The sequence below is a fragment of the Neofelis nebulosa genome, chromosome 2 (assembly GCF_028018385.1).
Source record: "Neofelis nebulosa isolate mNeoNeb1 chromosome 2, mNeoNeb1.pri, whole genome shotgun sequence".
Taxonomy (NCBI): domain Eukaryota; kingdom Metazoa; phylum Chordata; class Mammalia; order Carnivora; family Felidae; genus Neofelis; species Neofelis nebulosa.
Genome location: NC_080783.1, coordinates 155,510,126 through 155,582,214, shown reverse-complemented (window position 1 = coordinate 155,582,214; position 72,089 = coordinate 155,510,126).

The window sequence follows — 72,089 nt, the reverse complement described above, 5'->3', positions numbered from 1 at the left end:
ATAAAAAAATCCAAGAGTATGAGGGGAGAATTAGAGAACTAAGTGATGCGATAAAACACAATAACACATGCATAATTGGGATTCCAGAGGAGGAAGAGAGAGGGAAAGGTGCTGAAGGTATACTTGAAGAAATCATAGCTGAGAACTTCCCTGATCTGGGGAAGGAAAAAGGCATTGTAATCCAAGAGGCACAGAGAACTCCCTTCAGACGTAACTTGAATTGATCTTCTGCACGACATATCATAGTGAAACTGGCAAAATACAAGGATAAAGAGCAAATTCTGAAAGCAGCTAGGAATAAACATGCTCTAACATATAAAGGGAGACCAATAAGACTAGTGACAGATCTACCTACTGAAACTTGGCAAGCCAGAAAGAAATGGCAGGAAATCTTTGATGTGATGAACAGAAAAAAATATGCAGCTGAGAATCCTTTATCCAGCAAGTCTGTCATTTAGAATAGAAGGAGAGATAAAGGTCTTCCCAAACAAACAAAAACTGAAGGAATTCGTCACCACTAAACCAGCCCTACAAGAGATCCTAAGGGGGATCCTGTGAGAAAAAGTACCAGAGACATCACTACAAGCATGAAACCTATAGACATCACAATGACTCTAAACCCATATCTTTCTATAATAACACTGAATGTAAATGGACTAAATGCTCCAACCAAAAGACATAGGGAATCAGAATGGATAAAAAACCAAGACTCACCTATTTGCTGTCTACAAGAGACTCATTTTAGACCTGAGGACACCTTCAAATTGAAAGTGAGGGGATGGAGAACTATCTAATCATGCTACTGGAAGTCAAAAGAAAGCTGGAGTAGCCATACTTATATCAGACAAACTAGACTTTAAATTAAAGGCTGTAACAAGAGATGAAGAAGGGCATTATATAGTAATTACAGGGTCTATCCATCAGGAAGAGCTAACAATTATAAATGTCTATGCGCAGAATACAGGAGCCCCCAAATATATAAAACAATTACTCACAAACATAAGCAACCTTATTGATAAGAATGTGGTAATTGCAGGGGACTTTAATACTCCACTTACAACAATGGATAGATCATCTAGACACAGGATGAATAAAGAAACAAGGGCCCTGAATGATACATTGGATCAGATGGACTTGACAGATATATTTAGAACTCTACACCCCAAAGCAACAGAATATACTTTCTTCTCAAGTGCACATGGAACATTCTCCAAGATAAATCACATACTGGGTCACAAAACAGCCCTTCATAAGTATACAAGAATTGAGATCATACCATGCATACTTTCAGACCACAATGCTATGAAGCTTGAAATCAACCACAGGAAAAATTCTGGAAAACCTCCAAAAGCATGGAGGTTAAAGAACACCCTACTAAAGAATGAATGGGTCAACCAGGCAATTAGAAGAAATTAAAAAATATATGGAAACAAATGAAAATTACAATACAACAATCCAAACGCTTTGGGATGCAGTGAAAGCAGTCCTGAGAGGAAAATACATTGCAATCCAGGCCTATCTCAAGAAACAAGAAAAATCCCAAATACAAAATCTAACAGCACACCTAAAGGAAATAGAAGCAGAACAGCAAAGACATCCCAAACCCAGAAGAAGAGAAATAATAAAGATCAGAGCAGAAATAAACAATATAGAATCTAAAAAAACTGTAGAGCATATCAATGAAACCAAGAGTTGGTTTTTTGAAAAAATAAACAAAATTGATAAACCTCTAGCCAGGCTTCTCAAAAAGAAAAGGGAGATGACCCAAATAGATAAAATCATGAATGAAAATGGAATTATTACAATCAATCCCTCAGAAATACAAGGAATTACCAGAGAATACTATGAAAAATTATGTGCCAACAAACTGGACAACCTGGAAGAATTGGACAAATTCCTAAGCACCCACACACTTCCAAAACTCAAACAGGAAGAAATAGAAAACTTGAACAGACCCATAACCAGCGAAGAAATTGAATCAGTCATCAAAAATCTCCCAACAAATAAGAGTCCAGGACCAGATGGCTTCCCAGGGGAGTTCTACCAGACGTTTAAAGCAGAGATAATACCTATCCTTCTCAAGCTGTTCCAAAAAATAGAAAGGGAAGGAAAACTTCCAGACTCATTCTATGAAGCCAGCATTACTTTGATTCCTAAACCAGACAGAGACCCAGCAAAAAAAGAGAACTCTGGGCCAATATTCCTGATGAATATGGATGCAAAAATTCTCAATAAGATACTAGCAAATCGAATTCAACAGCATATAAAAAGAATTATTCACCATGATCAAGTGGGATTCATTCTTGGGCTGCAGGGCTGGTTCAACATTCACAAATCAATCAATGTGATACATCACATTAATAAAAGAAAAGATAAGAACCATATGATCCTCTCAATTGATGCAGAAAAAGCATTTGAGAAAATTCGGCATCTTTTCTAAAAACCCTCGAGAAAGTCGGGACAGAAGGAACATACATAAACATCATAAAAGTCATTTATGAAAAGCCCACAGCTAATATCATCCTCAATGGGGAAAAACTGAGGGCTTTCTCCCTGAGATCAGGAACACGACAGGGATGCCCACTCTCACCACTGTTGTTTAACATAGTGTTGGAAGCGCTAGCATCAGCAATCAGACAACAAAAGGAAATCAAAGGCATCAAAATTGGCAAAGATGAAGTCAAGCTTTCACTTTTTGCAGATGACATGATATTATACATGGAAAACCCGACAGACTCCACCAAAAGTCTGCTAGAACTGATACATAAATTCAGCAAAGTCGCAGGATACAAAATCAATGTACAGAAATCAGTTGCATTCTTATACACTAATAATGAAGCAACAGAAAGACAAATAAAGAAACTGATCCCATTCACAATTGCACCAAGAAGCATAAAATACCTAGAGATAAACCTAACCAAGGAGGTAAAAGATCTGTATGCTGAAAACTATAGAAATTTATGAGGGAAATTGAAGAAGGTATAAAGAAATGGAAAAACATTCCATGCTCATAAATTGGAAGAATAAATTTTGTTAAAATGTCAATACTACCCAAAGCTATCTACACATTCAATGCAATCCTAATCTAAATTGCACCAGCAATCTTCCCAGAGCTAGAACAAGCAATCCTAAAATTTGTATGGAACCACAAAAGGTACCGAATAGCCAAAGTAATTTTGAAGAAGACCAAAGTGGGAGGCATCACAATCCCAGACATTAGCCTCTACTACAAAGCTGTAATCATCAAGACAGCACGGTATTGGCACAAAAACAGACACATAGACCAATTGAATAGACTAGAGACTCCAGAATTGGACCTATGAAAGTATGGCTAACTAATCTTTGACAAAGCAGGAAAGAATATCCAATGGAAAAAGACAGTCTCTTTAAAAAATGGTGTTGGGAGAACTGGACAACATGCAGAAGAATGAAACTAGACCACTTTCTTACACCATTCACAAAAATAAACTAAAAATGAACAAAGTACCTGAATGTGAGACAGGAAACCATCAAAACCCTAGAGGAGAAAGCAGGAAAAATCCTCTCTGACCTCAGCCGCAGCAATTTCTTGACACATCCCCAAAGGCAAGGGAATTAAAAGCAAAAATGAACTATTGGGACCTCATGAAGGTAAAAACTGCAAAGGAAACAATCAACAAAACTAAAAGGAAACCAATGGAATGGGAAAAGATAATTGCAAATGACATACCAGTTCAAAAGGCTAGTCCAAAATCTATAAAGAGCTCACCAAACTCCACACCTGAAAAACAAATAATCCAGTGAAGAAATGGGCAGAAAACATGAACAGACACTTCTCTAAAGAAGACATCCAGATGGCCAACAGGCACATGAAAAGATGCTCAACATCGCTCGTCATCAGGGAAATACAAATCAAAACCACACTCAGATACCACCTCACGCCATTCAGAGTGGCCAAAATGAACAAATCAGGAGACTATAGATGCTGGCGAGGATGTGGAGAAACGGGAACCCTCTTGCACTGTTGGTGGGAATGCAAACTGGTACAGCCACTCTGGAAAACAGTGTAGAGGTTTGTCAAAAAAATTAAAAATAGATCTACCCTATGACCCAGCAATAGCACTGCTAGGAATTTACCCAAGGGATACAGGAGTGCTGATGCATAGGGGCACTTGTACCCCAATGTTTATAGCAGCACTTTCAACAATAGCCAAATTATGTAAAGAGCCTAAATGTCCATCAACTGACGAATGGATAAAGAAGATGTGGTTTATATACACAATGGAATACTACTTGGCAGTGAGAAAGACTAGAATCTGGCCATTTGTAGCAATGTGGATGGAACTTGAGAGTGTTATGCTAATTGAAATAAGTCATACAGAGAAAGACAGATACCATATGTTTTCACTCTTATGTGGATCCTGAGAAACTTAACAGAAGACCATGGGGATGGAAGAGGGGAAGGAAAAAAAAAGAGGTTAGAGAGGGAGGAAGCCAAAACATAAGAGACTGTTAAAAACTGAGAACAAACTGAGGGTTGATGGGGGGTGAGAGGGAGGGGAGGATGGGTGATGGGTATTGAGGAGGGCACCGGTTGAGATGAGCACTGGGTGTTGTATGGAAACCAATCTGACAACAAAGTTCATGTTTAAAAAAATAAATAAATAAAATAAAATTCGAACAACAACAAAAAAAGAATACAAAAGATTAGCAAGGTCCCATCAGCCATGTTAATGTCTTTGGACTTAATTGTTATATAAGGTTGATCAGATGAATGGCCTTATCAAATTTGAACACTTTAAAGATAATTATAGCTACACTTTAGACAATTTTTTGGGAAGTAGCAGGAATGGATTCAGAGTGACTAGTCAAGAAGGTTTTATCACTGATTAGGCAAGAAATGATGATGTCTGACAATGGGGGCTGTCAGTCTGTCACTTTACACACCAGTGTGCTGAATTTTTCACAATCTTATTAGTATCTTTCCTTTATTCTTTATCTCTCAAACTAGAATAGCTAGTTCCCTTTTGTCATCAAATCTCTTTTAAAAAGTACTTTATATTCATTTTCTACCTCCTGTTCCATATTACTCACTTTTTAGTAAGATTCTGTAGCCTTGGTTTTGTGTGTGTGTGTGTGTGTGTGTGTGTGTGTGTGTGTTTACCAAAAATAACGTTGTTATAACATAGTCAGGTGCCACCAGGAGGAGTAAGTATAGGTTCCTCAAGAAGGCATGTGTGTGTTCCTCGTCACAGTGCATAATGTTTTTTGCTCCTCTATCATACTTTCTCTTATCTCAAATTCAAATATTCAATTCAAGCTAAATAGTCTTTCCCAAACCCTGCCCCCCCCCAACTCCACTGAAGCAATTGTTGTCAAGGTCAACCAATAACTTCCATGTTGCCAAACTTACTGGGTTTTCTCTTCATCTCCCTATGACTATCTTATTCTCCTCCTTGATAATACTTTTAAATATTTGGTTTTTTGCAAGGTTTTGGTCACAGACTGCCTTCTCTTCTCTAGAAGCGACATTGACATTGCCAGTCTTAGCTAGTCCCCTGGCTCTGAATGCACTTACAAATATCTATCAAATAAAAACATAAAAACTTACAAAAATGGGGGGGCAGCACCTGGGTGGCTCAATTGGTTAAGTGTCCAACTCTTGATTTTAGCTCAGGTCATGATCTCACGGTTCATGAGATCAAAGTCAGTGTCTGGCCTTGCACTGACAGTGTGGAGCCCTTTTGGGATTCTTTCTCTCCCTCTCTCTGCCACTCTCCCTGGCTCATACTCTCTCTGTCTCTCTCAAAATAAACAAATAAACTAAAAAAATAAACATAAACTGATATCTATCAAACTTACATCTCTCTAGTTCCCATTGCTTCCTGGAACCCCAGTCATATCTCGCACTACTAACTTGATATCACCTTTTACATTTCTGAGATAAGTCTCAAAATTATGCAAGCCCCAGAATAGTTCCCAAGGATTCCTCAAGTGTGTCCCATCACCAATCTGTCTCTTCTTGGTAACCATTTTCCACCCAGTTTGTTTAAGCAAAACCTTTGATTCTCCCCTCTCCATGTTCCTCAAATTCAACCTCAGAAATGTTCCTCCAAATTGTCCACTTCTCTCTATCCCCACTGCTTACACCCAAGCCCAAGTCACATTATCATGTCTTGCTTGGACTACTGCAATTGCTTTCTAAATAATCTCCATGTTTTTACTCTTTCTCTTGAAAGTTGGCCCTCCATACAGCATCCAGAGCAATCATTTAAGAACATAATCATATCACTTGGTTACTTACGCTTCCCAATGATTTTCATTTACACTTAGGAAAACAATCCAAACTTTCTGCTAAAGCCTATGAGGTCTTACAAGAGCCAGCCCATTTCTCTGATCTCATACCAAAACTCACTAACCTTCACTCACTAAAGGAATGAGATCCTTTTCCTTCAAACACACCCAGCACAGTCCCCCTCCAGGACTTTGCTCAGGATATGGTATTCTCCTGTACACCTTTTCCATTGTCTCTAGTTATGGCTTGTTCCATTTTGTTATTTAGTTCTTCATTTCTTTGACTCTATAGAGTCAAAGAAGGCTTCCAAAAGAGAAACATGCTAGCTGTTTCTAAGAGGGTGTAGGATTTCATCAGAAGAGGAAATGAAAAAAAGACATTCCAGGAAGAGGAAATAGAAAAAAACAAACAAACAAACCCTGAAGATATGAAAGAATAAAACGTTTGGGGATAATTAAAGCATTGGAGAATTGTAGCAAATACCTGATAGTTCTTTTACCCACCTCTTTGTTAGTTTCATGGGTCAAGTATATGAAATCATTATTGTGTACCCTAACTCCAAAATTCCCCTTTAAAATCTTTCCTGGCCTCTAGTATCTTCCTGTTTTAATCTATATAACTTGATACCACAAGACTAACAATCCTACAGTGAAATTCTGATCATGTACTTTCCCTCCCTCAGCTGAAAAACCTTCGATGATTCCCCAGCACTAACTGAAAACATTTCCAACTCCTTAATCCATTGAAGGCTCTCCAGAAGCTCTTGCCAAGCTGTTTTCCCAGGCTTACCTCCCACTCTTCCTTTTCTTGTACTGTATGCTACAGCCAAAACTGAGTATTTGCATATCCCTGTGCATTCCTAGCTTCTTTCAAACTTAGTGTCTCTGCTATGCTTTTTTTTTCCTGTGTACAATGCTCTTTCTACCATATCTGAAATCTACACAACTTCCAAGTTTCACATGCCAACATCAAAATGTTAGTTATGAACTACCTAGACAGAAATAGCTCTCTTTTCACTTAACTCTACTAAATGGGCAAGGGATTGTTTCTAACTCATATTGTAATTTCGGGGAACCATTCTTAAGTTTTCTATTTTATCTAGGTTCATTATTGTATTGAATGTAACTTATACTTTCTTATAATAAACTTCTTACTTTCCTTATAAGTATTCAGTTGGTATTTCATTATACAGAATAAATTGTAGAGGGATATGAGAGTATATGAATGCCCTTATATTATTAAATCTAAACAAAGTAATAACCCTGTATGAGAATGAAAAATCACAAATTCTGGTCAAAGAAGCAGTGGGAAAAAGGAATAATAAGAAGGTAGAGAAGAATTAGAACCTTTTTTCTCAAGCTTTTACTCTGTGCTACCCACCATGATCAATGCTTTCTCCTGCAGTTCTCAGAAAAACTCACTCAAGTAGGTACTTTTATGATCTTCACTTCCCAACAGAGCAAATTAAATAAGACTTCAAGTGGCTATGTGACACACAGCAGGTAGTTACCATAGTCAGGAATTGGGATACTTTCTATCTACCTTCAAAATATATTCACTAGCCCAAAACACTGAAAACCTTATCCAGATTTCTTAGTTACCCCCAAAACAAAAGTTCAGATATATTAATATCATAACATTATCAGTGGTAGAATACGGACTTGAAGCTGAGTCTCCAACATTTCAATATTAAGCGCATTCCACTGCAGGGTACAGATTGCATTTTATTTTTTTTAATGTTTATCTATTTATTTATTTTGAGCGAGAGAGCATGAGCAAGGGAGGGGCAGAGAGAGGGGAGAGAAAGAACCCAAGCACGTTCCATGCTGCTAGCCAGAGCCCTACGCGGGGCTCCATCTCACCAACAGTGAGATCATGACCTGAGCCGAAATCAAGGGTCAGATGCTGAACTAACTGAGCCACTCAGGTACCCCACAGACTGCATTTTATATTTCTCATTTTTCAACTACAATCAAATGTAAGCGTTGTTCTGCATGATTCAATGCAACATCCATTCGTAAATAGCTTACAATTTTTTTTCATCTGACAATTGTGTCTAAGAACAATCACAATGGTCTAGAAAGCATATTTTTCCAAGACTAGGTTTTATGTTTATAGTAGATATTAATTGTGCTGCATCAATCCACAACATATCTAGTATCATTGAATAAACATCTGTTATGCTTTTGGCTTCAGTAGTGACAGTTGATGTTAAAAATATGTTAGTTTTCTTAACATCACCGTGTGCAGAATTCTTAATTAACCTGCTGATGCTGTCAATAACATTGAATGGTTCTTCTTCGGGAATGAAATTTGCGGAGGTCCAGCCCCAGCAGGTCCAAGGGTTCCCGAAAGATGAACGGCGTCGGCGAGAGAGCAAATGGACACAAACAGCAGTGTGTTAGACTGGCCGCTTTATTGTGGCAAACGTGGCATTATATTTGTCAACAATTTCCTTGTAGTGTGCGTCATCTGTGTTTCTTAGCATTACCTAATTCTAAAAATGTTCCTTTGTGTAATCACCCATTAAGGAATATCATGGTTATTTCTTCCTAATGTTCCCTCCTGCCTTTTTACTTATTGATTAATTTCTTCATACTACTTTCATTATGTATCTACGTTTATTTATAGTTTATAAAGCGTTTGCTTTGCTATTTTCATGAAAGGTCATCTAGCTCTCAACACCTCAAGTGGAACGTTTACAGGGATATAACTTCTTAATTGTTTCTTTGAACCATTTGCGGTATAAGGAACAAAAGTATTCGCTTTGGTCTGGGGTGCCAGGAGGGAGGCAAGAGGGCCCTGGGAACCCACACCTTATGCATTCCCAGAGACAATGTATACCTAGGAACTAATGAACCATTCTGTGCCTTAACCCACGAGGTCCAGTTATGCTCTGGAATGCCTCCTGGGGGCCATGTGGGCCTAAGGGTTGGAATAACTTGTATCCATAGATACATTCCTTTGTTGCTGGAGTGGGGATTTTGAACCCATTTGCCCCCCTCCCTGGCTGGGAAATATATGGGGCTATCCTTCCTTTAGGTAGAGGATGGGCAGGCAAGGGTGGCACCGGCTGGATATAAAGGTTTCTTTTTTGTCCCGGGGGTCATCCCCAGAAAATATCCCCAAGTTTGCACCCATGGGTTTGTTTTGAATCATCAATGCCAACTGGACCATGGGGATGGCCATGATGAGTAACAGGAGGGATACCAGTAGCTTCCCATTCAGAGGGTTGCTGTGCGTTGCCCTTCTGCCAACCACCCAGGCTGTGCCATCAGGAAGGCTGGATGGATCGGCTCCCGGCAGAAATTTATATGATAAACTCTGGGTATTTTACTGCTAATAAAACTCTGGGGCACTGATATGTCACTGAGGAGGGAGCAGTACCCTTAGGAAAGAGTTACCAAAATTTTACCAACTCCCTTGTGGCAAATACAGTGATGGGACAGACAGCTCAACTTATAGCTCTTCCGGCTTCCCTGTTTCTATTTCAGGCACTGAAGTGTCTGAGAAGTTGCAACCTGGGCTTCCTCCTGAAGCTCTCACATGCTCTGTTCTGACCCTCAGAGGTCTCTAAAATAAAACTAATTTCAGTACTGATTATAAGGAAGCCTGGTGTTGAAGTTCAACAGAGACCACTAGATGTTTTCTTGTTCAGCATTTTCAATAAGCAATCCATAGCAGAGTAAAAGAGAAAAATGAAACAAAAATTTTTCCCACTGTACCACTGTATTAAGGTATAAAATGACAGATAAAAGTTACCATCTCTCAACTCTCAGTCTTTTAGGTAGTTTTTGTATTAACTATATCAAGTATTTGAGGTTGAGGGTGTATCCTACCTGCAATTTTCTTTCTTTCTTTCTTTCTTTCTTTCTTTCTTTCTTTCTTTCTTTCAAGTTTATTTACTTTTGAGAAGGTGTGTGTGTGTGCACAAATGGGGAAGGAGTAGAGAGAGAGAGAGAGAGGGAAAGAGAAAATCCCAAGCAGGCCCCTTTTCGTCAGCATGGAGCCCAAGCTCAACCCGGGGTGCTACCTGCAGTTTCAACAACGTGCTTTACTGGCATGTGTTTTATTGATATTTATTCTCAAATGTACTTTAAAAAAAGGGGGGGGGGAGCCTTGGAGTAACAGTGTTAGGGGATTCCTATAGATGTTTTACCTGGTGGTATTTTAAACTTTGTTTTGTGTGTGTTATTCCATTTAAGCCTGATAAGGACACCAAGAGATTATTATTTCCATCTCCACTTTTAGATAGGAAGAGATTGCAGCTCAGAGAAGTAATTTTGCCCAAGATCACACAAGTAAGATGTGAGCTGGAGGAGCTAGGACTCAAATCTAGGTCTGTCTGACACCAAGGCCCAAAGATGTTCAGAAAGACTACACTATATAGTGTCACCTTTATGCAGCCTTACAAATTCAAATTATAGTGACTCTTGGATTTCCACCAAAATCCCAGATTCACATCCATCAACTGAACTGTTTACCTACACATTTCCATACAAATGTGCTTTTGGCCTATTATCCACTCCAGGTTTAACAAACAAAAGGCAGGATGCACAGTAAACTTAAGTTGCAAATAAACAATGAATACTTTTTAAATGTAAGTATGGCCCTTACAAAATGATAATATGGACATTCACAGGATGGTTATCATGTGATATTTGGGACACATCTATACTAAAAAGTATTCATTGTTTATCTGATACTAAAATGTAACTGAATGTCCTGTATTTTGTCTGGCAACGGTCCTATTCCAGTTGTTTTTTGCCTCTGTGCTTTGCTGTTTAACACATAAGCCAGAGATTCCCTTTCCCATGGAAGTTACTTTAACCCTCATGCCTTGTATGATCTCAACTTCACCTTCTTTTTTCCAAGGCTACATTACTTCCATTCTGGGAAAACCTGCCATTGGAAGGCCTGGTTCTGTCACAATTGGAACAGACGTGTACGTTGGAGGGGATGTCATTTAGTGATGAGCTGTTGCTGACTGTAACTGATGTCATTGTGGCATTCTAGGTCTTACTCCCCAATTTGCACAAGCCCAGGTCTTGACTCAAAGTGTCTGGACAACTGTTCAACAAAACACCAAAACAAACAAACAAACAAACAAACACACACACACAAAAACTAAGTTCTAAAAATAAAATGAACATTTATTAATTTTTATTAAGAAGTGCCTGGCTCTCCAATCTCACCAGGAGACCCATTTTCTCTAGTAAAATGCATATGGATTAAAGGAATGTGATGAAGTGAAAAAAATGCCGCTTTTGAGCATCTGTTTCTAATCTGCAGAATGGGTGTAATAAGTACCAGCCTGATGGCATAGCTATGAGGATTATATATTAACATTAGTTGAACAATAACTATAATTTAGAAGAAATTTAGAAGTTTGGTAAACATAGAGTCTTAGTGCCAAGAATTGGATAATCTCATTTTGCTAAAAGTGGTAATCGTATTCCAAATAAAAGATCATATTAGCTTGATATACAGAGCATTCTTGTTTCTGAGTTACAGTTCCTTCTTATATATTGGATACTTGAAGAAGCCTTGCCAGTGTTTGCTTTCTTTTAACTCCTCTTTTCTGTGCTTCTTTGCTTGCCAAAATCTCTTTGGGTAAAAGCTAAACATTTCTTTAAAGGCATAAACACATTAAATCATCTCTGGATCTATTGATTATACCTATAAATGGATAAGACTGGAAGCCATTCTTTCTTTCCAAGTTGACTTTCCATGTAGTTTCATTGATTTATTGACTATCAGTTTCATGATGATTCTGTTTTATGATTTCTAGAATCTTTATTAAAATGTATTTATTTAAATTCAAATTAGTTAACGTATAGTGCAGTCTTGGCTTCAGAAGTAGAACCTAGTGATTCACCTTTTACATATGACACTCAGCGCTCATCCTGAAAAGTGCCCTTCTTAATGTCCATCACCCATTTAACCCATAATCCCACCCACCTCCCCTTCAGCAACCGTCAGTTTGCTCTTTGTATTTAGGAGTCTCTTATGGTTTGCCTCTTTATCTATTTTTATCTTATTTTTACTTCCTTTCCCCTACGTTCATCTGTTAAGTTTCTCAGATTCCACATAAGAGTGAAATCATATGTTATCTGTCTTTCTCTGACTGACTTATTGCACTTAGCATAATACAGTCTAGTTCCATCCACGTTGTGCAAATAGCAAGATTTCATTTTTTCATCATTTAGTAGTATTCCATTGTACATGTGCCCTTTCAAAACAGCATTTTTGTGCCATTTGGATAAATTCCTAGGAGTGCAATTGCTGTGTCATTGGGTAGTTCTATTTTTAATTTTTGAGGAACCTCCATACTGTTTTCCAGAATGGCTGCACCAGTTTGCATTTCTCCCAACAGTGAAAAAACATTCCTCTTTCTCTGCATCCTTGCCAACATTGTCATTCCTATATACCACCCAAGGTTTCCTGTGTTGAATCTCCTGCTTATTCGTTGTGCAGTTTCTGACAAAGCACTTAGACGTCTTACTACCTTAGCTCCTCCATCTGTAAAATGGATATATTGAAAATTCATTGGGCTATTATGATGATCTATTCATAGGAAAGAATAGATTTAAATATAAAATAATTATACAGAACTACCACAGATTAGAACTACTTAAAGCAGATATTTATATTTGAGACTGAAATAATATTCCTTATCTCTTTGGGTTATTTTCTCTTTGCACTCTCCAGTCTCAGATGTTATGTCAATGTACTACTTACTTGTATCAGATTACTAGAGCTACTATAACAAATCATCACAAATTTAGCAGCTTAAACAACACAAATTTCTTCCTGTATGGTTCTGGAAGCCAGAAGTCCAAAATTGATCTCACTGTGCTAAAACTAAGTTTTTGTGTTTTTTTCTTTTTTGGGGGGAGGGAGCAGGGGGGGTCTTTTCTAATGTTTCAAGACCAGCCCATTCCTTGGGCTTTAAAACCAGCTTTAAATCTTCAAAGCCAGCAACGTTGTATATTTTGACATTTCTTCCATAGTCACGTCTTCTTCTGACTCTCTTCTCTCCATTTTTTCCACAGTTGAGGACACTTGTGATTCCATTTGGCCAACCCAGATTATTCAGGATACTTTCTCTATTTAAGGTTAGTTGATTTGCAACCGTAAATCCATTTGCATCCAAATTCCTCCTTGCCACATAATCTAATGTATTCACAGGATTAGGGTATGGACATTTTGTGGGGCATTATTCTACTTACCACAGCACCCATTGAAGTTAATTTTATAGAGTGTCCCCTTACTATCTTCCACAGAGTGAATTTGCCCCAATTATACTGTATGTCATTTCCTTATAGCCCAAGTTATCAATGAATGCATCTGAAAATGAAGAGTTATGTTTATTTCAAATCAGCCATCATTTACTGAAGGGCAATGATTCATCCATGAGGCAAGTTTTTATTGACTGTCTACTCATGATCAAGTTTCCTGCATTGTTTTAGATGTTGCAGAAATAGAAATTAATACATCAACATAAACTTCTGCTTTTACAGAACTTAAATTCCATTTAAAGAACACAGAAAATGAATAGATAGAGAAATAGTAAAAGAGATAATGCCTGATAGTAGTAAATGTTCTGAAGAAAATAAAGTAATGGGCTAAACAGCGATAGCTGGAAATCTCAGCACACTCCCTGAAGAGAGAGAATTTAAGGTGAAACTTGAAAGGATGTAACTTGCCAAGACAGAAGAAAAGCATTCAGCCAAGAGGGGCGGTAAGAGGGATATGGAGTTTAGTAATAGAGGCAGCAAGATGGCTGGAATACCTGAAGTGGAAGGAATAAGAGGAAGAGTAGTGAGAAACAATACTGATGAATTAAGCAAAGGAGAAAGATCATGGAAGGTCTGCTTTCTAGATCATGGGAAAGATTAGGGATTTTAAATTCATTTCAATACAACTCGCCCAAAGCATCAAAGAGGATTTATGTTTGAAAATGGCACACTGGCTGCTTTGTGAAGAAAGGATCATCAGGGCAAACAATGGAAGTTTCTTCTTCAGGCCAGGCAAGGGGCATGGTGGCTTGGGTTTACTTGGTGACAGTGAAGATGTTCAGAACGGTCCGATTTGACATGTATTTTCGGTGGTGGAATTAGGGTGACTTTTAACATGGAGCTGAGAAGAAATCAGAAACTTAAGAGGTGGGTGAATATTGATGCCACTTGTCCGTAGGAAGCAGCAGATGTGAGGACGGCATGTGGAGTGTGGGGAGAGTATCAGGTAGTAGATGTTAAGCCAGGCCTTGGAGCTTCAAGAAACAATCTTGGTCCTAAAAAATGTAATAACCTAATACTATGCAAAATTCCTAGTTTTTAAAATATTGGAAAGGGTGAGTCCTTAGAAATTATACGCTTTAACCATTTTTTATTTTTTTCGAGGAAACTGGGACTTGTTCACAATTGCATTTATAATGAGTGAAGGAGCTGAGCATAAAAATCAAGCCACCCTGGACCTGTCTTGGTGGCAGTGTTCCCAAGCATTCCCTTTAGAGCAGACCGTGGTAGTGTCTGATCAGCAATCTTCTGACCTTGACTTTTGCCAATATCTTTTCTACTAGGACTGTGGGCATTCTATGAATTAACATAGGCTTCCTCCACCCTGGTCATTGAAACCAATGACTGTAGAGTGTAACCAACCCACGTCCATCACGCCTCTCACAGGATAATGCGAAGGCATGATTTTATACCTTGCCCAGGGTTTCCCTTTGGTAAAATGATCCAGTATCCACTGAGATAGTTGGTTTTGCACCCCTTAGTAGCTGCTTTTTGTTTTCTGGTAACTGTTTCTCTATTCATGCCCCCAGTCCCTCCCAAATAAAATACTTGTTCTAGAACCTTACCTTAGGCATTGACTCTAGGAGAGCCAAACGAAGACATTCTCTTTATTTTTGACTGCTTCTACATAGATTAATACCTCAGCTGACTGTTTTAAACATGGAACCTGACCCTCTGTGGGAACCTGAAGAATAAAGAATGCTGCCAGAATGCACTTTAATGGCTACCCTTATAAAATACTATACTGTGGCTTTTTTCTTATTCTGTCTGTACTTCTCTTCTCTTCTTCCTCTCAAAAGATATCAAGAAATGAAAAGGAAATCTCTTTCCACACTGTTAATAAGTATAGCACTTTCATAAGCTAAGGCCATGAATAAGCTAATATAAAGCTTTGTAAGGTGCTACTTCCAGAAGGGAGAAACAGTAATTTTCCCAGAAAATTTAGAAACATCTCAGTTATATAAAATGCCAGAGCAGCCTAGAGATGTTCTTACATCATCTCTATATTTTATGTTCTATTGAGCAAAGATTTGATATTTTCTTAAATTGCACTTGGTTCTTATCTTTTATAAATATAAGCTTCTATAGAGATGAACCTGTTCTTAAATGTTTAAAAATATTTTTCCAAGTCTCAAATTTAAATGGAATGAAACTATTATCTTTGGGTTGTGGGCACCGATTCTTTATCTCTCATCACTGACACGTGCCATAATTCAATCTTTGGGTCCTGTTGCTGTTCATAAACCAACAAGCTCTGGTGGTTTATGTCATCAGCAGAAAACCTGAAAGTGAATTATAGCCTTGCATTCAATCTCTATGTTGTGCGCAGAAATAGCCAGTTTTTCAGAATGTGCAATTTAGAGGCTTGGGAGCAAGAGACTTATAAAGTGTATTTCTTGTAGCCTGTGCCAAAGTCAAAGCTATGAGCATTCAAAATAAAAGATTGATATAAAATCAGTTGGAAATACACCTCTAGCTTTATGGGCAACAGAATGTTTTCATTAATATTTGGGAAATGAGAGAAGGTTACACTCTACTTATTTCTAAGCTTCTAGAGAGTTTCTAAAAAAATTGACTCAAATTTAGATTCTGTCAGTACTAAATTAGGAGAATAATAACCTGGACATACCAACTCATGGGTTGAGTTCCTTTTAATTTATATGTTAATATTTATCCATGTGAGATGGTCAAGTAAACATCTATAAAAATGGCTCTACAGGAGCTACCCAGAAAACATGTACACGATGTTCTCTTTTAAAAGTTGCTAGACGGATAGTTTATGAAGAAAATTCATTTGGGTAATTATTTTAAATAAACAATTATGATTTGGATCGATCACACCTACAATACCTAATACTTTTCAGTGAACAAACAGCATTTCCCAACATACTTTGGATTTGTCCTTGAGGTTGAGAAGCAAAGTGCAGTTGTGTTGTGGGGTGGTCAAGAACGTATTTCAGAGAAACCTCTTAAGAACGCATTTCAGAGAACTTTTTAACATTAAAGGTTATTTATGCATCCAACTTTGGACTTCCATTCAGAAACAGTGCTTTATAAGGAAAGCTGTAGCACTTTTAGATAAAAACTCTCATTTAAAGAAAAAAAAATCTCTATTTGGAAAAACGATACAGTGCCTCTTCTGACCTTCATTTAGCACTAAATATACCATTAATATATACCATGCACTATTCTAGGGCCTATTAGTGCTTTACGAAAAGCAGTAAACAAAATAGATATATCTATCCTAAATAAGCTTCTCTTATAATGGGAGAAGATAGACAATAAATAAATGATAATTATGTAATATTCCAGGTAGGGTTAAGCATTATGAAGAAAAAAATAAAGTGGCGTGAGGGAATTAAAGGGAGGATAAGAGGGAACATTTTATATAGGACAGTCAGGGAGGGCTCTCAGATAAGGTGATTCGCATGTGAACACATGTAAATAAATTGCTGTAATGAGCCATCTGAATACTTGAGAGCAGAGTCTTCTAGTAGAGGAAAGGACAAGTGTACAGAGTTTGAGGTGGGGATATGTTACTTGCGTTAGATAAACGGTAGAGAGGTTACAGTGGCTGGAAGAAAGTCAGAAAGGAAAGAGTGATGGTAGATGCCATGCCGTCAGCAAAGATAGCAGGATAAAATATCAGAATAATCTACAGCTTGTAGGCCATAGAAAAGAATTTGGATTTGACTCTAGGTGAAACAAGAAATCAAGGAAAGTAAATCAGAAGCAGTCTGAGGATTGCTGGCAATCAATTTTGTTGAGAAGAGACTGTACAGAAGATGAAGGAAGTTGATTAGAAAGTTACTGGAAACTTCTCAGGAAAGACACCATGATGACTTACACCAGAGTGGGTTAGGGGGATACTGATTAGTTTCTATGTAGATTTTGAAAGTAGTATCAAAATAACTTCTGATCATGTGGATGTCAAGTGTCAAGCAAAGGAGTCAAAGATGATTTCAAGGCATAAAATTCACTTGTTCAGCCCTCAATATGTTGTGGAATAAATGAGAGAAAACATACACTCGTCTGGGTGGCAAAGATAATGGTTTCGAAAATACGGCATACAGACTGCATAAGTCGGAAGGGGCAGTCACATCAAACAACTTATATCTTTTGTCAAGAAGGAAGATTTAGGAGAATTACTGACAGTGCTAATTTATTACTAGAATTGTGTGATCCTGTGCATTTATCTCTTCAGCAAATAGCACTAAAGGTTACGAAGTTTTGATGAGGAGAATCATATTTGAATAGCCCTTGTTATACTTATGGATACAAGGCTTGTGTCTGTGGATATTTTAAAGAAAAACTCCAGGAAAATAACAGCATCTTGGACCATATTAACAGAATTCAAGGGTGCCTGTGAGTTTGTTTTTCAGCTTCACATACCTGAGGTGCTATTTCCTCTTCGCGGGACCTTGGGTCTTGAAAAAAGTGCTCCATGACCTACATAGTTTCACTTTCCATTCAGTGGGACTTATCTATCACAATGTTAGAGACACATCATCAGTACTCATTAAATTTTGGTTATATTGAAACAAATGTTCTGCTCTTCTAAGAATTCTGACGTCAGAAAAATATAATTCGGTGGAAAAATATCCTTGAATCATAAGTTTTATTGAAATTTCTCTTCATCTAGTCTTTTTTTATTTATTCGGTGTTTTTGGTCTAATGTTCTTCACTATACAGTGTCCTCATTGATTTTTAACACAAAATCCTTTTGTAGTCTATTGTTATAATAGTTTAGTTACCTGACTTCCCGGTTGAGAATGTGATTTTGGGAGACAGCACATACTGTGGGAATCCTTGTTCTGCCACAGTACGACCATGAGCAAGTAGCTGAACCTGACTTAGCACTGATTCTTCCACAAATATAGAAGGGGCAGGAAGACTCATTTATAGGGTTCTGGTATTAGAATAATGCCATAAAAGTGTCTACCCCAGAGGAGGGAAACATAAATGAGAGTTGTCTTCTTAAGATATAACTTGTGTATTAATGTTGTAGCTCTGTGGTCACACTGAATAGTGTTTATTTTAGAAAATCCCATAGTGGGAAGCAGAAGGTCAAGAAAAAGAGAGGAGGTCAGCATCTTGCTCCTCTCGTCATTTTCAAAAGAGTCTCCAAGTATGGGCTGTTGCATATTAGGACGTATTCCAAAAGAAGCTGTAATTTCAAATTACAGAAATTCCCTTCTATACAGAATATCTAAAAATCACTAGGTGGACTTTTTTTTTTTTTTGAGAGGGGAAGATAAAGGGCTCTGAGTTCAACTTTTGTTCAGGTGCTGATTTTGTTAAAAGGAGGCAGAACAATCTGCTGCCGGAAAACAATCTTGTGCATTTTTATATATAAACAGCTTCATCATTAATAGGTCTATTTTCAGGCCTATCCTTCAAAAGAATACATAAAAAGATAGAGAAGTTGGAGAGAGAAAATTGTTTCATCACAAACCAGTGACAGAATCTGCAAACAAGCACCACGTGCGTCTATCACAAGTGTTTAAGGCATGTGTCCTTGGGACCTTGCACATCCTGACAGGGTGTGCTCAGGTTAGCAGCCAGAGTACCACTAAAATACAACCTTGACAGGTATCACTAGTGGTCACACTGAGCCACACAAGGGCAGAGTTCAAAGGTGGCACAGGCATGGAAAAACTAAGAAACAACTCAAAACCAATATGCTAATATTGGTTTACCAATATCATTCAAATTTTATTTTATTCACCCAGACAAGATTTCCTGACACTTTTGAAAAACTGGAAGTGAAGCTCGAATTTTTAGAATCTCTAGGTAAAAAGCCCTGAAGTTAGAGTTCGAGACCTAGAGCAGTGACTAGTAGAAAACCTGTGGCAATTTCTTCTAAGTTCAAAGTAGACACTTAATATTTGAATACTTACAAGCTTGCCTAAAAGTAGGTTTTGCATGTTCGGAAATTTAACATTAAAACTTGGTGTCTCATTCTGCTCAGGCTACTGTAAGAAACTATCATGAACCAGGTGGCTTAAACAACAGACACTTACTTCTCACAATTTCGGAGGCTGAGAAGTCCAAGATCATGGAGTCTGTTGATTTGGATCCTGGTGAGAACTCTCGTCCTGCAAACAGCTGCCTTCTGCTGTATCCTCACATGATGGAAAGAGAAAAATCTCTCTGGTTTCCTCTTATAAGGGCACTAATGCCAACATGAGAACCCCACCCTTGTGACCTCATCTAAATCTCATTACTTGCCAAAGGGCCTACCTTCTAACGTCATCATATTGAGGGTTAAGGCTTCAACATATGAATTTGGGTGGATGCAAACATCCAGTCCATATCACTCCGTATTTCCTACACATATTAAATATTAGGAAATAGCAGTTCATCATTTAGTTCAATTCACTAAATTGAATTTTGCTTCCCCACAAACACACACAGAAGAATAGTATATAACACTGCTCTTTAAAATTCTATGGCACAACAAAATAAAAAAACAAATTAACTGGAAAGGTATATAGGGTGAATCTATAACAAAACACTATAAACAGTAAATACACTTTACACTTTAAAAATATCAATGGGGGCGCCTGGGTGGCTCAGTCGGTTAAGCGGCTGACTTCAGCTCAGGGCATGATCTCGCGGTCTGTGAGTTCGAGCCCTGCGTCAGGCTCTGTGCTGACAGCTCAGAGCCTGGAGCCTGTTTCAGATTCTGTGTCTCCCTCTCTCTCTGACCCTCCCCCGTTCATGCTCTGTCTCTCTCTGTCTCAAAAAGAAATAAATGTTTAAAAAAATAATAAAATAAAAAATAAAAATATCAATGATCATTCTTATTCTTCTGAATTTCTCAACTACCTTAAGCAGCTTAAATAATCTTTCAAGCTATGCATCTCTGAATCTGGAACACTCTGAATATAAGCCAGGACTGGATTTTGCCCTGGGCACAATCTCCTGTGAGACACAGGATCTACAAATGTGCTTTCCAACAAGTTACACAGCAAAACAGGGAGAAAAGCTCTAACTCATTTATACTAGAGAAAGACCAGAGCCAGTAATATTCAAAGGACAACAACATATTCCTTCTTGTAATAACCTCTCCACCTATTATTTATTTTCTTATTTACATTTTTAAACATTTTTCATCTTCATCTTGTGTAGTCTTCATAATTCAGCTCAAATATCACTCTTATGAAATCTCTCTCTAATCTCTAAGGCAGAGAAGGTCATATACTGGTCACTTCTTACATCATATTCCTTAAAGCACTAATCTTGGTATATTACTGACAAGACCATGGGTCTTCTAAAGGCAGGAGGTGTACCTTAGTTTTCTTCTTCTTTTTTAAACATTTTTTAATATTTATTTTTCAGAGAAAGAGAGAGAGACAGAGTGTGAGCAGGGGAGGGACAGAGAGAGAGGGAGAATCCAAAGCAGGCTCCAGGCTTTGCGCTGTCAATACAGAGCCTGAGTTAGGGCTCAAACTCATGAACTAGGGGATCACGACCTGAGTTGAAGTCGGATGCTTAACTGACTGAGCCCCCCAGGCAACCCTTAGTTATATTCTTCTTGTGCGCTGTACACAATTGTTTCTAGTGCAGAATAAACCCCAAATTAATCATTGTTGAACAATTAAGGAGACGAATAAATATGTAAATACAAAGGCATTTGAGTTAAAGAACTTTACCATTTTTGCTACCAATAACTTAACCTTTGAAGTATAAAAAGTAATAAGTCACAAGATGATGATGTTTGTTTATGTACATGAAGGTGGAGATTATTAAGGATAAATGCTTAAAAGTCATCTGTGAAACGACTCCTACTAAATTCTTTTTGAGGTAAATTTAACTACAGGCAAATTGGCACTTAACTGGACTATGAATTGTGAGCTTCATCCTATGTGATAAACTTTCCTAGTTAGATGTGGATGCTGCTGAGTAGAAAACTATTGTTAATATCGTACACTGACAAAATCCATATAAAATATAAAAGTACAAAATAGTAGTCTTTCCAAAAGTCAAAACACACCTAAAAAACTGTTTGCCAAAGAGAAACAAGGAAATAGAAACTTTACAATGAAGAGTTCAATAGTGAAGTCAGCATGAGCTTAAAGGATAGAATGTAATGAACAGTTGATAAAGGTTTGATAAAGATTCAAAGCTCATGTTGATTATGAGAACGAAGGCTTAGAATTTCCATTATTGAACACTTTTCTGCAGCTTTCTTCAGCAGATATTAAGCTTGTAAAGAGCAAATGCTTTCAGGAATCAAGTCTTTAAGAGAAGCAATAATGGCATTTGGAAATTTTATTAAAATACAAAAGGAGCAAAAGTCTTTAAAGAACTAATCTCTGTGGTGATCTTGCATTCTCTTTGTACAACTAAATTGAGTCCAAAGTATTAAACTGAAACTGTGGAACTGTAATTACACAACTAACTAGCCACCTGCAGTTCAGATAGTGTCAAGTGAATTGGGTCAGATTGGAATGAAGTCAAATATTTAAATGAGGAATAAAACACTTCCTTGGCCCTGTGATTGGGCTGTTATTGTGCCTATGAACTAGCTGACACTTTGAATAGCAAAATCTTCAGGGTTTCACACATTTGCTCTTATGTTATCATTTAAATGTCTTGAAAAACATACATAATGAGAGTGCTTAATTTGACAGAAAAACACTCAAGATATGAAAGCCAGATGGACAAATCCTTCTTTTTTTTTCTTACAGATCCGAAGAAGAATTAGAAATCAAGTTTTCTAAGTATTTGCCCATATGATATAGTGATAACAACAATTACAAACTCTTGTATCATAGTATAATTTCTCAAATACCTTCCTCAATAGTGTTTCATTTGCTCTATACGACAGTTCAGGAAACTTAGACTCTGACAACCTGATTCTTCCAAGATCTGTTAGCTCATAAATGGTGGAACCAGAATTAAATTTTCTCATTTCAAATTCCTAGGCCCCTAAAGGACAATGCTACTAATTGTTTGCCTATTATATTATACATACGTAGGTTCCAGCAATATCCAGCAGTATTTTCTGGGAATTAGAATTATCAGACATTGAATACTGTATGAGGAGTAAGAAATAAGAAATGACAAGAAATATGCATTTCATGTATCTTCTCCTTAGTATGTATACCAGAAACTATAGGTTTAAAAAAATTTTAATGTTTAATATGGAAAATACTTTTTTATAATATTTTTTAAAGTTTACTTATTTTGAGTGAGAGAGTAAGAGAGAAGAAAGGAAGAAAGAGAAAGAAAGAAAGAAAGAAGGAAAGAAAGAAAGAAGGAAAGAAAGAAAGGTAGGTAGGAAAGAAACTCAAACAGGCTGTGCATCATCAGTGCCCGATCCCACTGTGGGGCTCAAACTCACAAACTGTGAGATCATGACCTGAACCGTGAGATCATGACCTGAACCATGAGATCATGACCTGAGTCAAAATCCAGAGTCCATTGCTTAACTGACTGAGCTACCCAGGCACACCTAATATGGGAAATTCTTAAAGCAAGAGAGTAAAGAGTTAACAAATCAGTTTAGCAGTCTACCCTTCTGGAAATACAGATCACTGCTTGAAACTTTACATATTTTGATCTATTGTCTTGCATAGACATTACTTTCAATATTCAGACTTACACTGACAGCCATAGAAAAAATGTATAGTTTGCTAGTTCTATATATGTAAATCGTGCCCTTTCAACAGGTGTCAGTTTCTGCGTAAAATATAGTCCCCATATCGAATCCAGTAATGTAATGCAAATGAAGTTGTTTTTCTGTTTTGTTTGTTTCTTTTTTGTTTGTTTGTTTTGCTTTGCTTTGTTTTGTTTTGTGCTGACAGCACGAACCACTAGAGCATAGTAGGTTGTGGCCATAGCCGAACCCAGGTGTTATAAGATATCTCATTGACTCCACTAGACTTCCAAGCCTGTTATGCGGAAGACCAAGCAAGAAATCAACTACAGTTTAGCTCTGATATGAAAGAGAAGCTTTATTTGGTATCAAATAGTGTGTATGATGCCAGAAATGAGCTTATCACAGGCAACTTGGGAAATTTCTGTATTCATGATTCAGGATTGTAGCTCAATGCTCCTTGAAATGCGAACGATTTTTTTTTAGTCAACAAATAGAGTTCACCCAGGCTCACAGAAGCTTTTTTGTACCTTGTGGAAGTTCATGTTTTTAGAAAACATTCACCCAATCTTGCTGCAGCTGAATTAGTCTATGTCCTGGGAAAAACAAATCTTAGTTCTGCTGTAGCTCTAGGTTTCTTTTTTTACCTTAAAAAATTAATTTTTAATATGCTGCAACATATTTAAGGTCAGCACAATATGTGTTTCAGACATATGAACCAATTTTACATAAAATGAGATTAAATAAAGTTTGAGAGAAGCTCCGCGAATGCACGCTTATAAAGGTTGAGCGAGAGGGCATTTGGTTCCACTTGTGTAAGTGGTTGAACATAAATGAGAGAAAAAGCCCACTAGGAATACTGGAGCCCACCGGAGACCACACTTATGTTTCTTGGTTATAAATATTTTAACTTGTTGAAAAATAGCAACTTAATAAACATGAACAGCGAATACTGTCTCAGGTTGCCCGAAACTCAGAAAATCATTTTGAATGATTAGCTAATGCAAAAGATGTTTATGCAAGAAAATGCAAGTTTGGAGAAGGACTCCATCTTCTGTAGGTGTCAAATTCATTAGAAAGAATATTATGCAATAGAACAACGACAACAACAAAAAATTAGTGTGAGGCTTTATGGGCTAAAGGTCAGGTGGATGAACCTGATAAAGAGATCTACATAATCAAGTGACTTGTTTGTTTTTGCTATTCTTGTTTTTTGTTCTCTACTATGGTGCAAAACAAAACAAAACAAAACAAAAACACATAAACTTTTGCTCTTCCAGACTGAGCATAAATAACATTTGAACATTGAGTCCTCTGGCTTTTATCTAAATTACCTATAGTTAATGATATCCTCTTGGAGTGAAGTTTATTTAAAGAAAAAATTAACCATTTCTTTCGATTGCTACTCTGACTAATGTCTGTTGCTGCCACATGCCATTTGCCTTGAAAAGGACAGATTACATAAGAACATATTCCAGTGGTACCTTACAACATTTATCTTACCCCTTCCTCCACCTATGGCTACGCCGCTGACCATCAAACAGGTCTTGGGCATCCTGTTATCATATTTTGTATACATTTCCAGCCTAATGAAGACTTGTGACACACATTTCAATTTCTGCCACTAGTCTGACTTTAGATACCTGTATATATCTGATGGCTCGAAGAATCTAGTTGTCAGGATGACAATAGTGGTTAAAATTACATTAAAATCAAATTTTCAGGTTATTGTCATATTCACATCCTGTGTACGTCAGATTTTCCAAACACATTTTGGCCTACAGTGTGCTGCTTCTATGGTAAACCTGAATAGTAGGTTACCTTCTGTACGTCAGAGCAATTGGGGTGGGGAGGATATTATTGTCTCCTTATTCTTATCTAAACCATGAGCATTATTTTTGTTATTTTACCTGTTTTATTAGTCATCCTTAATGGGCTTCTAAGTTTGTAATGCAACTAAATGGTTTATTAGCCATCCTCCATGTGTTCTCAAGTCTGTAATCCAACAAAATGTTTTCTATATTTCTTCCTGGGCGTGTACTTCAGAGCTTAATGACTTGCTCCTTAATATTCCATTACCCTCTTATTCTGTTGTACTGGAACAGCATTCCAGATACTCAGACAGGTTGGAGTACCAACTTCATTTCCTTCCTTGGTCTCCTTAATATTTCTTTATGCCCTACCTCTCTGTTTCTCTCTCTTTTTTTTGATCTTCGCTTAGCCAGCTTACTATGTGTTAGGTATTGTGCTGGACACAAGGAAAATGATAGATATAGATAAATATAGATATAGATACAGATATAGATATAGATATAGATGATATAGATATAGATAGATATTATATATATGTGTGTGTGTATGTGTGTGGGTATGTATATATACATACATATATATATATCCTCTGTCATCAACAGATGCTTGTCAGGTGGGAGAGGAGATCAATACAAAACTAAGTAATTAAAAACATAACATGGTAAAATTTTGCCTAGACAATTTAGATGAATAGGCAAACAAATTGGTCTATATATGCAATGGAATATCGTCTTAATAAAGGAAGGAAATTCTGATACATGCTACAACATGGATGAACCTTGAAAACATGATAAATGTTATAGGCTAGACACAGGAATAAATAGTGTATGGTTTAATTCATATGAAGCAACTAGAATAGGCAAATTCATTAAGATGGAAAGTAGAATAGAGGTTATTGGGGCCGTGGGGAGCAGGGAATGGGAAGTTATTACACAGAGTTTCCATTTGGGATGGTGAGCAAGTTCTGGAAATGGGTGGTAGTGATGGTTGGACAACATTGTGAATGTACTTAATACCACTGAATTGTACACACAGAAAGGGTCAGTTTAAGTTGTAAATATTTCACCACATTAAAACTAAAAAAGTAAACTGACAACATTCAACCTAATGACTTTCTGGGTGTGGTCTATGTCCTCAGAACCAAAAATTAATTAAGCCTTTTATCAGGGATGATTGTTTTTCCCAAAAAGGATTTGTAAATTACAATGTGAACAAAATTTCTTCCTATTTCAAATTTGGATCAATTTTTCTCTTTTATGTAATTTTGTGACAAGTAGAATAGAAGGTCTGAATAAGGGATTACTAATTGCCTATTACAATAGGGAAGAGAAGAGGGTCAATAAATTGCAGTCAAAAATTACTACTGAGATTAAAAAAATATATATCAGCAGTGGAAAAGGAATATCTGCCATAATTGGAATCCTTGATAAACTAAAACAAATGAATGGGTTCAGTAGTTTACTGATAAAATCAATCTAAAAGTTCTGGCATGACTGAGCTCTAATGGAATAAGATGCTGCAAATTGACAGAGAATCCTATAGAAATCCAGCTGATGAGGGGCACTGTAAGGATTGAGCCCATTTAGACACAGATGCACTATTCTTGTTTTAACACAGTTAAGGACTTGTACAAAATATAGGATCTTTATGAGTGTATACAAAGAAGAAATGTTAAAAATATGCATTATTTTTTTTAACTCTAAAGTGAGATGTGTGCATGAAGAAATATTTCCTTCCTTCCTTCCTTCCTTCCTTGTCTTCTTTCCTTTGAGCTATGGACCTCTGTGATGGAGATTACTTCTTTAAAAATTAAAATTACACTGATAAGTCACATGATCATATGAATCATTCAGGGCTAGGATGGGGGATTTCTGAAAATATGGAATTAAGTGTGACTTAATGGAAGGATGAATATTAGGGAATTAGGAGAGAATTGGGGTGGAGAGCTGTAATGGAAACGGTCAGCGAATCCCATTTCCTGTTTAAAACTAAGTTGAAAGCAGACACTCATATATGTTTCTAGTTACAACTGTATAGACTTTAAGGACTTTATAAAATATCAACCTTTGTAACATCTTCATGTTTATTATTTTTGTTATTATCTGTTTGGTTCTTGGTATTGATTAGCAGTAAAAATTTTGGCAGACAGCATTAGAGATAATAATATTTGAAAGTTAAAACATTACTGAATACTTGCCCTTGGGGCAAATCTAACAACCACATTATTAATCCACATTGCTAATCCTAACAACCACATTATTAGATATATACTATTACTATTTCTAGAAGAATCCCATGTGGGTAAGTAATTTGCTGAAAGTTACAGAGTGTAGTTGACATTGCAAGGAGAGGCCTTCTTTTTCGCTCCAAAGTCTAAGTTGTTAGCATCATGCCTCTGTCTGTACAAACCTGGAATCCTGAGCTTGGATCCCACCTCTGGCACTCTTTAGTTTGGTAATGATGAATAAAGTATTTACCCTCTCTGAGCTATGTTTTCTTTCATGTAATGTGCCCTGTTTGAGGCCTCATTTATTCAAAGCACCTGAATCTGTCCTGGGCATCAAGGAGTATTAGTTTCCTTTTCTCTCTAAAAAGCCAGTCACTGGGACAAGCAAAGGAGAGGTGAGTTAGACAGAGTTTCCCTTTTCTTTGAAGCCAGGTTTAAGGGTGAAATTTTCAAGGGATAGAAAATGTGTTGGCTCATTAGGAGGGAAAGTCAGCTGATAAAGAGCATGGGCTTGAAAAGTGTCTCTGAGACTAAGCAGCAAACAGTGGAAGGCGGCCTCTAAAATGTGTGTAATTTCAAGACTGTCCCTGTCATTGCTTTGTACCGCTTCTTGGAGCAGTCTACAACATCCCATAAGCTTGTTGAAAGGGCTATTGGGAGGATGGTGGCATAAACCAGTGGGAGGTAGTTATGATTTTTATATTGTTTTTTTGGCTCTCAGACTAGAAACACCCTATAAAAAGCAGAATTATAACTCCAGAAGTGTTTCCACGGTAATAATGTTAAAGAGAGGATAGGAGAGAAGAGCCCAGTGTACCTTCAAGGAGGAAAAGTGAAGAGATATAAATCAAGCTTGTTTTGTTAGCTTTTTCCCCTCTTTTTAGGGATTATGTGGTAGATGCTCATTAAATATTTATTAAATTGAATTTGAAATTAGGTAACTGTCGTTTTTTTTTTTTTTCAGGGCTCTGTGTGAGATAATTGAATGGATGATACGAAGCACAAGAAAGCTCTTTTGTATATAAGAAAGTGCTACATAAGTGGGAGTGGCTATTAACAAATTAATGAAATCATTTTTAGACTATGAAGCATATATCAAGTACTGGAGATATAAAGATTAATAAAGTCTTAGTCCTAAAAAAATAAATTGTATAGAAAAGTCAGTGTCAAAAAAATGGCCTTGGAAATTGGCAATTATCAAAAAGAAATTGACTTAGAAATGGCATATGAGATTCCTGTGGGTATTCTTTCAGTGGAGTATTGAAGGTTGCTTACAGGACCTTCCATGGATTACCTAATTCTATAGGGCTGAGCACCTTTGATTGTCTTTCATATTGACTAGGTTATTTTTACAAATTTTTAAGGATGGAAGTTATGTTTTAGGAAACTAATAACAATGTAAATGTTACTTGTGCATAGAAACACGAATGGATATTGATCATCAGAGAATAAAAATACTTTTAAGACATTTTCATTTGAGTGAATTTGGACATTTTTTTGTTTCCTCACTAATTAATGAACTAAATAAAATCTTTGATAAGTGTTCATTTTATGTTTGATGAGAGCCATGATTTCATCATCATCTTGAAAATTATACTTTCACAGAAGGTAAATACTGACTGTGTTTTAGGTGTCTGGCGTTAAGCTCAGTATTGCCATTTTTGCTAAATCACTGAATACTCAAAACAACTCTACAGGATGAAACACTTCCTTGTTGAGTCCTTGTATACTGACGTTAAAGAAAATATATTCAGTGACACTTGTTACAGAACAGTAAGGCAGACCATCCAGGACCATCACAATACATGTAGGGACCCTTGTGATGGTGTTTTGCAGTGGGAAGAGAGATTGGGCTCAACTCCAAACACAACATGGAAAAGTGGGAATTTATAACCAAGGAACAGAGCAGGGGTGAGTGAATGGAAAATTGCTAAAAAGAAACATCAGGGATAAGGTGTGATTCTAACTCTACTGACCTAACAGGATTCTTGCTGAAGGCAGGCCAGAGTGACTAGATAGCACCTAGGGAATGGTGGAGAACAAGGAATCTGATAGTCAGATATTATAACTAATCAGAAGTTATATAAGTTGAAGATGCCTAACTGATTTTTGCTAACATTGGATAATACAGAAATGAACATGGATACCCAAAAGTCAGGGCCTACATGAAACATGCAGAAAAGCCTGGTTAGAATTTGGCCAAGAAGAAAATATCTGTCACTAATAAGAGCTTGGAGGTTTGAAGAGGAAAAAGTAAGTTAGCAAGTATTTGTGAAACAATGTGACGAGTGTTCTACAAAGGTTTAAGGACAGCACAATTAGCAAGTAGCTGTTAGGGGTAAACTGGAATTTTTGGCTTCTCAAGCATATAGAATGCCTGAATACTATATTTTAATATTAGTTCACAATGTGTTATTGTAATCTATATTAAAAACATGTATCATGTTTTATTTCTATATGAGAGATAAATTCATCTTTTTATAAACCGGCACTGTATCTTCTTGGAAAGTTAATAATGAAGAAATTTTGGAACATGTTATTGTGTTGAATTTGTTCGGAACCTCTTTATTGTGAGGAATACTTGAAATTTTTAAACTGCTAAGTCTCTATGAGATAAGAAAATACATTTTATCAAATATGCTTATGTTTTTATCTTCAATAACCAATTCATAATAAAGCCAAACAACAACAAAAAAGCGTTCACTAATTTGTTTTCAAAAGCAGCAATACTAATAAAACAAAATTAAGGATTAAGGATATCTTAGAATTTTGACATATTTGTGCAAAAACAAAACAAAACAAAATAAAAACCAACAATACAATACAATACAATACAATACAATACAATACAATAAAAGAGGATCTCATTCTTTCCTCTATAGGATGTAATCACAAACCATTATCTTACCGGGTTTTATACCTTATCCTGACTCTCTTACCCCATTGTCAGATTCTCTTCACATCATGGTCACAGCTGGAGGCAAGCAAGTTTTTTGCCCCCTTTTAAAAAATGGACACTAAGCTACTACAGGAAGAGTGAATTCAATAGAGATAATAAGCAGTAGAAGCTTGTATCCACATGCCATCCTTGAGAATTAAGATTTAGTGGGAGGTAGGAGCAAAATGTCTAATCCGATCTAGTCCCAGATTTGATGTTTCTTCACTACTTAGCAAAGATTATAATAATCTATTTTTTATACTATGGGTGGCCCTTAGATTCTCTATTCTTATGGACATTTACAATGTGACAGTAAATGAATTTTAAAGTCGATTGGACCTGGGGTGACTGAGTGGCTCACTTGGCTGAATATCTGACTCTTGATTTCGGCTTAAGTCTTGATCCTAGGGACCCCTGCTTGGGATTCTTTTTCTCTTGCCCTCTGTCCCTCTCCCCCACTTGTGCTCTCTCTCTGTCTCAAATATAAATAAATAAATAAATAAATAAATAAATAAATAAATAAACAAACAAACAAGTAAATAAAATAAAATAAAAAATAATTAAAGTCAAATGGACCAAGGATTGACTTCAGCCTGAGTCGGTTTTTGACTAGCCATTGGGCAAGCTTATTAACCTAGTAGAACCTCTGTCCTTAGCTGCAAAATTAGTAGAATATGTCCTTCATGAGGATATTGTAAAAGTTACATTAGAAGAGGTATATGCTACATTTCACAGATAGTTGAGTTTTAATAATTATAGACACAATATAAAAATCAGGTACAATCTCTCAGAAAGAGTTTCACTGAATTTTAGTCATCAAATACTTTTTTTTAGTATGGTGTTTGGACCTCAGTAATTACAGCATCTAGCAAGGGAAAAACTGTATAATTGAAGCATATGGTTTGAAGTTGATAAGGAAAGGGAATATCAAAGGTAAGGTGGAAGCCAAACGTGAAATCAAACTGGAACTAACAAGAACGTACATTCTAAAAAGTTGGAATTTTATCTGGAGGGATATAGGGAGCCAGTGAAGGGTTTTATACTAGAGAATGCTTGTATTTGTCCTTAAATATATCAACATGTGCATAGAGTAGGAAATAGAATCAGCAACTAACTTCATGGTAAAATGACCCCGTGTTCCAGAGGCCCCTTCTAAAAGATGGTATGTTAAGTTGGGGAAATAAATATTTGGGGGAACGTCTTAAACCGCACCCATTCATGATTGCTTCTTTCAGCATGAGTTTGTAACATAGCTACCAATTGCCGAGTACTACACTGATTCAGTCAAGTTATGCCAGTCCTCACCACACTTCCAAGGGTAGAATTTCGAATCATGATGTTAATCATTATATTTGCCCGTCAGTTCTTAAGTAGCAGGTTCGTATTGTCACATTTGCTACCACCAGAGGGCTCCCTCCATTGCAGGACACACTCCATTGGGCCCTTAAATAGGTGTCTTCTTTGAGAGCAATGGCATACCAGGCATGGCATACCAGCAATGGTATACCACGTAGGAAAAGAAAATTGGGAATGTTCATTTTCTCTCTCAAGAATTCAAAATAGAAATATAAGTGAGTTTGTCATTTACCAGTAGGCAGATATTTCAAGAGATAAAAACAAAACAAAACAAAAAACAAAACAAAAAAAAACAAAAGCAGATAAGCTCAATGCAAATAAGTCTTATTTTGTATATTTATTTGTTTTAAATAAATCTTCTTTATAAACAGAGCACTCACATTCAGGCCTCAGGCCCTGGGTCTACTCTGTTTCAGGTTCTCATCTCAGAGCTCAGCTGTGTGTCAGTTCTTGAGACCAAAGAGGGGCTGTTCAAATCTCCACGAGTACAGGTGCATAAATAAATAAATAAAACGTCTATACAATAGGGCAATTGAATAAGTTTTAGTGTGGAATAATTGAAACCAAGGCTTATCTTACTTCAAAGCTTCTATGTTTTCTCCTATCTATAGATGATATCCTTGGTTCTATTTAATTTCATCAACTTTATTATTTGTTGGTTTGATTTTTAGGATAAACTGTTGACAATCACATTGCAAAGAGCCTGTCTGCTTTGTCTTTATACCGACTAAAGAAACTGTTTGAACAATATGGTAACTAGGTATATTAGATTAGCCTCCCAGAAACTCACATGGCCAGTTAGATTTATTTATACTTTTTATATACATATGAAGTTGTGTTCTTGAGCTCAACTTCTATCAAAGCGTCCTCACAAAAGTCCGAAGTATTTCAAGTTGCCCAATACCCATGAAAATAAAACTTCTACACATGAAAAGCTAAAGCAATTATGAAATTAAGGAGGTCGGCATGACCATGTGCTCAGCTAGAACTGGCATTATAGCTCTTTATTCCCTCAGCTTAGACTTTTAGCACTTCTGTTTTGTGAGAGTACTTCAAGAACAGCGTTTTTGTCCTTAACGTAGCTATCCCTTAGAAATCAGCTCCACAGGGCATGGAATCAAAAAGAAATTTCTCTGCATTGCAATCAGACAAATTGTTTCATGCGAAATTGGATGCTAAAAAGAACATCACTCCTTATATGAAGTAGTGTGGAGATAGTGGGACGTATTCAAAATACTGAAGGAACTATTTTAGGTTGATAATTTTCACTGGTAATTAATACCTGAATAGGTGCTATTTTTACAGTTGTATCTCACTGCTGTGCAGTAGGATTCCAGGGTAGGAAGACACAGGCCGGAAAGAAAGAACTTAACACTGACTGTTAAAGTTGTTTGTGTCCCCTTTGCACTAGGTAGATGAGTACCGGCTCTCAATTTTTTTCTCTTCTGTTCTGCTGAACAATGACCCCTATAACCTGAAAGAAAATTAGTAGTGTGCAGGAAAAACATTTTTTAATGATCTTGAAAAAGGTTAATTACCTTAACAACTAGAAACTGTTCATTTCTTTCCAAAACCCCTTTTAAATTCCCTTTGCTGCTGCATGTTATTTGTCAGATATTTACATCTCAAATTATTCTTTTTTTCTCTCTAAAAGAACTGACCTTATCTTGGTTCAGACTTTGACAGACCTTTCATTTATTTTATTATACAAGAAAAGATCCATTATATTTGAAACGTGAAATATGAAAATATTCTTTTCATATTTACCTTAAATATGAAGATACATTTAAAGCTGTCCACAAAAAGGTATTCCCTCTTACGTTCCACTTGATACATGATATATTTAATTGATACAAGCAACTTATTATTTCTGAAGAAGAAGCTTTTTTTTTTCTCTATCCAGTTGTTTTGTTTATCCCTCATGCTTCAAAAAATTTTTTTGATTGTAAAGAGCTTTTTATTTCATATTATAGGAGTCTCTAGTAGAAGTATTTTAAAGGCAATGAAACTTTCAAGCTGCATATGTGTACCAGAAAAGTGTACTCTAAGTAGTTCTACCAGTGAAGTACTTTGAGCATCAGAGCCCTATTTCCACAGTGCAAATCAAACTGTCTAGATATTAGCTGTCAAAAGGTAAGCATGAATTTGGCTTAGATTTCATTTTAATTCTGTCTCCCCCTTCATTCTAAATTTCTGTTTCTTCTTGTCTTAAGGGCATTTTCTGCACAAGTTCTTCTAACTAAACGTGCATATGTTTCACAACCTCAGGTTCTTAGACAAAGACTATTTCCACATCATAACAACAGGCATGAATTGAAGAGTGGGGCTCCGTGGTTGGTATAGTTCTGCGTTCTACACCAAAAATTTTTGGATTTGTAAAACTCTGGTTGGTTGACATCATGAGGGAAAAACCTCTGGAAAATGGACTGCAACTTTCAGTTTTAGCATCATTTCCACCACCAATCAATTAATCAGTCATCATCATCAATAATCTTACCGAAATGCTCACTGAGCACCAACAATCAGGTTATGACACTGTATTAGGCATCAAGTATATATATGGATATATATATTAGTATGATAACTAGTTTTGTTCTCTGCAGGCTTCCAGTTGACTTGGGGATGCCAGATGTGCTGATGAAAGTATAAATACAGGTAAGATAGCATATGAGAACAGAAAATGCATTCTGTGTGAGTTCAGGGGGAGAGTTTGAAGAGATGATTCTCTGTGAATCTGTTGTATATCTGTACAAGCAGAGACACTGATTCTTTCATTCCGGATAATCATTTTAAGGATGTTTGCATACCAAGCAGCCGAGAAAGCAGAAATAGTGTGTCCCTCAGAGCAAAGAACAGGTTAGTATGCTGCCCACTATGATAGCTGTGTTCCCCTTTGGGTTAAATTAGGCAGATTTGCTTATATTATTACAGAAGGTTGGGGGTTCCTTAGTTCAGGGTCCCTCCGCTATGAGGCAAACCTACTGCATGCAACGCAGCCAGCTGGGCCACTTATTGTCCTCTTGTACAATTCGAGCAACAAGGTAATTGAAAAGACCATTCCTGGTCATGGATAACTTTTAATTACCTGGCCATTAGGATTCTACCAAACTCCCTATAACAAATGAGGAGGGAGGTGGCGTGGGGATAGGTGTAATTAGTTAATTTATCCTATGAGGTTGAACTTAACAGGGCACATATATGTAAAAGAAAGGGGAGTTGGAAAATTTGGGTAGTTTCAAAAATATGCTTAAATTTTTATTTCACTTGGGGTTATATGAGTATAACCCATGATGAATAATCCTTATTTCTTTACTTGAAACTTTGTATAGATGGCAATTTTTCACTGGAAATCTTATTGTAAATTAGATTTTCCCCCCATATATTTATTCTCCCACTAGGTTTTTGGCTAGCCATGTCAGATATCATCTTGTTTCGGTACAGAAATGTGGATAGCACAGCTTTGAAATTATGGCAAACCAGTACTGAAGAGAGATGCCTATTAAGAGATTTAATCATGGGAATGCTTACATTCAATAAAAGTTATCAGAAAGCATTATCATAATGAGGAAGTTCAGTGTTCCTCAAGTACAGTACCTTATGAATTATGCGGAGCTATTTTTGAACTACAATGCAACACTAAATTAGGTTCTTCTTTCGTAAAAAAAAAAAAATTAAAGCATAATCAGTTACTATTCTCTGCTTGTTTCTAATTTCTACAATGCTGCCTTGATTTTGTAAACCTACAGAAATCATGTCTTTTTTATACTCCCTTTCCCTGTTTTAATGTCACCTTACATCAGTTTCACTTTTTCCCCCAGCTCTGGCTTATAAAACCAACTGGCACCAGTGAGGATCCTTCACGGTGGAACCCAGCAAACACTATTGCCATTTCTTTTAATCCAGACTAGTCTTGCAAAGATGCTGCCTCCATTTACTGAAAATAAAAGGGGTAGAACAGAAAAAGGAGATCACGCGTATCTTAAAATAACAACAGCCATATGACAGTTTCAGGCTTGTGTTTGGAGAATTTGCATATATCCCATTAAGTCTGCCTGAGCTCCACTTTCAAATTTTGATGTTGCCAGTCAATTTGCAGAGGTCAATAATATCTTTTTCTAAATGCAAGTTTTCTTATAATTGCACCTCAATAACTGACAACTGGCCCTGCCAAAAAGACAAGAAGGACAAGTGTTTGTTGCAGGAAAACATCAATATATGGCATTTCATAGACAGGACCACTCTGAAAAGACTCAGCTATTTTGGACCATTAGCATCAAGTCAAGGTTTCAAATGATAAATTCAATTAGAGTGCAGTTGACTAAGTGATCTAAAATAGTGTGCATTAGGAGCAATGTACAAGCATGGAGTTCATTAAATGGCAGTATCAATGCGATCACCTTTTAGTAACACAATCAATTTGCTGGTCTTTGAATAGTAGTGGTGGTCAGACTAAATTAAATTTAATGTACGTTGACCGAGTGATTTACAGTATCTAGATTTACAGTATCTCGGAATAAAGAAAGATGCCTTTCAAGTATTCCTGGAGCAAATAGATCCAAAATGGGCTAAGTAAGGTGAGAAAACTCGTCTTTTGTTTGCTTCCAACTTTTACAATAGTTCTTTTCCTGAGGTCTGCAAAAAATGTCAGACTGATTGGAATCCTGTGAACTCCATGGATGGTACAGGCTTGAGTGCTGCATTGGCAAATTGGTATTCCATTGAAATGTCCATAAAAGCCTTTTAGGTTTATATTGCTGAATTCCTACTGACAGGTGCTATGCAAGCAACACTATTAAGATATGCTGGAAATAGTCCTTGTAGCTTAATAAGGAATGAAGATTCAGAGATAGGACAAGCCAAAACAGTTTAAATTTATTACAAGAGCGTCAGAATTCTTCGTTTCTCAACTCTTTCTGTAATGTACAGTATACAAATAAAATAATAATGGCAAAGACCTTTTCTGAGTGGTGGCCACATGTGTCATATTCAGATATATTTTTCAATAATGTATATGTATATATACATTTTTTTTTCTCTCCAGGGAGCTGTTGCCCTAGTACCAAAGATTTGTCAATAACTATCACAGCCATGTTCTGCATTTCATGCTTGCACTCCAGGTGTCTGGCTCTTCGATTATCCAGGGTTTCGGGGGGGGGGGGGGAATTTAGAGAACCAGTGAAAATCAGCTTGATATGTTTATGTTCCATGTTATCTTTAGAATAAATCAGCTTCTTGTACTTCACCAGCAATTGGTGCAATTCAGAGTCAGAACAGATTATATACCAGAAATTCTAAACAATAATAAATAAAATAGTTACTACCAAAGAAAATAAAATACCTCCTTGAATTGAGAATATTTTTTAAAAAGCTCCCAGGTTTTGCATACATTCTTTAAAGCTCCCTTTAAACTTCGATTTGTGCCAGAATTGACTGCTATTCTGCTAGGCTGGGCTAGGGGGTGCCATAACCTTACAGCTGAATAAAATCTGGCTACCAGAATTGAAAAGATGTTTTATCAGCCTCTTGTCAGGAGAGAGAAAAGGTGTGCATGTATAGTTTTCTGTCCAGTTTCGTAAGGTTCCCCCAAGAAGAAATTTTACTAAGAATACCTGCAATTCTTAATTTTTACATGTAATATGTTGATGCTTCAAATCATTCTAAATTTTACAATTCGTGAATTTCACATCTTAGGAAAACTATTGAGGTTATCTTCAATTAATCTTTATATTTTTTAAATATTTTAAAAACAGTGAGTTCTAAAGAATTATTAAAATTCTGGACAAGTAAGTATGTCAATTAAAAACTTTCTGATATGAGTGTTTTTACCATGATTATTTAAGATAATTTTGTGAAGTCAACCTAAGAATGTTGCATTTTAAAGATGGCAGAAGCCAATTCCATTTTTTAACTTTCTAATTTTCTCACATGCTGGGAAATTAAACTATTTTTCATAAAGATCGAGGTGTTGTTAAGTTAGAAAACACTGTCACTAAAACCAAATCACCATTTTTGTTTTTACCTCTCCAGAAGTATTGCTATCAGTATAGATATTTTGATATTTTGATTACAATACTTACTTAAATGGCACTCTCCTTAGTCTCGTAACTAAAAAAAGATGTTCAATACAAGTCTATATAGCAAAATCTCTTTATACATATGACATAAGGCTTAGATTTCGAGCTCATTGAGAAACTCGGGTCATGAAGCTTTCTTTTTTGGGTATATTTGAAATTTCTTGTGAGGTTATTTTTAAGGGAATTTTAAGAAATGCAATCATCCACTTGTTTGAATCTTCCTCATTCTTTAATTAAAGATTTTTTTAATGTTTATTTATTCTTGAGAGAGAGAGAGAGAGACAGAGACAGAGACAGAGCATGAGCGGGGGAGGGGTAGAGCGAGAGAAGGACATAGAATCCGGAGCAGGCTCCAGGCTCTGAACTGTCTGCACAGAGCCCCATCCGGGGCTCTAACCCATGAGTTGTGAGATCATGACCTGATGGATGCTTAACCAACTGAGCCACCCACACACCCCTCATTCTCTAACTTTTAAAGACAATATCCTGGCTCAAAAAATTGGTGAAGAATAAAGGATTTTTGAAATTGGTTGATTTAATTTTACAAAAACATGTTAAACTACAATGCCCAGCACTGTGACAGACCTGATGGATATATGAATATGGAGTGAGCGAGAGTCAGTTCTTAACCATAGGGTGCTGACTCTAATCTTTCCCTCTACTGAAGATGGAATGGGAACCAAAAATAGGCTTAATTTCATAAGCCTAGAGAAAAACATCTTTTTAGTTACTTTACTTGCTTTATAAATCAGTTAAATATCCTACACCTATTTCATGTCAGAAACGTGTGGATTGACTCCTGTTTGAAAAGTATATTTAGTACTTCTGAGAGGAATGTTGTTTTGTACCTAATCAATTGTTTTCAGTTATGAGAAGGCTTCCTTCAGGCCCAGGATTTGGTGGGGGGTGGGGGGGAGGGAGTGTACCTAATTAATTAATTAATTAATTTAGCAAATAGTGACAAATTATGCCTGTCACTGGGTATCAGCTATGGAGATAGGCTGGTCTCCATTATCACAGAGCCCACATTTTAGTTGAGGAAATTAAGAATTACAGAAAAACTTTGCGATGTATTTTAGTAAGTAAAACTGTAGTCTAAGTAGATAGCGTTCAGGTACTTCAAAGGAGAATTACCTAACCCATTACTAACATGAAGGCCATACCACAAGAAAAAAGAGATTGAAAAAATGTAGTTAAGGCAGAACCGCTTGAAGTTAACACGAAATTCCTGACTTAGTTCAGAAGGACCACTAGGTTATTGGTTCCTCAGGAACTCTTAGTGCTAAATAGATATGTTTTGACAGACCAACTAAAGATAAGGGCCTTTACCTAAACATTTTTGGCACTGCTCACGACTCTCAAAACTGTTGGCATGTAAAAAGGCATCAATAAATATTTTCAACTAATTATTTGTGTGTGAAATAATAGTATGGAATGTGATTTTTGTGTCATAATTAAAATAAGCATTTGAAAGAAAATCTCAAATACATATACACATACACATGTATATGTGTATGTGTATATATATATATATATATATATATATATATATATATAAAATCTCAAATATATAAAATCCTTTGATGCTTCAGTTGCATTAAAACTTGCTTTTTATAGTCACAAAGGCCCTTTTAAAAATGTGTAGCTATTTGTGTATGGTGTTTGTGAATGGGACGTGTATATACTGAACTGTGTGCGTGAAAGTGATTTAGGAGGTCAGCAAGGGCGCCCTGTCTCCTGTTCTTTTTTGCAGCTCTTCAGCCCTTGCCAGTCGGAACGTGATGGATGACTTTAGGAATTGAACTCTGACCTTCTACTGGAAGAACATGCTCCTTGTCAGAAGTATCTCAAAGGATTCCCATTATCCTTTAATTTAAAAGACTCTTGAAATTGCTTATAATTTTTGCCTTAGGTAATGAAAACTTCCTTTTCAGTTCATAAAAAAGTTAACAGTAAAATGATGTGTATTTCAAATAGCCACTTATGACATAAAATTCGTAAATGATTTAGATAATCTTAATGTTACAGCAAGAAAACACTAATTGCCACACAACTATTACCACAATAATTGACCAAATTCACTTAATGGATATAATGTATTTGTAGCACTGAACAATTCTTGCAGAAGATAAAGCAAATTGTGGTAGAAAAAAATGTTGCTGTTATTTTTCATACTGAAGTATTTTTAAGAACATATGCAACAACTATGTGTAATGCATAAATCCCTTGAAAAAAATTAAACACGTACACAAATATAAGCTCAGTCATCATTAGCATGTAATTAACTGATTCCTCAGAAATAACTGGATGCTTGATTATTTCAATCTCACGTCAGTCCTGTCATTTGCTGAATTTTATTATTTTAGAATGAAATAAGCCTGATAATGAAATCCTAAGCCCCAGTTATACCTTAGAGCCCCCAAAGATTCTTCTAAGATAGTTGCCACAACATCAGATATGCTTGAATCAAGTAGACATGTTTAATCAATAGGAAAATTACTAAAGTTCAGAGAAAACAATGTTAAAGACATATTGTGAAATAATGTGTATGCTCAATCTACCTCAAGCCAGGTTATTCTTTCCCTAAGATGTGTGGATTTGCTAATCCTGAAGTTAACATCTTTATGTAAAACCATTATATGACATGATGAATCTTAAGAGCAAAATCAGCATTGTTTCTTATTTCACAGACTATCAGATATGAGAATGCTTTAGCATTATATTGGGTGACCTTATTAAGTCAGATTTATTTGCCTTATAAATTGCTTTTAAATATAAATATAAGCCATTTGGGAAGAGATTTATTCTCCTCAGAATAAAAAACTCTACCTACAAGAAAAAGTTTGCTGTTGAAATGAAAGCTGTATTTAAATATTCAACATTCAACAAAAGACAAGACTAAGTTAAGTCTCTATATAATCAGAAAACATGGGATTCTACCAAAAAATTATTCATGAAGAATGGGAAGGTTAGGAAAGGAGAAATGCGTAAATCTTACAAATTAAACTCAGGAACACAATTCAAGAAGAGATTGGAGCAATTGGGCACCTGTGTCCATGTATATTGCATTAAGTGCATATCATAATTTAAACATGCTTTCAGTGTTTCACTCAACATCTCATTTCCAAATAATGGCCAAAATGAAAGGTACCATTTTATTGCCCTAATGTTTTTTGGTACATCTTTGTAAATTTATCAGTCACCCCTTTCACCCAACATTCTCTCTTTCACCCATTCCTCTTAGCATGTCTTCACAACTTCCTGTAGTGTTTTTCATGCTAATGAAGTGTTATTCAATATTCAACAGTATTGTGTCGCTGATAGTTTCCAAGGCATTGCTGGGAGCACGACTCTAGGTGGAGCCAGGTTCATCCGAAGGCCTGACAGCGGTGTTCCTCCGAGGCATGCCTTCAAGAGTGTTCACAGTCCCATGGGGCAGCTCTGATGACTGCAGTAGATGACTGCTTGGTTCCTAACTGTTGCTAGAAAAAGCCTGATTTAATGAGTGTGACTGCTTGAGAGGAATCCAGTTTTTCCTCTCTTGAATTCCTCCTCTAGCTTGTAACTTAAAATAACACCTTCCTTTCACTTCATGTTGAATCAGTTTCACATTGTTAAGAAACTCATGACCTCCATGCATATTTCTTGACCAGCTTCTAGGTGAGAGGTCTTCTAGGTGCTAACATGGTCAGCAAATAACTCTTGCATTCTCTCATATTCGATAGTTTACCCCTCAGGATTACCTCGTTTCAATCCTGCCAATTCTACTTGGAAAATGGTGAGATGGCAAAATTGGAGGCAGGGAATACTGTGAGTGAGGTATAGGAAAAAAAGATTTTCTGTTATTTCCTTTCATCTTGGTTCTTCCACTACCATCCCCCCTCAATATAGGAAATATATTCCAGATGTGCGATACCCTCTGAAATAACCATGTAATAGTTTTGTTCTTTTTATTAAAAAATGACAACCCGTGATTATTTTTTATTTGCTCTTAGGTAGATACGTAAAGATATGTATATTCTTTTCCCAGGGATAGATTACATTTAAAATGGATAAAATATTACATCAACATGTTTTCTTATTCAAAGCTTCTCTCTTGAAGGTCATCCAGACATCACAGGTTTGTTTGTTTGTTTTTCTCTCAGAAGATACTAAGTAATTTTCCTTCAGTGTCCTGAAAGGAGTAAGAAAGTTATAACTCAATGTTAAAATTAACTCTGTATCAAATGAGGGAAGAGAACTAAGTTTGTATATTCCCAACATCTACAATTTTTAGCCAAAGGCAGATAATATAAATGGTCAAAAATCTTCTCTCTTGCAGAAGTTCACAGAATAAGCCCTCAGTATTGGCTATGGGTGGAGAAGAGACTTCATAGGTGTACTGGCTACGCAGCCACATGGCTCTGAGTTTAATGCTCTCCTGTAAACATTTTGAAATTCTTAATAATTTATGAACAAGTAAACTTGCATTTTTATTTTGTACCGGGCCCAGCAAATTCTGTAGCCAGCTGGCTGTGGGTTGTGATGGAAACTCATTTGCATCAGCTTGGGTTCTTAAATGCTTAGAAACCAAGATAATTCTACCACCAGTAAAGGACAAAAGTAGAAATGGTGGCTTTAATAAGTGAATACTAATGATACTGTTTCAGAAAGGGAATGAAGACAAAAGAAGGAGTCCTGCCCATGCTCTGTCTTTTGTTTCCTGAATTACATTCTCATTGCTATTAAAATAATCAAAATGAAGTCTGGTTTTTCATTTTAGTGGATTTTAAAATGACCTTTCTCTTGCTGGTCAGCTTTTCTCCTTAGTGCTTTCTTCTACTTTCTCTGAAAATCAGTGCATTTCAGGAGTGCCTGGGTGGTTCAGTCAGTTAAGCATCTGACTTTGGCTCACGTCATGATCTCAGAGTTTGTGTGAGCCCAGTATCCTGCTCCACACTGACGGTGCAGTGCCTGCTTGGGATTCTCTCTCTTTCCATCTCTCTATGCCTCTTCCCTGCTCACTCTCTCTTTCAAAAATGTATAAATAAACTTAAAAAAATAAGTGAATTTTCAGAAGAGGGGCACCTGATCCTTTTCAGCCTTGACACTATGAATGTATACTCTTTAGGAGCTTGGGCTCCAAAAACAGAATACTTTGGTTTAAATCTCCTTTGGAAATATATTTAAAATTTTTTTTAATGTTTACTTATTTTTGAGAGAGAGAGAGAAAAAGAAAGAGAGACAGAGCATGACTGGAGGAGGGGTAGACGGAGAGGGAGACACAGAATCCAAAGCAGGCTCTGGGTTCTGAGCTGTCAGCACAGAGCCTGACGTGGGGCTGGAAGTCATGAGCCATAACATGCATGATGTGACCTGAGCCCAAGTCAGAAGCTCAACTGACTCAGTGACCCAGGTGCTCCTGGAAATATTATTTTAAACAGTGAGGCCTTGGGTAAGTTTTGTGTTTTTTTTTTTTTTTTTTTTTTTTTTTTTTTTTTGTAATCTCTTCCTGAGCTTTCTTATTAATGAAATAAGGATAATAGGAGGCTGTAGTATAGATCACACTTCTTGGGTTTGAGGATTCGATGAGATAATGCATGCCGACATTTCACAAGTTTTTGGCACATATTTAGTTATCAATACATTTAACAATTTTTGTCCCACCATTAAGTCCAGTCTCAATGTGAATATTTTCTGTATGAAGTGTCACACCAATAATTATTTTACTAATGAACGTTTTAATTTCTGATTTATAGCTAGCTTTATATATGTTGTACTCTATTTCCTTTTTCTTTCCTATCTGAAGTGTTTTAAATCAATGACATTTCATAATAATTATTTTATATAGACAAATCTTTTCCTGGTAGTTTCTCTTTTTTAAAGTTCTACATTTTTCTTTTTCTTTTTCAAATAAAAATGAAGCTAAAATATGAAAAAGTGTGCTTAATATTTTTAATATTCATAGCTTGAAACTAAATATAGTACTAGCTTCCATATATTAAATCAATCTACTAGTTACTTCTATGAATCATAAAAATACCATTTCACGAATTTTACTTTAGATCACAAAGAACTGATAATATTTTCCTTGCAAAATGAGATTTACATCCACTTTTCTGAGCAAATGGATATGGAAAATAGTACAGGAGAGTGTGGTTGGCAGAGATTCATGGAAAGAAGCTATCCATTTTTTCTCAGGTCCCCAAAAGGGGAAATGTTAACAAGGAGCTATAAGGTAGCAGAGATATCCTAATGAAGTTCATTTCCCACCAGTCAAAGAGATGAACATTTTAGGAGGCACAGCAATCGATCAGTAGGCTTATTAAACATTAACACATCTTTCTCACTTTCTTCATCAGAGTTTTTGCAAAGTAACTAAGAATGTGACTGCACCAAAGACTTGACTTGGACTCTTGCAAGGGGCAGGACGGGCTCAGCAGTCATAGCTGATATTATAATATCCGATGCTTCATTTCAGAAATACCAGCAGTGGCGCTAGCATCGTGCTCTCCAGACTTTTAGCAACTCCTCCACCCCAGACCTCCTGCACTGTTGCACACACACAGACACACCCACAACCCCCACAAACACGTTCCTTCATCAAAGCATCAGTCGCTGTTAAGAATACACACTTGTTACAGGAGATGTATGCTGTTGACTAATGTCCAAAGGTAGTCTTTGTGATAGTTGCTTTCAAACTTCTTCTTGGACACTTGGAAGCACCACCCTTCTGAGTGAAATTGCAAAGTTACCCTGACTTTCCTCGTAGACATCTTAGGCAAGTAAAACACACAGTCTGGACAGGAACTTTCTGATGTTTTGAAAACAGCGTCTTGCTTGATTTTCAAACGTTTTGGGGGAGGATCGACTATTGTGATAATGTTGTCATCAGAGTATACGTTTTAACCAAATAAATTTCTTAAATACTCAGATAAAGTTTCACCCTAAGGTTCTTAATTCTCTTAGCTAAACCATAATTTGATATTAATTTAAATAATTCTGTACATTACATCATTAAATCGCTGTGAGAAGTATAATTGGAGACTGTGTTTAATTAAAGATGTCATAAAATATTTTGGGCTATAAATGTATAATTATTTAGAAAACATTGCTTCTGCTGAATGAGCTTTCAAAACGCTGTTTTAGGAATTTTAGGAATGTATATTCATGTTTAAATACCTTTTGTCACTCACCATTTCTCAAAAGTCAAATCCAGACTTCTTCTGGGGAAGGTGTCACAATTGGGCTCCTACAAAGGAGACTTTGTATTGACCCCCACCCAACGTCAATAAAAGTGGCATACTTAATACACTGAATTTATTTTGTCATCTTTTCCCTCTGTTAATTTGTTTATTTTACTTCCCTTGCTTGTAGTTTCCTTTCTCTTTTATGAACGTAAGCTCCACCCATCCTCATGTAGCATTATTGGGAGTCTAATACCTATAAGGCACCATGGTTGGTGATTTTATGTGGATTCGCCAAATGAATCTCTGAAACAATGGTTTATTTTAAAGAGTAAGAGAACTAAAGATTGAGCATATTAAATTTATTTCCGAAGGCACAGGGCCATGAAATGACAGAAGACTAGATTTAAAACTTAAGTTCAGATTTTTAACTTTTATTTCACAGTTGCCTTCAAGCCACCTTAAATTCCATCTCCTCTATAAACCCTTTTCTCTTAAACCTTGTGTCATTTCCAAACTCTGAAACAAAATGGTCTGTATAATTAACTGGCAATTGTGATCATGTAACATTTCCTCATTCTATGACTGCCTCCTTCTCTATATGTATGCTTCTTAAATGCAAGAGCTCTTGGGTTTTTTTTTAACCCCTACAGTATTATTTGAGGCTGATTTTTTAAAATATCTAAATAGGGATGAAACAGTAAATTAAGTCCTCATTAAGTCCTCTTCTGTTAAAATGCACAATATAGTAAGAATTTTGCTTTTATGTGAGGATATATAGGTACTCATAAATATATGCCTCTACCTAAGGGGCAAAAAGAGGGGCGGACTTGATACTGAACCTCAGAGTATATACAACCACTAAATACAGCTGACAGCATCAGTTTGGCTGTGTAGAGTGGCCGGTGTGTACACAGGAAATACTGAAGAACCAGTTAAGAGTGTGAGGGTGGGCTGGGGGGAGTAGATTGGATGTGAGAGAATGACAGTGGACCCTCAAGATTCCCTTGGTCCAGGCAATAATATATATACCAGGCAGATTGCCAGAAAGAGCCAAAAATAAATTGCTACTCATCTGTTAAAATTTATTCTTTGTCAGTGAAAACTAGGCCTCGGCTCAGCACTCAGGGCAACAGAGAAAGTTGGAGACCTCCTGGTGAGTCTTTAGAGCAAGGAGTATGTTCGGACTCCAGCACTGGATTTAACTCAGCATCTTTTATCCTGTCCATGGTAACTTCAGACAAAGTGAAATATAAAGACTAAGCGAATAATGTGCAAAATTAAACCAATCTCAGAAGTGTAATTTCACCAGGGGATCATACCTTCATATTTGTTCCTCTTTATCCCTCTAAAAGCAAGCATTGCTTAAAGTTTCACACTGTAATATTTCTTGTTTGTTTTTGTAATGGATCCTTAAGAGAAACAAATGAAACATCCAAGAATGTATTTTCCAAGGGTGACTTTGAAAAGTGGAAGAACTTAATACAATGAATGTTTTCAGAATGCATGAATGATTGAATGTAACTAGCTTACAAATTAGCAGTAGAAATTCTGTATTTAATCCCTTGGAGGTCATGATAACTTTTACAGGTTTTTTAAAATGGATTTAATTCAGTTCAGAAATCTGTACCTTCCTGTTTGAAGCTATAGTAATGAGAGATTCTATAAATGGATGTTGGTGCCAGAGGAACCCCATCAACTCTAGGAATATTCAGATGATCTAAGTGAAAATCCTGTAGCTAATGAAAGGATGGCTTAAAAAATGAGCTACAGAAGGCAGGCAAATGTGGCAAGACAGCTAGTATTAACAGTCACATAGCAGTGCTTGGGGAATAATAAGTTAAGGACATTAATGTTGGCATTTGTGTGGTTATGGCCTACTTCTCAGGCCCAGACCTATATCTTGGTTGGGATAAATATCAACTAAAGTAGTTCAACTTAGTTTAGAGAGTCATTTAAAATATTTAAGTCTGAATTGCATCTGCAATTGGTATTAAACACATTTAATGCTGTCTGAGATCCATATGGTGAAAGCAAAGCATCGGTTAAGAAGTAACTGGGAAAATGGTAGGTTTTGAGAAATGATGAAATCATAACTATGGCAGCTGTGATGTCGGGGAAAGTAAACAAGACGTGAGAAGACAGACCTGGGATAGAGTTCCAGATCCAACTGCCTCTAATTGGGGGCCTTTGGAAACTTTAACTTTTCTGAATTTGAGTTCATTTATTAAATTAGGAAAAAATGATAACAGCTAAGTCATACTTTTTTGATGTGAGGAACTAATAGATAATATCTAGGAAAGTCCTTTGTAGTGGCTAAAGTACATGAAAGTATTCATTATGTTTTCCACATATTTATCATGAGAGACTGACACCAAAGTGGATTAATGACTATCTCCTTCCCTTGTACATGACCTGCTTTTTTTTTTTTTTTTCAACGTTTTTTATTTATTTTTGGGACAGAGAGAGACAGAGCATGAACGGGGGAGGGGCAGAGAGAGAGGGAGACACAGAACCGGAAGCAGGCTCCAGGCTCCGAGCCATCAGCCCAGAGCCTGACGCGGGGCTCGAACTCACGGTCCGCGAGATCGTGACCTGGCTGAAGTCGGACGCTTAACCGACTGCGCCACCCAGGCGCCCCGACCTGCTTCTTTTTATTAGATGACAAAATGAAAATGATTTTATAGGCTGACAGGATTTAGAGAAACATTTTCTGCCCAAAATGCCAATACTTACTTTTTATTTGTTGTGTTTTATGTCAAACAGACCCCTCCTTTTTATCTACTTGTGAAACAGAGAGCTCAATGGCAAATATCCTAAGCGGAGGTAACACATTACACGAATGCAGTGACAGACACATTACACGAATGCAGTGACAGACGGCAGGTTAATTTCTGAGATCGGGTTTGACAGGAATGGGTTAAAAAGCAAAACTAAACAAAACCTCAATATCTGAGGTGTAGGGTGGGTTGGAAGAGAAGCAGTATGAAAAGACAGTGAATGAAAGCTCGGGAAAATATGAAGACACTTTAAGCAGAGTTCACCCTGTGGTCAAACATTGTTAAAAACTCTTTGACAGATCAAAGAGAAAGTCTAGTTTCCTCAGTTTAGAGGAGTTTAAAGAGTTGAGGAAACAAAAATGGAACCTCGAAATACTTTAGTCAAGGCAGGAAACAAGTGAACTAAATGGCTAGGAAACTCTTCCAGGATGGGAGAGTTTAAAGAAGCCGCTTGTGAGTCTAGACGAGCAAAGGACAACACAGAAACGGAAGAGTAAACATAGCACAGTGAAGAGGGAAACTTTTAGCACTGAGTGATGCTGGTGTCAAGAGTATGTTTAAGATTACCCTAGAGATCAAGGGTAGAGATTCTGTCTGGGCTAGTGGAGTCAGGAGAAAACCTCAGTGTTGAGGGGAGAGATCAAAGTTAAAACCTCAAAGCTTCCCAGAAAACCACAGACAAACTGGCAGAGGCAGGTTTCCAATGCATCCTGGTGGTGTATTTCCAGAGGCAACACAGTAAGTTGGGGGTATTACGTAGATATTCATTAGAGAAAAAAGAAGAAAAAAAAAACCCACTATCCTGAATTGTTACATTGTTTTCCAAAATAAGAGGGAAACAAAGCCATGGGTAGCTTCAGCATTTACTATAGATAGGTGTATTTTCTACAGCTGACTCAATTTGTACGTACAATAGAATAACTTCCACGTGTGATAAAATCTAAGCAAACTGGATTTTAGACTTCAGATGAAAAGAATTATTTTGAATATGCTTCCGCTAAATATGTAGCAGTGAATATACATATGGATAGAGAGATCATATGTTCAACCATCTAACACTAAATGCACAGAAATGCAGAGTTGTTCTTACACCGTGGAATTTATAATCTGACTTCCTTTTCTCATGCATGAGCACATTTCTAATTTATTTTATGGAGATATTTTTTGGGGGGTTAGTTATTTTATTATTATTTTTTTAATTTTTAAATTTCACTTCTTCCACAATGGAAAACACTGTTGCAGGGAAAAATCAAAATGCTAATGTTTGAGTCCTTCATGGACATTGGAAGACAGCTTAATATTCTGATACTAATATTGAAAATAACAGAGTTCCTGGCTGGCTCAGTCAGTAGAGGATGCAACTTTTGATCTTGATCTTGGAGTTGTGGGTTCAAGCCCCACATTGGGAGTAGAGATCACTTTAAAAAAATAAAATCTTATTGTCTCATGAACATGAAAATTCTGCCACAAAAGAAGGCACCAAGGATAGTAGTAAAACACTGACACAGTGCTTAGTATTTTAGTCCTCAAACACTTCTGTCATTACTGAGAGTATGTTTAATGTGATTTGCAAAACATACATAGAAGATATAATTATTTATTCAGATAAAATCACACATTTCCAGTATAATGCACTTCTTGCCTGGTTCCAGCATTGTTTTCTGGGTATTTTTCTCCCACACGATTTCTTTGGAGCTTTCAAATGACTTGATCTCTAAATCAGAATTTTCAACTGACTTGATCTCTGCTATACTTGCTCTGCTGACAGCCCTATACTACTGGAAACATGACCGGAAGTATCTCTCCTTTTTGGCCTTTTGCCTACAACAAGCTCCTGAAACCTAATACCTCTCTGATTATTCCTATTAATTAATCCTGACTGATTATCCTCTTCCTCTAACTATCCTTTAATTGTCGGTTAAACAGTTGTGCTGTCAGTGCAGAGCCCGATGTGGGGCTCGAACTCACAAACTGCGAGATCATGACCTGAACTGAAAGCAAGAGTCAGACGCTTAACCGACTGAGTCATCCAGGGAACCCCTAAAACTTTATAGCCTAACCCTGGCCATTCTTGGAAATTCAAAAATTATACTTGCAGCTATCTATGTGAGACCTCTCTCTGGTGACTAGATTCAATATATCAAAACATAAATCAATAAATTGAACACAAATTTAATAACTTTTGCAGTTTATGACATTTTTCTTAAAAGCCATCACCATTCACACAGTATTCCAAGCTAAGAAGAAAAAAAAAACAACAGACAAAAAAAACCAAAAACAACAACAGCAAAAATCCAACCAACTGACCAACCAAAACCAACAAAAAACATTTAAGCCTAGACTTCTGTTCCCCTCAACTCTCATTTCAAACTTCTAAACAGTTATCAGAGCTTGTTGATTCTAGTCCACAAATATTTCTGGAATTTGTCTCCTACCGTCTAATTACACAGTACCTGCCTTAGGCAAATCTTTCACCTGCCTTCAATGTTTTACCTACACCATTGCAAATGGCCTCCCACGTAATTTCACACAAGTATCTTTCTACACTATGGCTAAGGTTATCTTCCTAAACTTACACATTTGAACTATGTAATCTCTCTACTAAAGACCTATCACTGACTTGGTACGCCCATAAGATAGAATCAAAAGGCTAATGCCTATCTAGCAAAACCCTCTAAAATCCAGCTTTTCCAAGGTCTCTGACTCTATATCCTTCACTTCCCCATAACTAGTAGCCTGCACACCCACTGACCTTCTTACACTCCATTTCTTATCACTCATTCACTGCTACATGCTTTTACATATAGGTCTATTAGTCCCGAATGCCCTTTCTGTCTCCCATCTGGTAAACCAACATTTACCCTTTCAGTTGTCCACTTAGTGAAGTCTTAGCTGAATCCCAAAGAGAGTTTGTGGTGTTCTTTTCCATATTCTTACATTACTATTACTTTCTCCCTGGAAGCATTTTATTCACAGCAGTACCATGATTCATTCACCATTGTCTCTAACCTATTTGAAAGGCACGTTATAGTCAGCTTTGCACGCTCCATGGCTAAACATCGAATGGTTCCTCTGAAGTTGCATGCATAAGTTTCTAAGCTGGGATTTGAACCCTGGTCTTCTGATCCTATATCCAGACCCATTCCCTTTAAAATGGGTTGCCACCCCTGTTCAAGATTACTTTTTCCTTTTTGGCTGTACTGGCAATTACCCAGCATTTTGTTCTCTGGCTGTGCTTGCTCCTTCATCAAAACAAATTTGGCTTCCGATTCATCCGAACTGTGCTCAGTGACTTCATTGCAATGGCAATATTTTGGAAAAGGGAAGGATGTCACAGTAACTTAAATCATTCTTCTGAGGTAGGTACCCGAATATAACTCATCCCATGTATTTGTGGTTACGATGTATGTGTATAGGTATTTTATGCATTTTATTTATTCATATAATGGGTCATTTTGACCAGTTTGCTGAGGCACAAACACTGGTAGCAGACACTTTCTTCTCCTACATATGCATTTTCACCTGTGATACGTGGCCGTAACTGGGTAATGTTAGGATTGTTAGCTGTTGGGGAAGGGGGGGGGGGCATAAGGATGAATGATAGAAATGAAGATGAAGGGGAGACTGTCATAATGTTTATTCTTTATCTGGCCTCTTTACCTCAGTTTGAGTTATATTGGATAGATAATCGAATGAGGTGTCTTTGTTGTTAGTGTTGTTTGTTTTTTTAAGTGTAGATTCAATTATATTTGTTTCTTTTTCAGGTATGAATTCAGTAATACTCATAGAATGTTATACAATTATGAAGTTCTGAAAATATTTTGGCAAAATTGACTACATTATACATTATCATTACTAAAAAAGATTTGAGTCAGAATAGGTTTTAGCCATATATGCCTATATATATAGGAAGAATACATATATTGCATAAATACATAATGTATAATATACAACATATAACATAATATTGTATATTATATATATTCCTTTGGGATTCAAAAATACATATGTATATTTACAATTTTAATCAAATTAACATTTAAGAGTACGTGTGTTATGTGTAGAAAGGGATGTGTCGATATATTGAATGGATTTTCATCTTCTACTAACACCATGTTTTCTTTATTTCTAAAAGGCAGTCTTTGAATCAAATGTATGTGTAATGCAAGTGATTTCTTTAAACCCTCCCTTTTAACTTCCTCATCTTTAAAATGAGAGAGTGGGGGGGCGCCTGGGTGGCGCAGTCGGTTAAGCGTCCGACTTCAGCCAGGTCACGATCTCGCGGTCTGTGAGTTCGAGCCCCGTGTCAGGCTCTGGGCTGATGGCTCGGAGCCTGGAGCCTGTTTCTGATTCTGTGTCTCCCTCTCTCTCTGCCCCTCCCCCGTTCATGCTCTGTCTCTCTCTGTCCCAAAAATAAATAAAAAATGTTGAAAAAAAATAAATAAATAAAATAAAATGAGAGAGTGGGAACATAAGATCTAAGTATCAAGTTTTGAAATGTTATTACACTCTAAGAAAGCTCTCAACAACTGCTAAGACAATGGGAGAAAACAAGAAAACATACCTTTGTCCTTTAGAAACCTCTGTGACATTTAAGGAATCCAGTGAAGATTGCATGTCTTGCTAAATTTTCGATTACAAGAAGTGAAAATGCTTTTAAATTTGTTTTGGCATGCCATACAGTACATTTCTTTTACCAACTTTGACTAACCACTGAAGTCTAGTCTCCCAAATTCTTCAACATTCATATTCACTGCCCGAGGACAAACGCATGGGTAGAACAGGGAATGAGAACATGGCATTTAATTATTCAGTCAATACATGTGCCTGACTTGCAGAAGCTAGGTACAATTTAAATCTGGTTAAAGGAAGCCAATCATCCATTTTCTGAATCTTTGGAAGCGTGCAGTCTTGCCTTTTGCATTTGAAGGCTTTTGAAGGGTACAACAGTTTAGTGTATAACTAATTAACTAGAAATGAAAACATTTCATTTGCGTCGGGCACACTCTTTGACCTTTATCTTTTGAACTTTTCAAAAGTATTGTAGTATGACAGACATTTTCTTTTTATGTGGTTACATAATGATCTTACAGATTTTACAAACTCCTGCAAGATGGGAGAGAAAAGTTAGTGGTTTTTCCTAGTCTTCAGTGTGCAAAACACCTGTATTTGATTCTTTGTTTTACCTTAAAAATCTGAAAACTCTGTGATGAGTTCTGTTTTTGTTTTTGTTTTTGTTTTGTTTTTTGTTTTTTGCCATGAATAACAGTTACAGTGAAAGACATTATTTTACTGTAAAGGTAAAATTATGCTAGGTATGATGCTGTGTATTATGTATCCACTATCTCATTTAATATTCAAAGCAGTCCTAGGAAGTATATATTATTATGGTAGCTATTTTGCAGATATGCAGAAATTATCAAAAGAATTTCCCAAGTTCTCATATACTGTAAGTATTGTTGCTGTACAATACAAAGTTGGACATGAATGTTCACACATCACTCTTCATTGTAGCTAAAACTTTTACTGACCTCAAAGCTCACTCTCAGAATCACCAAGCTCAGGGCTTGCTGTGTATCCATAAATCCATATTTGGGTCTTTTCTAATGCATGGTTAAATGGATAGGGAACCTAATTTTCAATTGGAGCTGCAGAGGATAGAAGAGGGACTCTTAACACCACATTAAAAGTCAATTCAGGAGAACTATTCTTAGCCAATTTTCCAGCAGATTTTCTTTTCTTTAAATGTGAGAATCACTCTTTCCATGTATCCCACAGAATGTTTCTACTGCGTTTCCTTCCCTGTCCGTGGTTTCAGTAGTGAGGGGTGTGCAAGCACCCTGCCGCTGTGCTCGAAACTCTCGCTCTCTGTGTGCTTTATGTGTGTGCTTCTCCCAAACCTTCACAAAAGGCTACAGAAAAAGGAATACAGAACAAGAGGGTATTTCTTTTTGATTTTGACAAGAGTCCACTCCTTATCTTCTCAATAGGCAAAACTGAGTTGACTTCCCAGGTAGGATAGTAGCATTACTGGTAGTGTTCATACAGTTTTTACCTCCCTTGAGGTAGACCAGAAACTGTTCTGTGATATGGGTGAATTTTATCTCAAAATGCAAGTTTGCTAAGGAATGAAGAATTAATATATCATTAAGAGGATATCTTTCTCTTTAAGGTAAATGAGTGTAGAGAGTTTGACTTAATGCAACACAGACAAGAGAATGCACTTATATTCTGAGTGGCTTTCTTGACGAATTCCCAGGAGCTTTGCAAAAATTAAAAATTCTTAACAACATCAAACGTCAGTTACTTTGCTTTAGATTTTAAAACAGAAATTGATTTAACATTTTAGATCTCCAGTGGGGATTGCCTCTATTCATGAAAGCTGTCGTTAGAGGTAGATATGCCATATGACCAGCAGCTGGTGATCTAGGCAAAGACTTTTATAATTTCCAGGAAATCACAGAGATGCTTCCATAACAACTCTAGGCATTGACCAAGCCAATCTGTGAGAGCTGAAGATGGGAATTTAAATACAAGATTATTAGTACAAGGGGCAGTTTACACAAGTGTTCTGGGACTGTCCTTATCCATCCTTATTTTTATAATTGCTACTATTTCTGTAGAAGCAGAATATCTTGAAGATGATGTGAAAAACAATGAGACAATATGCCTATAGCAAACTCAACCTTGTACTTATAATTTTAAGTATCACACCTGTCCTAATCAGCTCATTGATATGGAGCCAGATAGAATAAAATATTGCAAAGGTCAGTTCCAGTATTCCTAATCTGACCAAAATAACTATACTTGACAGTTTGAGTAGCTTTTGTGAACGCTAAAGTTTTTTTTTCTTAGCAGGGCATAGAAAATAGAAGATGTTCTCTACCTATTTCTTTGTAAAAATAACTTAACAATAAATGAGAAAGGAGGAACTTAAGAAACCAGAATAGAAAGAGAAAAGATAGAATTAAAAAAACAATGAATACCAAATAGCTTGTTATTCACATTTGGGTGAAACAAATCTCTCAAGTTATTAGGAAGAGAAAAGCAAAATTATATGAATGTGGAGGATTCAAGGTGTTGGGACTGAGGATATTGCTATATAATTAAATGCTATCTATATACATCAATGTCTTTAATTCCAATGTCTCTCTTCTCCCCCTCTCTCTCTCTCACTCTCTCTCTCTCTCTCTCTCACACACACACACACACACACACACACACGGGACAGGAAGAAAAAGGCAGCTGAAACTTATAATGTGTTGTGTAGGAAATGTTATTTTATTTAGGCTTAATAATTAATATAGTAACTAATTGGGTTGTAATTGCCTGAGAAGAGTGACCTCAGTGTTTCGTAGTGTAAAGTTCAAGACCAAATAGATAAAGTAGGTGATTAGCCAATGCTTGTTGAACAAAATGGGGATAATAATTGCTGCTTGAATCCCTGATAGTTGGTAATCTTTACCTTAAGATAAAAATTTCTTGGGATAAAATCGTATTTTCAACAAATGGTATTGGGACAACCGGTATACTTACTTCACACTATATACAAAATCAACTCAAAAAGATCACAGGCCTGTATGTAAGAGCTAAAATTATAAAACTCTTAAAATAAAACACAGGTATAATTATTTATTGACCTTGGATTTGGCAATGAATTCCTAGGTATGACACCAAAAGGACAAGTAAGACAAGAAAGATATAGATAAATTGGACTTCGTCAAAATTAAAATTGTATGTCCTTCAAAAGGCACCATCAAGAGACTGAAAAGGCAATCTACAGAATGAGAGAAAATTTTTATAAATATCATATCTGATAAAGTGTCTAGAATATATAAAGAAGAATTGCAACTCAATAATAAAAAGACATCACAATTTTTTAAAGTGAGAAAGCATCTGAATAGACATTTTTTCCAAAGAAGGTATGTAAACGTCCAATAAAAATATATAACGATGCTCATCATTAGCCTTAAGGAAAATGCAAATCCAAATAACAATAAGATGCCACTTTATAATCATTCGGATGGCTAAAATATAAAAGACAAATAATAACTAGTGTTATGAAATACGTGGAGAAATTTTAGTACTCATATGCTGCTGGTGGGAATGTAAAATGGAGAAGCTGCCTTGTGAAACTCATAAAGTTAAAGATAGAGTTACCATATAACCCAGCAGTTCCACTCCTAGGTATATACACATGAGAATGAAAACATATATTCACATAAAAAGGAACACGAATGTTCATTGCACCTGTATCATAATAGCCAAAAAAGTGGTAGAAACTGAAATGTCCATCAACTGATGAATAGAGGTATACAATGTGCTCTCTTCACACAATGGAGTATTATTTGGAAATAAAATGGAGTGAGGCATTGCTACATGTTGCAACATGAATGAATCTTAAAAACTTTATGGCAGGTGGAGAAAGCCACTACAAAGGCTGTATCTTGTATGGGTCTATTTAGAAGGAATTTCCAGAATGTGCAAATCTAGAGAAACAGAAAGCAAATTGGTTTTTGCCTGAAACTGAGGAGAAGTAGAGCGTGGCTGCTAAAAGCTATGGGAGTTTCTTTTGGGGTGATTAAAATATTCTACATTGAGTATGGCGATGGTTGCCCAGCTCTGAATATACTGAAAGCCATTGAATTGCACACTTTTAATGTATGGTATGTGAAATATATCTCAATTATACTGTTACAGAATAAAACAATATAAATAAGTGTTGAAGATATTTTACTGACAGTTTAAATAGTCTCTTTGGTATGAGGAAAGCAAAACCAGATGCAAAGTATGAAAAGATTATCAAAAAGTATTATTCTGGAAATAGAAATGTCATTACTACTGAATTGTCTTAGAAAAGGTTTGCACATTTATCAAAAAAACACATACTCTAACATGTTAATCACTCCCTCCTCATTAGACAGGTTTATAATTTTTAAAAAAGCAAAAACAAAAACAGGACAAAAAAGAAAACAATTTGTACTGACATTAATTAACCTTAGCCAGTGCTTCACAGATTTCTCATTAACCATCAAGAGGGCTGTCCAAATTATTCAGAAGCCTCAAAAATATTTATTACCACCTGTAAAAAACAATTCAAATGGCATGGTCTTCTGGCTATACCATAGGAATCAAACTAATATGCCATATACAGAATTCTGGAAAATATGATGGAATTCAGAAGTCATTGAGCAAAACCAGTTATAAGAGTACATCCAAAAACATAAGCTGATATAAACTGAATGAAGCTTTAGGAAATACAAAAGCAATAATTATAAAAGTTAGTTGTATAGTACCACTCCCAGACTCTCCCAGAAGAAGAAGAAGAAGAAGAAGAAAAAGAAGAAGAAGAAGAAGAAGAAGAAGAAGAAGAAGAAGAAGAAGAAGGAGGAGGAGGAGGAGGAGGAGGAGGAGGAGGAGGAGGGGGAGGGGAAGGAGAAGAAGAAAAGAGTCTAGCTGCTATTGGCAAGCTATAAAATACAATGAAGAACCATATTTTCCACGATACTTATATGCATGCAAGACAATAACACTATTCCATCTGCAGTATGCTATGTCATATTGCAATGTCTAGTTATTCTGGATTTGGAGAGGGCTCCCTCAGCAGATGCATCTGCAACCTGCCCCCCAACACATTCTCCTGAGGTAGAAGAAGTGGAAGAGAACTCAACATTCTCTTTCATATAAAGCTATATACTGAAAAAGAAATAACACATTGAAAATTCCCGTTTCTAAGGAGATGTGTGTAGATAATAAATGACCTCAAGAATCATAAGGTATGTTTACATAACCATAAAACACAATATGTAATATGTTATAATATATTGATAGCATGTGACAACTGTGGACAGTTTAACAGTTTTCAACATATTCCCACCTCTCTTATTCAATTCACTCTCAACCTAGAGAGCAGAGCTGAGCATTTTACAAAGCAAGGAAGGCTTCGATAGGTTAAATTATGCTTCTGATGCTGAAGTAGGAGTGCATATGTATGCGGAACGATGCCAGTGAGAATATAAAGCCATAGGAGGGAAATGGAAAGAAGAAGCATGTTCCTACAGCTTAAATTCTGCATCAAAACAAATAGAAATACAAATAGAATCTTGTTTTAGTTTGAAGTGTGTGTATGTGTTTCCTATATCATGAGATATAATCCATTAGGCAATAAAAGAACATACATATATATATATATATATATATAGAGAGAGAGAGAGAGAGAGAGAGAGAGAGAGAGAGAGAGAGAGAGCGCCTCCTGGAGCCCTTTCCCTTACACTGTCTCCGCTGTCAGTGTCTCCCATATAGCAGTCATTCCTTCAGCTTGTGAGTCAAATCGCGTCTCTGTTCAAATTATCAGATGCCTTCCTATCTCAGAATCAAATCCAAAGTTCTTCTCATGGTCTAAAGACGTATATGATCAGAGTCCCTGATAATGTTGTGAACTCAGTTCCTATCACTGGATGTCATCCGTCCTGTCCAGCCACACTAATGCTGGTTTCCTCCCTGTTCCTCCAATGTATCCAGAACTCAGCCTTAGGACCTTTATAATGACCGTTCTTTCTACCCAGAATTTTCTCCCTTCTCATATCCACTTGGGTTTCTCTCTAACTTTGTCCCAAATGCTTTCCTGAGTACCCTACCTAAATACTAGATCAACATAAACAACTCTCTAGCTCTTTCCCTACTATGTCTGTATTTATATTACCCATAAGGATCTGAAATGATGTATAATGTATCTGGTTAGTATCAATCACCACCTAGAATACAAGCTCTATGCAGGGAAGGCTTGATCTGTTTTTATCCCCAACACCTATTATGCTTGGAATAAAGAAGGCATGCAGTGAGTATTTTTTATTACTTGAGATGTAATTGACATATAACACTATATTAGTTTCAGGTATACAACAACATAATTCAATGTTTGTGCATATTGTGAAATGATCACTATAATAAAGCTAGTCAACATGTTACCATACACAGTTTCAAGTCGTTTTCTTGTGATAAGAGCTTTTTTTTTTTCCTTTTTGAGAGAGAGAGAGAGAGAGTGCAGGTGGGAGAAAGGGGAAGAGGGAGAGAGAGAATCAAGCAGTCAGAGCCTGATGATCTCAATCTCACTACCCTGGGATCATGACCTGAGCCAAAATCAAGAGTTGGAAACTCAACCAAATGAGCCACCCATGTGTCCCTTATGATGAGAACTTTTAAGATCTACTCTTAGCAACATTAAAACATACAAAACAATATTCACTGCAGTTACCATACTGTGATAATTCCTTGATTTCTTTATTTTATAACTGGAAGTTTGTACTCTTTATCACCACCTTCATCCATTTCCTTCACCACTCAACCCCCACCTCTGGCTACGACTGAACCATCTGTTCTTTGTGTCTCTGAGCTCTGTTGTTTTTTTTTCCTTTTGTTCTTTTTTTTTTTTTTTTTTTTTTTTTTTTTGCTCAGTTTTTACTCACATTTGAATCCAAAATCCCTGCCATCTGTTTTCAGGTTGGTTCTTTAAGCCCTGGTGTTCCTGAGTCCCAACAGTTGTCTCTATTTAAAACCTATGGTGAGGAGGGGTACCTGGGTGGCTCAGTCAATTGAGCATCTAACTCTTGATTTTAGCTCAGGTTATGATCCCAATGTTGTGGTATTGAGCCCCATGTTGAGGTTCCAGTGTCAGGCTCCATGCTGAGTGTGGAGTCTGCTTAAGATTTTTTCTTTCTGCTCCTCTCCCCCCATGCTCACCATCTCTCTCTCTCTCTCAAAAACAAAAACAAAAACTTAAAAAACTTATGATGAGGTAAATCATTTTTTTTTATTTTTATCTATTTTTTAGTGAGTGTTTGGTTTGCAAAGCTCTATACTCAGTGCTGTAAGATGTGCAAAGTTGAACAAAACACACTTTCTTGAGTGCTTACATGTCATAGACTCTGGGTCTGAAGTTCTTTCTTGTCCAGCAAGAGAGTGAGGACCCAGGGTTCAAAATGGGAGGAGACAAGAGCCCAGAGTAAGGGTCCTTGCTCCATTTTTATTAAGATCAGAAGGCTTACAAGCGTGATGGGTGTGCACAAAGAGACAATGAAACCAAGGGGCGCCTGGGTGGCTCAGTCAGTTAAGCATCTGACTTTGGCTCAGATCATGATCTCACAGTTCGTGAGTTCAAACCCGACATCAGGCTCCATGCCAACAGCTCAGAGCCTGGAGCCTGCTCAGATTCTGTGTCTTCCTCTCTTTCTGTTCCTCCCCTGCTTGTACTCTGTTTGTCTCTGTCGCTGTCTCAAAAATAAATAAACATTAAAAAAATTTATAAAGAGACAATGAAACCACTAACCGTGGAGGAAAGGGTGTTTTGAAGATATGCGGTGTTAGGTGTTTGAGTCAATACAAAACAAAATCCTGCCACTGGGCAGAAGGTTGTTTACATGAGGGCCATCTCTTTTTACCAGAACTGGCCTAGGGGACAAGAAAGACAGACCATGCTACCTCAGGGTCAACAAGGCACCTTTCTTTTGCTAATTAGCTCCTCTCTCCTCAACTTTGCCCTGATGAGGTCTAAAGTCCTGTTTACCTGTTTACTTATTTTGGTCCTTCCTTCCTGTGAAAGCAGCTTTCTGCTACTGTGCTAAATTGGGGGACATTTCTGCCCTGAATAGCTAATCTTGTTTACCTCATCTTGGATGTTTCCATCCTGAGATTTCCTATACATCTGTCCTATACTGGGGGGGGGGGGGGGGAAGGGGGGGCTTTGCCCCATTTACCTAATCTTATTTACCTAATCTGGTTTACCCAAATTTGGGTGTGTACATCCTATGGCTTTCTAATTCTTTGCCTTGTTAACCCATAGGTGCAACCTCAGGGATTTCCTCAGCTTATTCCCCATACTGATATATGAGATACAAATGAAAAATAAAATGTTAGATATAGTATTTACATTTTGTGATACATTTCAGAACAATTTAACTTGAATCAAGAAATCTTAACATCCTAAAACACAACCTAAAAGTCAAAAGGATATTTGGAGACTTTTCAAAGCTGAAATATTTTATGTATAATCAGTGTATGACAGCTTTTATATTTGGAGACCTATGTTCTTCCACTTAGAAGGCACTAATTTATACTTCACATGTACTTGGAAGAAGCCTTCTTCCCTTCTTTCCTTCCTTCCTTCTTTCCTCCTTTTCTTTCTCCCTTTCTCCCTTTCTTTCTCTTTTTCTCTTTCACTCTCTCTTCCTTTCTTCCTCCCTCTCTTTTTCTTTCTCTCTTCTTTCTTTCTTTCTTTCTTTCTTTCTTTCTTTCTTTCTTTCTTTCTTTCTTTCTTTCTTTCTTCTTTCTTCTCCTTCCTTCCTACCTTCCTTCTTTTTTCTAGTTTTCAGTCTATTAGAAAGAACGTTAAAAGTGAAAAACAGGCAGCTAAATTAAGTGCTTATATATAAGTGACATAAGAGAGCTGATAACCTAAGAGTGAGATAATTGGGAAAAAGAAAAAAAAAAAAAACCTTGACAAACTAGCATAAATACCATAAAACTCAGGTACCATGAATCATTTATATGGCAATATGCATACCTATCTCCCCTTGCAGACAGGGAGTCAACAGTTAAAATGACATGTGTTACTGAAGCGTTGGAACTTAAATGAGAAATCTCAGTATTTGATAAATTTCTCTACAAGACCACCTTTTTTCTTACAAATATGGTAAGTGAAGTGTCATAGTTCTGTGGGCACATGTGACTGTATACATTCTACTAAGAAATGAAACCTTTTGATGAAAATGTTTCAAAGGAATCAAATATTTTGTTATACAGAAATGAAATGTATAGAATCCCACTTAATGCATTACTTTATTGCTTTATTTTCATGTTTACTGGGTAGCGCTTTAAAATAATGGCCCAGTTGAGGTAATTAATGTTGAATTGCAGTGGCAATCCAATTGAATTACTTGTGACATTCACATTAATACTAAATGAGTTCACTGTGATTAATGCTGTTAAATAGATACCAGAGGAATTAATATTGATTAGGCAATTATTTTAAAGTGTTACTGTTTATTGCAATTTATACCAACTTCTTTTTTTTAGTAAACGTTTCTTTATTGGCAGCTGTGTAATCACAGGAGAAGGCCGAATTGGGAGCACGAGGTTGTGTTTTGTTTCGTTTTCCTGCATTTAAAATGGCAAAATGTGGAACCTCCTTTGACACTACCCTTCGTGGTAGTGGCTCCAAATATCCCAAGGTTTTCGGCTATTTTGAACCTCTGCTTAAAACCCTCCCCAGATTCAGTGTTCCTCTGCCTCCTTCGTGGTCATCAAGTCCTCCTTGTTCTTAAAACGTGTCTCAAGTCCTATCACCTACATGATACCTTCTCTAACTACTCAACTAAATGTTGCATCTGTATAGTACTTTACAAGAGCCAGAACACTTATATATCATTTGAGATTTAAGATATGATAAGCTAATAGCCACTCACATTTTCATATGCACTTATAAAATATATAACACAGAAAGATTTTCACTAATGGGAATATTTACACAGCATGGTATACTTATACCCCAATTGTTATTAAACAGTCTGCAGTTACACTAAATAGGTATGTTTTATCAGTCCTCTGAGATAGTGGAAAATAATGGCAATTATTTCTATGCTTATCATACACCTCAGTGGGATTTTTCACAGGAATGCAGAGTGATACACAATGTAAGCCTCCACTCTTGATATCTGGAAAACTGGGAGGCCCAGGTACCTATCTTTGAACTTCAATGTGTTTTGTGTGAATGTATGTTGAATGATGTTCTGAGGTAGTTAGTTACAAAAGCATTTTTCCGATATTTTGGCAAATGAAAAAAAGCAAATAAACTGCTGAGAATGCAACTGTAAAAAATGGGACATTTTCATTTGGAAACTGTTGGTTATTATATGATAGCAGAAATTCCTCATTTTAGCAATACTTGTGAGTGAATTCTCTTTATCAGATGATACCAGGCAAAAGTTGCCTCAACAGCAGAAGGAGAACATTTAGGCAGACAGCTAACTTCTGCACTATATATATATATATATATATATATATATATATAAAATGAGAATGAGAGAAAGAGAGAAGACAGAGACAGAAAAAGAGAGACAGACATTAAGAGATTTATTATTTACTTTAAGGAATTGATTCTTGTGATCATGGGGACTGAAAGTCACGAATTTGTGGGGCAGGCTGGTAGGCAGGAGTTAATGCTTGTCTTGACCCAGAATTCCTTCTCCTCCAGGGAACCTCCTTATTTGTTCTTAAGACATCCAACTGATTGAATGAAGCCCACCCACATTATCAAGAATAATCTCCTTTACTTGAAGTCAACTGACTGTAGATCCTAACCGAATCTTCATTAAGCCTTACAGCAAAATATAGATTGGTGTTTTATGAATAACTAGGTACTATAGCCTAGTCAAGTTCATACATGTAACCAGTAGAAGAAGTCTTTCTTTTTTCCTCCTTTCTTTCTTTCTTTCTCTTTCTTTCTTTCTCTCTTTTTTTCCTTTATTTTCCTTTATATACTTAATGATTAGTTTTGGATTTTTCCCTAATTTTTTTTTAATTTTTCTATGTCTTGATCCTCTCTTCTTTGCTTTTCTCATCTTGGTAATTTTTATTAGCACTGACATACTTATTTGTCTTTCTTTACACCCTCTTTTCTTCCTATGTTCAGGAATGATATTTCTTTATATTTCTACTGTAAGTAGTCATATCAATCATTATAATCATTATAAAGAAAAAACAAAATACTCTTTTAACTTTTTTATATCTTTAAACATTGTGAGAAGTACTGATGATAATGAAGGATAGACATAATGATAAAATCATTCACTGAATAATTTGTATAAATATATTCTGGTATTATGAACATGAAAATAGTTTTTTTTCTTTATGTTGTTAATGTTTATTTACTTTTGACAGAGAGACACAGCACAAGCAGGGAAGGAGCAGAGAGAGAGGAAAACATAGAATTCAAAGCAGTCTCCAAACCCTGAGCTGTCAGCACAGTCCCCACGTGGGGCTTGAACTCATGAACCATGAGCTCATAACCTGAGCTGAAGTTGGACGCTTAACCGAATGAGCCACCCAGTGCCCCAATAGTTTTTGATGCCTAAGATAATTAATACCAACAATTAATTTCTTCCCTTTAAATCATATTTTGGGCTTCAGACATTTTCTAATAAAAGCTTGTGAGCAAATCACTTTGCTTATTAAAATATATTCTCAGGTCATGCTTAATATACAGATTGATTTGCATTTTTTATTGATTCTCTTTTTCTCCAGGCTTTAAGATTTGCTGAAATTAAGTATGTTTCCCAACGTCAGGGAGTTGCTCTGAAAAATTTTGATATACTCTTATCGTTCTCAAAGGAAGAAATCCAATCACTCACACAAATGCTCTCTGTTTATGTCCATGTAAAATTCCTCAATTTAACTTCAAGAAATGCTTAATGTATTTCCATAGGTACCGTGGTTTATTGCATTTTTCTAGCCAGGAGTATATTTAAACAGAGAGTAGTTTGTCTTGTTGTCACAACAGAAAGCTGTTATTTCCCTTGTCTTTGCATGATCGTGATGCAGTGAAGAAAAAGATTAGAAAAAAAAGAGAACTATAAGTGGCAAAACCCAAAAGGGAATGCCTCTTGGCCTTACACAATAATAGAAATACCTACAGAAAAAGACCATTCAAAGATTACTCTCAATTTCCAGCTAATCAAAATAAGCAGCAATGGAAAGTGGAGACGTTTGTAATACATCTCTAGGATTTGGATTATGTCATAAGTCATGCTTATAAAACATGCAGAATCAATATCAGTCTCGTCCACAAGAGAGAAATATTTACAACTTTTTAAAAAAGAATAAACCGAAGAACACTGAAGCAAGGCTGCTCCCTTTGAAAGTAGGATTCTTATCTCCAAAGCATAACTGCTTTGCTACAAATCTTATAATATCTTTCACGGCATATGTGCAATAACTGATCTTAAAAGATACATAGCATTATGTGGCTGAGTATCTCTGGGAAAAATCCGGCTCTTAAAGTTAAAACGTAGTTTGAGGCTTATCAGGTGATATTTATGGCATATCTTGTTAGAGGAGAATTATCATTGCTTCCATTAGTGATTAGTGCACCAGAAGCTAAACCTTTTATGCCTTAAAGAATTCATTCTGTTACCATTAGCTTATTATTATTTCATTCTTTTCTTTTAGTATTATCAGTACACTGACTGCCTTCATTTCATCAAGTTAATGCACTAGCTGCTATTGCTAAATTTTCCCCCATTATTGCTTAGATTAGAATTTTTTCCTAAAACAGCTTGGTAAGTGAGTGGAAAAGAAAGTTTCTCTTCATTCACTTACTATTCTTTTCTTAAAAATAAGTGGAGGGGAATTTGCACCTTGTGTTTATTTCCTGTCTAAGTAGGCAAAGCCATGCTTCATCAATAACACATAAATTATACGATGCATATAATACTGCTAATGCCTCCATTATCACCTTTACCAAATCCATTTTTTTGGGTGGAGGTGGGGAGCTACAGGTCCCCCTGTATGAAGGTGGTTGTACCACTTTCATATAAAAGGTTGTCCCTGCCATTGTGTTCAGATCTGCAAGATTGCCCTCACATATATGGTAAGATTGGATTCTTTTTTTTTTTTTTTTTAATTTTTTTTTCAACGTTTTTTATTTATTTTTGGGACAGAGAGAGACAGAGCATGAACGGGGAAGGGGCAGAGAGAGAGGGAGACACAGAATCGGAAACAGGCTCCAGGCTCCGAGCCATCAGCCCAGAGCCTGACGCGGGGCTCGAACTCACGGACCGCGAGATCGTGACCTGGCTGAAGTCGGACGCTTAACCGACTGCGCCACCCAGGCGCCCCAAGATTGGATTCTTTACACGAAACCGACCTTCTGTCTCACTTGGAAATACTTTGTTCTGAAGTATCTGATTTTATTATTAATGATTTTTAGCCTTTAAAAAATTGTATCGTTAGAGTTAAATTGCCAGACTGTGCCCAGGGTGATAAGTACCATCATCCTCAAAACAACCATTGCATGAAATTTGTGGTGTTGTGAATTCAGCTTGCATGGGGATAGTATTGTTAATGTTTCCAGTCCATTATTTTTGGGGGTAGATGTAAAAAATGGATTTTGTACACTTAGTTGTGTTTCTCATATAGTGTATCTAATGATATTTTTAAAATATAACCCGTTTTCTAAAAATTTACAGTGGTTCACAAGGATTACATCCATTACTATTTTTCAGGTGGAATCCATCCTCATGAACATAGTTTATGAGGCCTATCGTTACCTAGCCCCTGCTTGTACATTATCTCTGCTCTTACCTTCATCCACATCCCTTACTCTGCTGCTGTCCAGCCACATGCAACCACTTGCAGTTCCGGAAATCCCGTGTCTCACTGCTTTCTGGTTTCTATACACATCATTCTTTCTGCTGTTAAAGTAGTTAAACAACGAAGCCCATAAATGCCTCAAGGTGAAGATACCAAAACCTAGGGACAACCAGTCACAAATAGCCAACTAAGCTTGCTCAAAGGGCGAGCGCTTAAGTTACAGCCAATCAAATAATTTCCTTGCTTGGCTTCCATGTCTTTTCTCTAAAAGTCTTGCCCCTAGTTCCTGTCAATGGAACTCTGCTAACCACTTCTGGGTCTGGTACTGCCTGATTTGAATCGATTTTTGCTCAAATAAACTCTCAAAACTGTTACTATGTGGGGCACCTGGGCGGCTCAGTTGGTTAAGCATCCAACTCTTGGTTTCAGCTCAGGTCATGATCTCACGGTTTGTTAGTTCAGGCCCGCATCAGGCTCTGCGCTGGCAGCAGGGAGCCTGCTTGGGATTCTCTCTCCACCTCTGTCTGCCCCTCCCCTGCTCACACTGTCTTTCTCTAAATAAATAAATAAATAAAGTTAATTTTTTTTTTAATTTAATTTTTTTAATTTAAATTTAAATTAATTTAAATTAATTTTTTTAATTTAATATTAATATTCTTTTCCCTCTTTCTTTGGCTGGTTAATTCCTTTTCATTCTTAGGTATAAGCTTAGAAATAACTACCTCAAGAAGAATGTTCTGTTTCCTTCCAAGACGGAATTGATTATATATCCTTGGTTTTCTCAGAGTACTTGGTATTCGGTTGCTTTATGGCACTTATCGCATGAAATTGGAGTTCCCTGTTGAGTGTTCTTACTGTCCACTTCTCCATACTTGGCACCTAGCATATGCCTTAGCACTGTAGATAGGAAATCATTATTGTTTGAGTGAATGAATGAATGAATGAATGAATGAATGAATAAATGAATGTTTTTTGCTTTGTCATGAAATGTATGCTATACATATGAGCAGATAATGGTCCTTCTGCTCTATCTTTAAAACAAAAAAAAAATAATGTCTTATTTTGATTTCTATCCATCCCCTTTATTTTGATGTGTTATCTCAAAATATTTTGGAGTCATGACTATGGGAGGCCTCCCTTCCGACTATGCTGACAACTGATCTAAAAATGCACTTAATGAAATGTGTTCTGAAATACATAGCAATATTTTTGGAAAGGTTTCTCTTCTCATCTTTCATCTAATTAATGAAGCATTTGTATCCATGAGTACCCCTGCTGTTAAGTGGTTAGCTTTCTCCTTTAGCTTGAATTAAGTGTCTTGGGTTAAAGAGACTTTTTTTTAATTTGTTTTTAATCACAAACAAGTGAAAAATATCCAGGTTCCCTTGAGGTATCTTCCCAAGTTTTCTAACTATATTTAAATAGAATAGGTAAGTAGAAGCACTCTCAAATTCACAGATTTTACTTCTTGGAATATTTGCTGGGGTATTTGGTCCCGATTGATCCACAGCTACTTCACTGTAAAAAATAGAGCTTTTTACCTCAAAACATTTATGGCATAACATGAAACTGCTACCTACCTTGCATTTAGCTAAAATACCATGAGCAGAAGTGAAACTGTGGAAGAGGCACTTCTAATTCCATGGAAAGCCATCCGCAGAGAGTTTGATAACCTATTCCTGAAAGCAACTTTCTTGTATTGTTGTTTCATGTTTTCCCTTCTTTATAAACATAGAGATTCTATAGTCCTTTCTTTCAACACAAAAATCAAAAATCAGAATGCTGTGTCATTGCCCTATTGTTTGCAAGCTCTGAACTTTGTGATCCTTTCATGGAAGGGAAACAATTCTTGGTTAATGAATAGTGTTAAGCATCAAAACAAAACAAAACAAAAAAACATATTCTATCCAGTCTGCGTCCTAATGCTACTCAGGTAGAATGAAAAGCTTGAACATTGTATTTTAAGACCACTAACAATTGTGCGTGATATGGAAATAATGAATTCATTTCTAGTTGTTTTTTTTTAAGAAATATAGTTTTAAGTGAAATCATAATCAAGTTTTAATTATACATTTCCCTTGGATGTACCCAATACATATTCAAACCATATAAAATTATACAACAAGATGTTTAAGATAAATTTGGTTATAACTGTAGATGAAAATAAATGAAAACTACCCAGATGTGGCTTCTAAATAGTCCATGTGTTCTCTGTTTTACCAGTGCCAATATCATTTAGGAATTTATAATAGCATATTCCTTAAATGTAATACTTCATGTTGTAAATCACTAATCTAAAATTCATTTTTCTACACTCAGATGCATTTTTGGATCATTTATAACTGATCTCTTATGAGAAGCTGTTGTATATGTTGATAATCTGTGCACCTTAGATACCATTTTTATAATGCTCTCTTCCTTTCTCTGCTAATTATCTTGAAATACTGGTTTCTGCTTGCTTTCTAGTTTTCCTTAGTCGTCTCTTCTCACTTTGGGATCCAATTTTGTGGGTTTTGTTCTTCTTCATCTGTAAACTTTCAGAATATTTGGCCTTATGCACCACCCATGTCCATGAATGTCTCCCTTGATTCAATGACACTATTGTTTTGAGTTTCTCATTCTGCCTTACTGACATCTCTTTATTCACATTTTCCTAAATCACTGGGATTCCCAGACGTTTTATTCTAGCCTCTTCTTCACCTTTCCTCTCTTCTCATGGCTTCAACTTCTTTCAACAACAGACATATCTTCTATTGATGTCACTTTCTCAATTTTTTTTCTTATGAGCTTTGCAAATAAATTGCAAATGCTTGCTTATAATCTCCATGTAAAACCAGCATGTCCTTATTATGTGTCTCTTCCATTTTTGTACCAAAAGTCTCCTATCTTCTTCACCAGGATAATTACAAAATTATCTCCCTAGCCACCCAGGTTAGAAGCTTCCAGGGTGTTTCCTCCTATCCTCACTTTCACAATCAACCCTAAGTTTGGTCAAATAGTCTTTGATGGTCATGCCCTTTTGCATTCCACTTAATTTTACATATTTTCATCTTTTGTCTATTGAACTATAGCAGGAGCCTCCTAAATATTCTACCAGGCTACACAGGTGTTCACTCCTCAGGGCATCTTCCATTCTGTCACCAGCTATCTTTCCAAAATACCAGTTTGGTCATATCATCCAACTGCCCCTCTCCCCCCAGGTATCCCCTGATGCCATATTACCCCCGTGCCAAATGTCCACACTGCATGGAAGGGGCTGATAAAACCTGGCTCCAATCATCTTCCCATTTCATATTTATCTCCCTATTTCTTTAGTCATATCAAACTTCCCAAATACACTATATATTTTTTAAGTTTATTTATTTATTTTAGGAGAGTGAAAGGAGGGGTGGAGCAGAGAGAGAAGGAGAGAGAAAATCCCAAACAGGCTCTGCACTGTCAGCAGAGAGCCCCATGCGGGGCTCAATCTCAAGAACTGTGAGATCGTGACCTGAGCCGAAACCAAGAGTCGGTCACTTAACCAACTGAGCCACCCAGATGCCCCCCAATTTCCCTATATTTGCTATTCTTTTCATTGCATTTCCTGAATTTGGAATTTAGTTAACTTTTTCATTGCTTATCAACACCTCCTTACCTAATCTCTCAAACAAACTCGTATGCCTCCATTTTTAAGAAGCTTTCCTCAAACCCTATCATACCCTCCCCGGTCAATTTCTGAAGCCAGAATTAATTTTTCTTTTCTCTGGATGGGCAAGGGATATTGATTAAGCCCCTTTGTTAGCATTTATTTCATCTTGAGTTACACTAGAGTTAACTGCTCACATGTCTGTCACCACAACTAGATATTAACACTGTTCATGTGTAAGCTTCACAGAACCTAGTTGATGAATACATGAGCCAATAATCATAAGATATTTAGATTAGAATTACTAGTACTTTTCCTTTTTGCTTCTTATTCCTTTCTTAACAACATCAATTTACACCATTCACTATTACATTATCAGGAAATTCCCATGAGGCCCTCGCATTTATAAAACACACTTTGGAATACTTCAGCCTTTTCTGACTATTTATAATAAGACCATTTGGGGAGCACATGGATGACTCAGTTGGTTGAGTGTCTGCTTCTTGATTTTGGCTCAGCTCATGATCCCGAGGTCGCGGGATCAAGCCTTGCATCAGGCTCAGTGCTAAGCATGGAGCTTGCTTAAGATTTTCTCTCTCTCCCTCTCCCCTTTCATGCTCTCTCTCTCTAAAACAAAACAAAACGAAATGAAAAAAAACCATTTGGTTATTCTACAAGAGGCCTCTACAGAGGTGATATTTTCAAGAGTTCTTTATGGGATGGAGAACCATGTAACTTCAAAGTCAATTGAATGAAAGGGTTGTGGATTCTGCTGATTTATTCCATTTGGACTACACCACCATTTAGTTGAACAAGTGCATGAATCCTTGTCAGCCCACACAAACAAGATCTGAAAAGTATTAGGTTGTTCAGGTCCCAACCACATTCGTGGATTTAGAAAAGAACTGAAGTCTCACAAGAGCTTTAGAGTGCTGAACATAAACTGACTCAGAGACTGTGCCACAAAGATCTGGTGAAACAACAAAGCTCAAAGGGAAGCTCAGGATACCTGCCATGTTTGACACCAATCCGAGAGCAGTAAAACTAATCTCAGAGCCCATGCTAATATTTATGAGTCAGTGGGTATCACACACTTAGACCTTTTCCTTATACAGACTCCATTTTTCCTATAACCCTTAAAAATCACTTCGGTTATCTATTACCATGTAACAAACTGGTATTGGATAAATTGAAAATCAATTAGTTATCACTAAAACTTTAGTGACAAAACAAAACAACTTTTTTTTTAAATACCCCTCATGATTCTATGGTTTGACAAGAACCGGCTCTAGGGTTATCCTGGTTCCTGTGGAGTCAGCTGGGGGCTAGACTGGTTTGGTGTATCCAACAGGGCTCCATCTTGTGACTGATAGCTGATGCCAGGACTCCAGAGCTCAGTTGAGTATATAAACAAGAGTGTTCCACTTCCCCTCCACATGGCCTTTGCACAGGGTGAGGCCTTCTCACAACATGGCAGCTGGTTTCTAGATTAAGTGTTTTATGAGCACCAAAGTAGAATCTGCAGGTCTAAGACTCAGCTTGAAAGATAGGCAATGCCGTTTCTGCTTCATTCTTTTGATCAAAGCAAGTTAGAGGTGGATCTAGTTTCAGAAGGAAGAGGAATAGACTTTACCTCTTAATGGAAGAAATGACAAAAATTTTACAGCTATCATTAATCTGCCATTCGTATCTAGCAGAGAACTCTATATTGTAGGTACAATTTGACCAAAAAAAAAAAAAAAAAAAAAAGAAAAGAAAGAAAAGAAATGAAAAGAAAACAGTAAAAACAGGAAAAATAAAAGAAGGCTTGGGACTACCAGCTAAACATTATAGACTCATATTTTCAGTGCAGACCAAAATTATATAATATAAACATTTTGGGGGGAACGGCATGACACTGCTGAATCATTGAACAGATTGTCAACTCAAATCATCTTGCTTTTTTTTTTTTATATATATACATCTGTTGTCATAAGCACACTATACTTATTTTTATTTTGGAACGTATGTTGAATCAATAACTTGTGCTTCTTTCCAAAAATCATTTGATATGACTTTCTGGCATAACCAATTGTCACTGAGTCGATGTTGAGATCTAGTAAGTGATACGCATAGATGCTCACTAGCTATAATGTTTAATATACATCAAAATTATTAACTATAATTGTAGAATGCACTTTCTTCTTCAAAAGCTATAAATATCAGGCCCCTGAGAAATGAGTAAGTTGGTCAAAGACACCTAGATAAATAATGCAGAAGAGAAGTGAAATTTACAGTTTTAATTTTCTAGATTATATCGTCATTTGTTATTATTATCTTATTATTGCTTTTTTAATTCTCATGTCTAAACCAATGATTTGTTTAAATAACTCTTTTAGAGGTTAAAGGATATACCAATTTGAAATCACTTGTAAAATACAGAAAGTAAAAAAATCCTTAAAAGAGAATGAAGAGCTTGGCATTTCTGCACAATATTTCACCATTTGAAATTCTTTTCAAGCATAAATTTTGTTTTTTCCTCCAAATTTTTATTTTGATTTAAATTCTATTTCTCATTTCTGAGGCC